Raw genomic sequence first — 72,089 nt, forward strand, 5'->3', positions numbered from 1 at the left:
TCCTGAATAGTAAGACCGTTTTTTATATATACGTTGCAAAACGCTATACAGGGGGCTCCTTTATACCTCAATAGGATCAAGGGTTAATATCTTCTTCAGGATTGTGTATTGTTTTTTTTATTTTGGGGTGTTTTAATTTTTTTAAAGGGTATTAGAATATGAATAATTTTTATTGTTTTGTATAATTTTCAGCTAGATTACGAGTTTTGCGTTATACTGAAAAAGCAGTGTTATCAGGTTATAACGCTGCTTTTTTACTACCGCTGGTATTACGAGTCTTACAGATTTAGGGGCACTACACACTTTTTTGGCCTTACCACAAATCAACTTACGCAAATTGCGTATAGTCTTTTTTCTATGGGACTTCCATAGCGCCGGTATTACGAGCTTGTCCTGGGAGGCCAAAAAGTGAGCGGTACACCCTATCCCGTCAAGATTCGTACCGCATTCTAAAGTCAGTACTTATGAGTTTTACACTACAAAGCCGTAGCATAAAACTGATAACTAAAGTGCTAAAAAGTACACTAACACCCATAAACTACCTATTAACCCGTAAACCGAGGCCCTCCCGCATTGCAAACACTAAAATAAAATTATTAACCCCTAATCTGCCGCTCCGGACATCGCCGCCACTATAATAAACATATCAACCCCTAAACCGCCGCACTCCCGCTATCGCAAACACTACTTAAATATTATTAACCCCTAATCTGCCACCCCTAACATCGCCGCTACCTACATTTATTAACCCCTAATCTGCTGCCCCAACATCGCCGCCACTATACTAAATGTATTAACCCATAAACCTCTAACCCTAACACCCACTAACTTAAATATAATTTAAATAAATCTAAATAAAATTCCTATCATTACCTAAATTATTCCTATTTAAAAGTAAATACTTACCTATAAAATAAACCCTGAGCTAGATACAATATAATAATAGTTACATTGTATCTAGCTTAGGGTTTATTTTTATTTTACAGGCAAGTTTGTATTTATTTTAACTAGGTAGAATAGTTACTAAATAGTTATTAACTATTTACTAACTACCTAGCTAAAATAAATACACATTTACCTGTAAAATAAAACCTAACCTAAGTTACACTAACACTAACACTACACTACAATTAAACAAATTACCTAAATTAAATACAATTAAATTAGCTAAATTACAAAAAAACCCCACTAAATTACAGAAAATAAAAAACAAATTACAAGATCTTTAAACGAATTACACCTAATCTAATAGCCCTATCAAAATAAAAAAGCCCCCCCCCCCCCAAATAAAAAAAACCCTAGCCTAAACTAAACTATCAATAGTCCTTAAAAGGGCTTTTTGAGGGGCATTGCCCCACAGAAATCAGCTCATTTACCTGAAAGAAAAATACAAACAACCCCCCCAACATTAAAACCCACCACCCACACAACCAAACCCCCCAAATAAAACCCTAACTAAAAAAACCTAAGCTCCCCATTGCCCTGAAAAGGGCATTTGGATGCGCATTGCCCTTAAAAGGGCATTTAGCTCTATTGCTGCCCAAAGCCCTAACGTAAAAATAAAACGCACCCAATAAACCCTTAAAAAATCCTAACACTAACCCCATGAAGATCCACTTACAGTTTTGAAGATCCGACATCCATCCTCAACGAAGTGGCAAGAAGTCCTCAAAGAAGCCGGGAGAAGTAGTCCTCCAGACGGCATCTTCTATCTTCATCCATCCGGCGCGGCTCCATCTTCAAGACATCAGACACGGAGAATCCTCTTCTTTCCGACGGCTACCGACGAATGAAGGTTCCTTTAAATGACGTCATCTAAGATGGCGTCCCTTAGATTCCGATTGGCTGATAGAATTAAGCTTGAAAAAATCCTATTGGCTGATTGCAATCAGCCAATAGGATTGAACTTCAATCCTATTGGCTGATTGCATCAGCCAATAGGATTTTTTCAACCTTAATTCCGATTGGTTGATAGAATTCCAGCCAATCGGAATCTAAGGGACGCCATCTTGGATGACGTCATTTAAAAGGTACCTTCATTCTTCGAGTAGTCGTTTATTTTTGTAAGTTAGCTAATTGTGTTTAATTTATTTAATTGTATTTAATTTAGGTAATGTATTTAATTGTAGTGTAGTGTTAGGTGTTAGTGTAACTTAGGTTAGGTTTTATTTTACAGGTAAATTTGTATTTATTTTAGCTAGGTAGTTATTAAATAGTTAATAACTATTTAGTAACTATTCTTCCTAGTTAAAATAAATTCAAACTTGCCTGTAAAATAAAAATAAACCCTAAGCTAGATACAATGTAACTATTAGTTATATTGTAGCTATCTTAGGGTTTATTTTATAGGTAAGTATTTAGTTTTAAATAGGAATAATTTAGTTAATGATAGTAATTTTATTTAGATTTATTTAAATTATATTTAAGTTAGTGGGTGTTAGGGTTAGACTTAGGTTTAGGGGTTAATAAATTTAGAATAGTGGAGGCGACGTTGGGGGCAGCAGATTAGGGGTTAATAAATGTAGGTAGGTTGCTGCGACATTGGGGGAGGGAGATTAGGGGTTAATAAATATAATGTAGGTGTTGGCGATGTTGGGGGCAGCAGATTAGAGGTTATTAAGTGTAAGATTAAGGGTGTTTAGACTCGGGGTTCATGTTAGGGTGTTACGTGTAAACATAAAATGTGTTTCCGCATAGGAATCAATGGGGCTGCGTTACCGAGTTTTACGCTGCTTTTTTGCAGGTGTTAGACTTTTTCTCAGCCGGCTCTCCCCAATAATGTCTATGGGGAAATCGTGCACGAGCACGTATAACCAGCTCACTGCTCACTTAAGCAGCGCTGATATTGGAGTGCAGTGTGGAACGCAATTTAGCTCTACGCTCACTTCTTGCCTGTTAACGCCGGGTTGATAAAAACCCATAATACCATCGCTGCAGGTAAGTGAGCGGTGAGAATAAACTGCAAATTAGCACCGCACAGCTCATAACGCAAAACTCGTAATCTAGCTGTTAATTTACAAAAAGGCACCAATGGCCAGGGCACTCACCACCTCCTAGGACCCGGACTACAGAAACCTCCACGTCTCCTGTGCCACAGATCAACAGAGAAGGATAGATAGACACACCCAGACCCGTGGAATGCCTGGCAGGACCGCCCCTGCATTAGGGAAAAACGCGCCAAAAATGACCATGCAAGATTTCCACCAGTAACCTGAAAGTTCCACACATTGCCAGAGCCTCATTTCACACATAACGCAGCAATGACACAAACATTATCATGTATAAATACCCCCCCTGTTTAATAATCCCCCTTCCAGGAATATTAACCCTTGATTCTGTAAAAATAAAAAGGCGCCACACTGTGACCCTGTCATATGTTATCATCATAAATAAAAAATTAAACGATCTTACCAGAATCTACGCTGTGGAACAGGAACACTGCCCTTCAAGTGTGACAGGTTAGTATTGTCGCTCTTGACATGGACTTGAGAGAAGAAAGCAGGCAGCGAAACTCGTCAACGCTGATTGCTTATGGAGCTGTTAATATGAGTCGGGATGGTTTCACAGACTCTCCCTGCATCTCCGGACTCTAATTGTCGCCCAAGCCCTCACTGAGAGGCTGACAGGACTACTTAAAACTCCAGTCCCAATGCGAAGAGTACTACCCTCCATAAGAGACTACTCCGAAACTCCGGCACTCCTCTGCCATCCTCCTGTGACGAAAGGCAAAGAATGACTGGGGGATGAGGGAAGTGGGGGAGATATTTAAGCCTTTGGCTGGGGTGTCTTTGCCTCCTCCTGGTGGCCAGGTTCTTAATTCCCAATAGTAATGAATGAAGCCGTGGACTCTCCTCCCCTTTGGATGGAAAGCAATATTTAACCTTTTGCTTGCGCTTAGGAGAGTGAGGTAAAGCACTGAAGGCCGCAGACACCGCCGTTTGCAACTGATCGGCAAAATCAGGCAGCCACAGGTCCCCTCCCATAGGAGGATTAGCTGTGCACTGCGGTGCTGCATGTGTAAACGGAGATGATTGTAGGGAATGACCTCGTGGGACAGAGACCCCTCAGAGGTGGATGCGTCAGTGGTACTAAACATCTTATTCTTTTTAGATATCACTATCTTATCAAGGCATGTGGAACATAGTAGAGCAGACGGGTATACCGAAGCCTCTTCACACTAAACACAGGCATTAGATTTAGGTAAAGAGGGAGTACCCTCTAAAGTATCAGAGTCCTCCATACCTTGCGCCTTTAATATGGACTATAGAAAAAATGAAATGGCACCATTATACTCCCAATGGCCGGGGCACTCACCACCTCCTATGACCCAGGCCCACAGAGAAACCGCTTTCGTCTCCTGCAACCGACGGTCAGGAAAAGGAAGAGAAAGAAGCCACACCCGGTCACATGGAGTACCATGCAGGACCGCGCCTGCAGCCAAGAAAACATAATTTATGTAAGAACTTACCTGATAAATTCATTTCTTTCATATTAACAAGAGTCCATGAGCTAGTGACGTATGGGATATACATTCCTACCAGGAGGGGCAAAGTTTCCCAAACCTTAAAATGCCTATAAATACACCCCTCACCACACCCACAAATCAGTTTAACGAATAGCCAAGAAGTGGGGTGATAAGAAAAAAAGTGCGAAGCATATAAAATAAGGAATTGGAATAATTGTGCTTTATACAAAAAAATCATAACCACCACAAAAAAGGGTGGGCCTCATGGACTCTTGTTAATATGAAAGAAATGAATTTATCAGGTAAGTTCTTACATAAATTATGTTTTCTTTCATGTAATTAACAAGAGTCCATGAGCTAGTGACGTATGGGATAATGACTACCCAAGATGTGGATCTTTCCACACAAGAGTCACTAGAGAGGGAGGGATAAAATAAAGACAGCCAATTCCTGCTGAAAATAATCCACACCCAAAATAAAGTTTAACAAAAAACATAAGCAGAAGATTCAAACTGAAACCGCTGCCTGAAGAACTTTTCTACCAAAAACTGCTTCAGAAGAAGAAAATACATCAAAATGGTAGAATTTAGTAAAAGTATGCAAAGAGGACCAAGTTGCTGCTTTGCAGATCTGGTCAACCGAAGCTTCATTCCTAAACGCCCAGGAAGTAGATACTGACCTAGTAGAATGAGCTGTAATTCTCTGAGGCGGAATTTTACCCGACTCAACATAGGCAAGATGAATTAAAGATTTCAACCAAGATGCCAAAGAAATGGCAGAAGCTTTCTGGCCTTTCCTAGAACCGGAAAAGATAACAAATAGACTAGAAGTCTTACGGAAAGATTTCGTAGCTTCAACATAATATTTCAAAGCTCTAACAACATCCAAAGAATGCAATGATCTCTCCTTAGAATTCTTAGGATTAGGACATAATGAAGGAACCACAATTTCTCTACTAATGTTGTTGGAATTCACAACTTTAGGTAAAAATTCAAAAGAAGTTCGCAACACCGCCTTATCCTGATGAAAAATCAGAAAAGGAGACTCACAAGAAAGAGCAGATAATTCAGAAACTCTTCTAGCAGAAGAGATGGCCAAAAGGAACAAAACTTTCCAAGAAAGTAGTTTAATGTCCAATGAATGCATAGGTTCAAACGGAGGAGCTTGAAGAGCTCCCAGAACCAAATTCAAACTCCAAGGAGGAGAAATTGACTTAATGACAGGTTTTATACGAACCAAAGCTTGTACAAAACAATGAATATCAGGAAGATTAGCAAACTTTCTGTGAAAAAGAACAGAAAGAGCGGAGATTTGTCCTTTCAAAGAACTTGCGGACAAACCCTTATCTAAACCATCCTGAAGAAACTGTAAAATTCTCGGTATTCTAAAAGAATGCCAAGAAAAATGACGAGAAAGACACCAAGAAATATAAGTCTTCCAGACTCTATAATATATCTCTCGAGATACAGATTTACGAGCCTGTAACATAGTATTAATCACGGAGTCAGAGAAACCTCTATGACCAAGAATCAAGCGTTCAATCTCCATACCTTTAAATTTAAGGATTTCAGATCCGGATGGAAAAAAGGACCTTGTAACAGAAGGTCTGGTCTTAACGGAAGAGTCCATGGTTGGCAAGATGCCATCCGGACAAGATCCGCATACCAAAACCTGTGAGGCCATGCTGGAGCTATTAGCAGAACAAACGAGCATTCCCTCAGAATCTTGGAGATTACTCTTGGAAGAAGAACTAGAGGCGGAAAGATATAGGCAGGATGATACTTCCAAGGAAGTGATAATGCATCCACTGCCTCCGCCTGAGGATCCCGGGATCTGGACAGATACCTGGGAAGTTTCTTGTTTAGATGAGAGGCCATCAGATCTATCTCTGGGAGCCCCCACATTTGAACAATCTGAAGAAATACCTCTGGGTGAAGAGACCATTCGCCCGGATGCAACGTTTGGCGACTGAGATAATCCGCTTCCCAATTGTCTACACCTGGGATATGAACCGCAGAGATTAGACAGGAGCTGGATTCCGCCCAAACCAAAATTCGAGATACTTCTTTCATAGCCAGAGGACTGTGAGTCCCTCCTTGATGATTGATGTATGCCACAGTTGTGACATTGTCTGTCTGAAAACAAATGAACGATTCTCTCTTCAGAAGAGGCCAAAACTGAAGAGCTCTGAAAACTGCACGGAGTTCCAAGATATTGATCGGTAATCTCACCTCCTGAGATTCCCAAACTCCTTGTGCCGTCAGAGATCCCCACACAGCTCCCCAACCTGTGAGACTTGCATCTGTTGAAATTACAGTCCAGGTTGGAAGAACAAAAGAAGCCCCCTGAATTAAACGAAGGTGATCTGTCCACCACGTTAGAGAGTGCCGAACAATCGGTTTTAAAGATATTAATTGATATATCTTCGTGTAATCCCTGCACCATTGGTTCAGCATACAGAGCTGAAGAGGTCGCATGTGAAAACGAGCAAAGGGGATCGCGTCCGATGCAGCAGTCATAAGACCTAGAATTTCCATGCATAAGGCTACCGAAGGGAATGATTGAGACTGAAGGTTTCGACAGGCTGTAATCAATTTTAGACGTCTCTTGTCTGTTAAAGACAAAGTCATGGACACTGAATCTATCTGGAAACCCAGAAAGGTTACCCTTGTTTGAGGAATCAAAGAACTTTTTGGTAAATTGATCCTCCAACCATGATCTTGAAGAAACAACACAAGTCGATTCGTATGAGACTCTGCTAAATGTAAAGACGGAGCAAGTACCAAGATATCGTCCAAATAAGGAAATACCACAATACCCTGTTCTCTGATTACAGACAGAAGGGCACCGAGAATCTTTGTGAAAATTCTTGGAGCTGTAGCAAGGCCAAACGGTAGAGCCACAAATTGGTAATGCTTGTCTAGAAAAGAGAATCTCAGGAACTGATAATGATCTGGATGAATCGGAATATGCAGATATGCATCCTGTAAATCTATTGTGGACATATAATTCCCTTGCTGAACAAAAGGCAATATAGTCCTTACAGTTACCATCTTGAACGTTGGTATCCTTACATAACGATTCAATAATTTTAGATCCAGAACTGGTCTGAAGGAGTTCTCCTTCTTTGGTACAATGAAGAGATTTGAATAAAACCCCATCCCCTGTTCCGGAACTGGAACTGGCATAATTACTCCAGCCAACTCTAGATCTGAAACACAATTCAGAAATGCTTGAGCTTTCACTGGATTTACTGGGACATGGGAAAGAAAAAATCTCTTTGCAGGAGGTCTCATCTTGAAACCAATTCTGTACCCTTCTGAAACAATGTTCTGAATCCAAAGATTGTGAACAGAATTGATCCAAATTTCTTTGAAAAAACGTAACCTGCCCCCTACCAGCTGAACTGGAATGAGGGCCGTACCTTCATGTGAACTTAGAAGCAGGCTTTGCCTTTCTAGCAGGCTTGGATTTATTCCAGACTGGAGATGGTTTCCAAACTGAAACTGCTCCTGAGGACGAAGGATCAGGCTTTTGTTCTTTGTTGAAACGAAAGGAACGAAAACGATTGTTAGCCCTGTTTTTACCTTTAGACTTTTTATCCTGTGGTAAAAAAGTTCCTTTCCCACCAGTAACAGTTGAAATAATAGAATCCAACTGAGAACCAAATAATTTGTTTCCCTGGAAAGAAATGGAAAGTAGAGTTGATTTAGAAGCCATATCAGCATTCCAGGTCTTAAGCCATAAAGCTCTTCTGGCTAAGATAGCCAGAGACATAAATCTAACATCAACTCTAATAATATCAAAAATGGCATCACAGATGAAATTATTAGCATGCTGGAGAAGAATAATAATATCATGAGAATCACGATTTGTTACTTGTTGCGCTAGAGTTTCCAACCAAAAAGTTGAAGTTGCAGCAACATCAGCCAATGATATAGCAGGTCTAAGAAGATTACCTGAACATAGATAAGCTTTTCTTAGAAAAGATTCAATTTTTCTATCTAAAGGATCCTTAAACGAGGTACCATCTGACGTAGGAATGGTAGTACGTTTAGCAAGGGTAGAAATAGCCCCATCAACTTTAGGGATTTTGTCCCAAAATTCTAACCTGTCAGACGGAACAGGATATAATTGCTTAAAACGTTTAGAAGGAGTAAATGAATTACCCAATTTATCCCATTCCTTAGCAATTACTGCAGAAATAGCATTAGGAACAGGAAAGACTTCTGGAATAACCGCAGGAGCTTTAAAAACCTTATCCAAACGTATAGAATTAGTATCAAGAGGACTAGAATCCTCTATTTCTAAAGCAATTAGTACTTCTTTAAGTAAAGAGCGAATAAATTCCATCTTAAATAAATATGAAGATTTATCAGCATCAATCTCTGAGATAGAATCCTCTGAACCAGAAGAGTCCAAAGAATCAGAATGATGGTGTTCATTTAAAAATTCATCTGTAGAGAGAGAAGATTTAAAAGACTTTTTACGTTTACTAGAAGGAGAAATAACAGACAAAGCCTTCTTTATGGATTCAGAAACAAAATCTCTTATGTTATCAGGAACATTCTGCACCTTAGATGTTGAGGGAACTGCAACAGGCAATGGTACATCACTAAAGGAAATATTATCTGCTTTAACAAGTTTGTCATGACAATTATTACAAACAACAGCTGGAGGAATAGCTACCAAAAGTTTACAGCAGATACACTTAGCTTTGGTAGATCCAGCAGGCAGTGGTTTTCCTGTAGTATCTTCTGGCTCAGATGCAACGTGAGACATCTTGCAATATGTAAGAGAAAAAACAACATATAAAGCAAAATAGATCAAATTCCTTATAAGACAGTTTCAGGAATGGGAAAAAAATGCCAAACATCAAGCTTCTAGCAACCAGAAGCAAATGAAAAATGAGACTGAAATAATGTGGAGACAAAAGCGACGCCCATATTTTTTGGCGCCAAATAAGACGCCCACATTATTTGGCGCCTAAATGCTTTTGGCGCCAAAAATGACGCCACATCCAGAACGCCGACATTTTTGGCGCAAAATAACGTCAAAAAATGACGCAACTTCCGGCGACACGTATGACGCCGGAAACGGAAAAGAATTTTTGCGCCAAAAAAGTCCGCGCCAAGAATGACGCAATAAAATGAAGCATTTTCAGCCCCCGCGAGCCTAACAGCCCACAGGGAAAAAAGTCAAATTTTTGAGGTAAGAAAAATATGATAATTTAAAGCATAATCCCAAATATGAAACTGACTGTCTGGAAATAAGGAAAGTTGAACATTCTGAGTCAAGGCAAATAAATGTTTGAATACATATATTTAGAACTTTATAAATAAAGTGCCCAACCATAGCTTAGAGTGTCACAGAAAATAAGACTTACTTACCCCAGGACACTCATCTACATGTTTGTAGAAAGCCAAACCAGTACTGAAACGAGAATCAGTAGAGGAAATGGTAAATATAAGAGTATATCGTCGATCTGAAAAGGGAGGTAAGAGATGAATCTCTACGACCGATAACAGAGAACCTTATGAAATAGACCCCGTAGAAGGAGATCACTGCATTCAATAGGCAATACTCTCCTCACATCCCTCTGACATTCACTGCACGCTGAGAGGAAAACCGGGCTCCAACTTGCTGCGGAGCGCATATCAACGTAGAATCTAGCACAAACTTACTTCACCACCTCCCTTGGAGGCAAAGTTTGTAAAACTGATTTGTGGGTGTGGTGAGGGGTGTATTTATAGGCATTTTAAGGTTTGGGAAACTTTGCCCCTCCTGGTAGGAATGTATATCCCATACGTCACTAGCTCATGGACTCTTGTTAATTACATGAAATAAAAAGCGTGCCAACTAAACAGGCTGAGCAGTAAAAAAATGAAAGAAAAAGCCTGACTGTTCCACATTGCCGGAGCCACATCTCACACATGTTGCAGCAAAAAAAAACACAATAAAGCAATAATGTATACACACCCCCCCCCCATTTAATAATCACATTCCGGAGATATTAACCCTTGATTCTTTACAGATAAAAGGAGTCACACTGTGAACCTGTCTTCTTGCGTTATCATTACAGAAATAAAAAATTAAACAATCTTGCCAGAATCAAAGCCGTGGAACGGGAACACGGCCTCTCAAGTTTGACAGTGTTGTAGCATCGTCCCTAACTTGGACTTGAGTGAAAGAAAGGAGGCAGTGAAACTCGTCAACACTGATTGCTTAAGGAGCTGTTAATACGAGTCTGGATGGTTTCACAGAAAGACTCTCCCTGCATCTCCAGACCATAACAATCGTCAATGCTCTCACTGAGAGGCTGACAAGACTACTTAAAACTCAAGTCCCATTCCGAAGAGTACTACCGTCCATAAGAGACTTCTCAGAAACACTTCCAACGCTTCTCTGCCATCCTCCTGTAAAAAAAAGGCAAAGAATGACTGGGGGATGAAGGGAGTGGGGGAGGTATTTAAGCCTTTGGCTGGGGTGCCTTTGCCTCCTCCTGGTGGCCCCAGGTTCTGTATTTCCCACAAGTAATGAATTAAGCTGTGGACTCTCCTCGTATTAAGATGGAAAGACACCACCTAACCCGCCTTGATAAGGCCGCAATATACACTGTGCTCCATAAACCCGAGGAGGCGGCTGCAGAGTAAGTAACACTAGTATATCTACCAAATGCCATAGTAATAACTATGCAAAGAGGTGCCGATCACCACAAAACACGAACAGCACATGGAGATGTGCTTCTATATTGACTGCCTCCATGACAAGTAGATATAATCTCATAGGGGGCCATCTATGCACACTGTGAGATTTATCTTAGCTATTGCCAATTATCAGTACAAGTGGATTCTATTACACATCACCTAAGCATACATCTCTTAAGGCTTTCTGATTTACAAGGCACCAAAACCTTCTTAAAGAGACAGACACAGCTCTAAAGAACAGTTAAAACAAAAAAAAAATATAACGTACAAACAGGCTTCCTACAACCTGCTGCATGATATAACTGATTATTATACACCCCTCTGTGGAACTCTAGTATATAAATATTTTTTATTTTTATGTCCACTTCTTGAAAAAGCATAAATTATGCTTACCTGATAATTTCATTTTCTTCTGAAGGGAAGAGTCCACAGCTGCATTCATTACTTTTGGGAATTAAGAACCTGGTCACCAGGAGGAGGCAAAGACACCCCAGCCAAAGGCTTAAATACCTCCCCCACTTCCCTCATACCCCATTCATTCTGCCAAGGGAACAAGGAACAGTAGGATAAATATCAGGTGAAAAAAAGGTGCCAGAAGAACAAAAACTACAGCCGCCTCATAGATAAAAACACGGGCGGGAGCTGTGGACTCTTCCCTTCAGAAGAAAATTAAATTATCAGGTAAGCATAATTTATGTCCACAGGGAAGAGTCCACAGCTGCATTCATTACTATTGGGGAAACTATACCCAAGCTAGAGGACACTGAATGCAAATAACGGGTGGGAACACAAGGCGGCCACTTCGAAAAAAAGCACCACAGCCTGATTACTCTAAACCCTAAAATGTATAGGCGACACGGGTGAAAACCTGAATACCCGGTTAACTGCACTTCAGTTACACCTCCGGCAAAGCCGAACTAAACCACTCAATCCCAGATTCCGTCAAGCCCAAACAACCTCCGAGAAGTCATCCCCGCGGATCACGACTCCCATGAAGGTACCCAGCCAAGACAAAGACCGCTATCTGCCCCCAAAAAGGAGAACAGAAACTCATGAAAAATTCAAAGGATCATTCCACTCAGCAGAACATAGAACAACCCATGGTTGTCGTACAATAGCAATTCACAGGGAGGCGAACTCCCTAGAAACACAAGGACCGAAGAAAAAGAGATCCATACACAGGGAAACATGTCCAAAAAGGACTTGTGGAACACCCTCATATCCCTGACCCTGTACCATACCCAAAGGCACTCCAGGAAAACCATGAGTTCCCCTTTGCCCCATATCAGATCTAAATCTGCAAGCTAGACAGCAGAAACAGTAGAAAAAGGATAACTATCCCAGCAGCTAGTAAGGAGTTCTCCAGAAAGAACACCAACCGTCTGAACAGGAACTCCCAATGACCAGCTTCCAGGTAGAAAGCTGACCCACCGTTGCTAAACCCAAACACTTAAGGCGTTTCAAAGCTTGCTAACACCTGGTCAAAGTGCAATTAGCCGTAACTGGTTACACCCTCAAAGTGCAATAGCTGTAGTTGAATTCAACTGCAAAACTACCAGGGGCTCACAGCCCTCTGATAACGGGCTCCAAGGAGCGCTCCCTCCCAGCACCGCACGCCAGTGTAAAAGAGGTGGACATCCAAGACTTCCCACAAAGGAGAGAACCGACTACAAAGAAAACGATCAACCCTGCATAAAGTAACCGACCCCCATCTTCCATCTAGGATAATGGTCCCAGCCCTAAGGCTAGTCAAGACCAAGACAAGAGTCCCAGACTTCTGGAAGAGAAGGAAGGGTCAATGTAGGAACAAAGCCCCCAGTTAGACCGCTGAATGTTACAACAAACGGTATGCTATCATGAGTCAGGATAGACATTGTGCTCGGGTACGAAAACCCCTACACGGCTGCCTTTTCTAAAAACATGGAACACTTCCCAAGGGAAGAAGGCCCTCAGACCCTCAGCATCCATATTTCAAAATCCAACATATAGCAGGAGCCCCATAGGGATCAAACCCTCAGCCTCCCGCTGCAGGAATGGAGGAACCCGACACTACATCGCAACTCCCCTTCCAGGATTCTGAAACGCAAGAAGGGAAAAGACCCTTACAAGGCAAGACACCAAGGACCCACAGGTCACTTCAAATACTAAGGTAACTCCGAACCCGGAGAACCCTACCCCCACTCTGGAAGAGAAGGAATGAAACAACGGAAAAACATAATTTATGTAAGAACTTACCTGATAAATTCATTTCTTTCATATTGGCAAGAGTCCATGAGCTAGTGACGTATGGGATATACAATCCTATCAGGAGGGGCAAAGTTTCCCAAACCCCAAAATGCCTATAAATACACCCCTCAAAACACCCACAATTCAGTTTAACGAATAGCCAAGTAGTGGGGTGATAAAGAAAGGAGTAAAAAGCATCAAAGGAATCTGGAAATAATTTTGCTTTATACAAAAAAATCATAACCACCATAAAAAAGGGTGGGCCTCATGGACTCTTGCCAATATGAAAGAAATGAATTTATCAGGTAAGTTCTTACATAAATTATGTTTTCTTTCATGTATTTGGCAAGAGTCCATGAGCTAGTGACGTATGGGATATCAAATACCCAAGATGTGGAACTCCACGCAAGAGTCATTAGAGAGGGAGGGATAAAAATAAACAGCCATATGCTGAAAAATTAATCCACAACCCAAAATATAAGTTATTCTCATGAAAAAAAGAAAAAAACTTAAAACATCAGCAGAAGAATCAAACTGAAACAGCTGCCTGAAGAACTTTTCTACCAAAAACTGTTTCTGAAGAAGCAAATACATCAAAACGGGAGGACCAAGTTGCCACTTTGCAAATCTGATAAACTGAAGCTTCATTCTTAAAAGCCCACAAAGTGGAGACTGATCTAGTAGAATGAGTTGTAATTCTCTGAGGCGGGGCCTGACCCGACTCTAAATAAGCTTGAAGAATCAAAAGCTTTAACCAAGAAGCCAAGGAAATAGCAGAAGCCTTCTGACCTTTCCTAGAACCAGAGAATATAACAAAGACTAGAATTCTTTCTGAAATCTTTAGTAGCTTGAACATAATATTTCAAAGCTCTCACCACATCCAAAGAATGTAAGGATTTTTCCAAAGAATTCTTAGGATTAGGACACAAGGAAGGGACAGCAATTTCTCTACTAATGTTGTTAGAATTCACAACCTTAGGTAAGAACTTAAATGAAGTCCGCGAAACCGCCTTATCCTGATGAAAAATCAGAAAAGGAGATTCACAAGAAAGAGCAGAAAGCTCAGAAACTCTTCTAGCAGAAGAGATGCCCAAGAGGAACAACACTTTCCAAGAAAGTTTAATGTCCAAAGAGTGCATAGGCTCAAATGGAGGAGCCTGTAATGCCCTCAAAACCAAATTAAGACTCCAAGGAGGACAAATTGATTTAAATGACAGGCTTAATACGAACTAAAGCCTGTACAAAACAGTGAATATCAGGAAGAGTAGCAATCTTTCTGTGAAATAAAACAGAAAGAGCAGAGATTTGTACCTTCAAAGTACTTGCAGACAAACTTTTATCCAAACCATCCTGAAGAAACTGTAACATTCTAGGAATTCTAAAAGAATGCCAAGAAAATTTATAAGAAGAACACCATGAAATATAAGTCTTCCAAACTCGATAATAAATCTTCATAGAGACAGATTTACGAGCTTGTAACATAGTATTAATTACTGAGTCAGAGAAACCTCTATGACTTAGCACTAAGCGTTCAATTTCCATACCTTCAAATTTAATGATTTGATATCCTGATGGAAAAACAGACCTTGAGACAGTAGGTCCGGCCTTAATGGAAGTGGCCAAGGTTGGCAACTAGACATCCAAACAAGATCCGCATACCAAAACCTGTGGGGCCATGCTGGAGCCACCAGCAGCACAAATGATTGTTCCATGATGATTTTGGAGATCACTCTTGGAAGGAGAACTAGAGGCGGGAAGATATAAGCAGGTTGATAACACCAAGGAAGTGTCAGTGCATCCACTGCTTCTGCCTGAGAATCCCTGGACCTGGACATGTATCTGGGAAGTTTCTTGTTTCGATGAGAAGCCATCAGATCTATTTCTGGAAGACCCCACATCTGAACAATCTGAGAAAACACATCCGGATGGAGAGACCACTCCCCTGGATGTAAAGTCTGACGGCTGAGATAATCCACTTCCGAATTGTCTACACCTGGGATATGAACCGCAGAAATTAGACAGGAGCTGGATTGCGCCCAAACAAGTATCCGAGATACTTCTTTCATAGCTTGGGGACTGTGAGTCCCACCCTGATGATTGACATATGCCACTGTTGTAATATTGTCTGTCTGAAAACAAATGAACAGTTCTCTCTTCAACAGAGGCCAAAACTGAAGAGCTCTGAGAATTGCATGGAGTTCTAAAATATTGATTGGTAATCTCACCTCTTGAGATTTCCAAACCCCTTGTGGTGTCAGAGATTCCCAGACAGCTCCCCAACCTGAAAGACTTGCATTGTGATCACAGTCCAGGTTGGCCGAACAAAAGAGGCCCCTTGAACTAAAACGCTGGTGATTTAACCACCACGTCAGAGAGTGTCGAACACTGGGATTTAAGGATATTAATTGTGATATCTTTATATAATCCCGGCACCATTGATTCAGCATACAAAGCTGAAGAGGTCTCATGTGAAAACGAGCAAAAGGAATCGCGTCCGATGCTGCAATCATGAGGCCTAAAACTTCCATGCACATAGCCACTGAAGGGAATGACTGAGACTGAAGGTGCCGACATGCTGCAACCAATTTCAAACGTCTCTTGTCTGTTAGAGACAGTCATCGACACTGAATCTATCTGGAAACCTAAAAAGGTGACCCTTGTCTGAGGAATCAAGAAACTTTTTGGTAAATTGATCCTCCAACCATGTTTTTCAAAGAAACAACACTAGTTGATTTGTGTGAGATTCTGCAGAACGTAAAGACTGAGCTAGTACCAAGATATCGTCCAAATAAGGAAACACTGCAATACCCTGTTCTCTGATTACAGAGAGTAGGGCACCCAGAACCTTTGAAAAGATTCTTGGAGCTGTTGCTAGGCCAAATGGAAGAGCAACAAATTGGCAATGCTTGTCTAGAAAAGAGAATCTCAGGAACTGATAATGTTCTGGATGAATTGGAATATGAAGGTAAGCATCCTGCAAGTCTATTGTAGACATATAATGTCCTTGCTGAACAAAAGGCAGAATAGTCCTCATAGTCACCATCTTGAAAGTTGGTACTCTTGCATAATGATTCAAAATTTTCAGATCCAGAACTGGTCTGAATGAATTTTCTTTCTTTGGGACAATGAATAAAACCCCAGACCTTGTTCTTGAAAAGAAACCAGCATGATTACCCTGAAACCTCCAGGTCTGAAACACACTACAGGAAAGCCTTAGCTTTTACTGGATTTACTGGGATGCGTGAGAGAAAAAAATCTTCTCACAGGAGGTTTTACTCTGAATCCTATTCGGTACCCCTGAGAGACAATGCTCTGAATCCATTGATTTTGGACAGAATTTGCCCAAACATCCTTGAAAAACCTTAATCTGCCCCCTACCAGCTGAGCTGGAATGAGGGCTGCACCTTCATGCGGACTTAGGGGCTGACTTTGGTTTCTTAAAAGGCTTGGATTTATTCCAATTTGAGGAAGGCTTCCAATTGGAAACTGTTTCCTTGGGGGAAGGATTAGGTTTTTGTTCCTTATTTTGACGAAAGGAACGAAAACGATTAGAAGCCTTAGATTTACCCTTAGGTTTTTTATCCTGAGGCAAAAAAACTCCCTTCCCCCCAGTAACAGTTGAAATAATAGAACCAAATAAATTATTACCTTGGAAAGAAAGAGATAGTGATCTAGACTTAGATGTCATATCAGCATTCCAAGATTTAAGCCACAAATCTCTTCTAGCCAAGATAGCTAAAGACATGGATCTAACATCAATTTTGATAATATCAAAAATTGCATCACAAATAAAATGATTAGCATGTTGTAGTAAACGAACAATGCTATTTAAGTCAGAATCCAATTCTTGTTGCGCTAAATTCTCCAACCAAAAAGTTGAAGCAGCTGCAACATCACCCAAAGAAATTGCAGGCCTAAGAAGATGACCTGAATATAAATAGGCTTTCTTTAGATAAGATTCAAGTTTCCTAAAGGATCCTTAAAGGAAGTACTATCTTCCATAGGAATAGTGGTTCGTTTAGCAAGAGTAGAAATAGCCCCATCAACTTTGGGGATCTTTTCCGAAAACGATTGAAATTGCCGGTAAAGGATACAATTTTTTAAACCTTGCAGAAGGATTAAAAGGAGTACCCGGCTTATTCCATTCATTAGAAATCATATCAGAAATAGCATCAGGAATAGGAAAAACCTCTGGAGTAACCACAGGAGGTTTAAAAACAGAATTTAAACGTTTACTGGTTTTAATATCAAGAGGACTAGCTTCCTCAATATCCAAAGTAATTAACACTTCTTTTAACAAAGAACGCATATACTCCATTTTAAATAAATAAGTAGATTTGTCAGTGTCAATATCTGAGGAAGGATCTTCTGAATCAGATAGATCCTCATCAGAGGTGGATAATTCATTATGTTGTTGGTCATTTGAAATTTCATCAACTTTATGAGAAGTTTTAAAAGACCTCTTACGCTTATTAGAAGGCGGAAATGCAGACAAAACCCTCTGAATAGAATCAGTAACAAATTCTTTAAAATTCATAGGTATATCATGTACATTAGAAGTTAAAGGAACTGCAACCGGCAATGTACTATTACTGATGGACACACAATCTGCATGTAAAACTTTATCATGGCAACTAATACAAATGACATTAGGAGATATAATCTCCACAAATTTACAACAAATGCACTTAGCTTTGGTAGAAGCGATGTCAGGCAGCAAAGTTCCAACAGATACTTCTGAGGCAGGATCAGATTGAGACATCTTGCAGTATGTAAAAGAAAAAACATATAAAAGCAAAATGATCAATTTCCTTATATGACAGTTTCAGGAATGGGAAAAAAATGCAAATAGCATAGCCCTCTTATATAGAAAAATGCAAGAGGCAAACAGCAATGGGGCAAATAAATAATGAAAAAGGTTTGGCGCCAAGTATGACGCACAATGCAACTTAAATTTTTTTTGCTCCAACCATATCCGGAAATGACACACTAGCATCACTAACAACGCAAACCCTGTGTGAAACCTCTGCGTCAATTACGACGCCGGAAATAATGAACTTGCGTCAACGGACGCGCCTTTCGCGTCAAAAAATTCTCGCGCCAAGAATGACGCAATAAAGTGTAGCATTTGGCGCACCCGCGAGCCTAAGTCAGCCCGCAATTTGAAACAAAGTAGTCAATTGAAAAAAAGACTAAACCCCAGGTAAGAAAAAAATATTTCTTATTATTAATTTTCCCCAAATATGAAACTGACAATCTGCAAAAGGAAAGAGATGAACCTGACTCATGGCAAATATAAGTACAATACATATATTTAGAACTTTATATAAATGCATAAAGTGCCAAAACCATAGCTGAGGTGTCTTAAGTAATAAAAACATACTTACCCAAAGACACCAATCCACATATAGCAGATAGCCAAACCAGTACTGAAACAGTTATCAGTAGAGGTAATGGTATATGAGATATCGTCGATCTGAAAAGGGAGGTAGGAGATGAATCTCTATGACCGATAACAGAGAACCTCTGAAAAAGACCCCCATTAGGAAAATCATTGCATTCAATAGGTACTCTCCACGTCCCTCTGACATTCGCTGTACTCTGAGAGGAATCGGGCTTCAAAATGCTGAGAAGCACATGTCAACATAGAAATCTTAGCACAAACTTACTTCACCACCTCCATAGGAGGCAAAGTTTGTAAAAACTGAATTGTGGGTGTGGTGAGGGGTGTATTTATAGGCATTTTGAGGTTTGGGAGACTTTGCCCCTCCTGGTAGGATTGTATATCCCATACGTCACTAGCTCATGGACTCTTGCCAATTACATGAAAGAAAATATAAATTATGCTTACCTGATAATTTCATTTCCATCGTGGGGAGGAGAGTCCACGGCTTCATTCATTACTTGTGGGAATTAAGAACCTGGCCACCAGGAGGAGGCAAAGACACCCCAGCCAAAGGCTTAAATACCTCCCCCACTTCCCTTATCCCCCAGTCAATCTGCAGAGGGAACAAGTAACAGTAGGAGAAATATCAGGGTATAAATGGTGTCAGAAGAAACAAAAACATAATTTATGTAAGAACTTACCTAAGAAATTCATTTCTTTCATATTGGCAAGAGTCCATGAGCTAGTGACATATGGGATATACAATCCTACCAGGAGGGGCAAAGTTTCCCAAACCTCAAAATGCCAATAAATACACCCCTCACCACACCCACAATTCAGTTTAATGAATAGCCAAGCAGTGGGGTGATAAAGAAAGGAGTAGAAAGCATCAACAAAGGAAATTTGGAAATAATTGTGCTTTATACAAAAAAACATAACCACCATAAAAAGGGTGGGCCTCATGGACTCTTGCCAATATGAAAGAAATGAATTTATCAGGTAAGTTCTTACATAAATTATGTTTTCTTTCATGTAATTGGCAAGAGTCCATGAGCTAGTGACATATGGGATATCAATACCCAAGATGTGGAGTCTTCCACTCAAGAGTCACTAGAGAGGGAGGGAATAAAATAAAAACAGCCATATTCCGCTGAAAAAATAATCCACAACCCAAAAAATAAGTTATTTTCACTTTTGAAAGAAAAAAAACTTAAATCAAAAGCAGAAGAATCAAACTGAAACAGCTGCCTGAAGAACTTTTCTACCAAAAACTGCTTCCGAAGAAGCAAATACATAAAAATGGTAGAATTTAGTAAATGTATGCAAAGAGGACCAAGTTGCTGCTTTGCAAATCTGATCAACTGAAGCTTCATTCTTAAAAGCCCACGAAGTGGAGACTGATCTAGTAGAATGAGCTGTAATTCTCTGAGGCGGGGTTTGACCCGACTCCAAATAATCTTGATGAATCAAAAGTTTCAACCAAGAAGCCAAGGAAATAGCAGAAGCTTTCTGACCTTTCCTAGGACCAGAAAATAAAACAAATAAACTGGAAGTCTTCCTGAAAATTTTAGTAGCTTCCACATATTTCAAAGCTCTCCACATCCAAAGAATGTAAGGATCTCTCCAAAGAATTCTTAGGATTAGGACACAAGGAATGGACAACAATTTCTCTACTAATGTTGTTAGAATTCACAAGCTTAGGTAAAAATTGAAAAGAAGTCTGCAAAACTGCCTTATCCTGATGAAAAATCAGAAAAGGAGACTCACAAGAAAGAGCAGATAGCTCAGAAACTCTTCTAGCAGAAGAAATAGCCAAAAGGAACAACACTTTCCAGGAAAGTAGTTTAATGTCCAAAGATTGCATAGGCTCAAATGGAGGAGCCTGTAAAGCCTTCAGAACCAAATTAAGACCCCAAGGAGGAGAAATTGATTTAATGACAGGCTTAATACGAACTAAAGCCTGTACAAAACAGTGAATATTAGGAAGTATAGCAATCTTTCTGTGAAATAAAACAGAAAGAGCGGAGATTTGTCCTTTCAAGGAACTTGCAGACAAACCCTTATCCAAACCATCCTGAAGGAACTGTAAAATTCTAGGAATTCTAAAAGAATGCCAGGAGAATTTATGAGAAGAACACCATGAAATGTAAGTCTTCCAAACTCTATAATAAATCTTTCTAGAGACAGATTTATGAGCTTGTAACATAGTATTAATCACTGAGTCAGAGAAACCTCTATGACTTAGAACTAAGCGTTCAATTTCCATACCTTCAAATTTAATGATTTGAGATCCTGATGGAAAAACGGACCTTGAGATAGTAGGTCCGGCCGTAACGGAAGTGGCCAAGGTGGGCAACTGGACATCCGAACCAGATCCGCATACCAAAACCTGTGTGGCCATGCTGGAGCCACCAGCAACACAAAAGACTGTTCCATGATGATTTTGGAGATCACTCTTGGAAGGAGAACTAGAGGCTGGAAGATGTAAGCAGGTTGATAACACCAAGGAAGTGTCAGCGCATCCACTGCTTCCGCCTGAACATCCCTGGACCTGGACAGGTATCTGGGAAGTTTCTTGTTTAGATGAAAGGCCATGAGATCTATCTCTGGAAGCCCCCACATCTGAACAATCTGAGAAAACACATCTGGATGGAGAGACCACTCCCCTGGATGTAAAGTCTGGCGGCTGAGATAATCCGCCTCCCAATTGACTATGCCTGGGATATGCACCGCAGAGATTAGACAGGAGCTGGATTCTGCACAGGCAAGTATCCGAGATACTTCTTTCATAGCTTGGGGACTGTGAGTCCCACCCTGATGATTGACATAAGCCACAGTTGTGATATTGTCTGTCTGAAAACAAATGAACGGTTCTCTCTTTAGCAGAGGCCAGAACTGAAGAGCCCTGAGAATTGCACGGAGTTCTAAAATATTTATTGGTAATCTCGCCTCTTGAGATTTCCAAACCCCTTGTGCTGTCAGAGATCCCCAAACAGCTCCCCAACCTGAAAGACTTGCATCTGTTGTGATCACAGTCCAGGTTGGGCGAACAAAAGAAGCCCCTTGAACCAAACAATGGTGATCTATCCACCATGTCAGAGAGTGTCGTACATTGGGATTCAAGGATATTAATTGTGATATCTTTGTATAATCTCTGCACCATTGATTCAGCATACAAAGCTGTAGAGGTCTCATGTGAAAACGAGCAAAGGGGATTGCGTCCGATGCTGAAAGTCATGAGACCTAAAACTTCCATGCACATAGCCACTGAAGGGAATGACTGAGACTGAAGGAGCCGGCATGCTGCGACCAATTTTAAACGTCTCTTGTCTGTTAGAGACAGAGTTATGGACACTGAATCTATCTGGAAGCCTAAAAAGGTGACCCTTGTCTCAGGAATCAAGAAACTTTTTGGTAAATTGATCCTCCAGCCTCGTTTCCGAAGAAACAACACTAGTTGATTCGTGTGAGATTCTGCAGTATGTAAAGACTGAGCTAGTACCAAGATATCGTCCAAATAAGGAAACACCGCAATACCCTGTTCTCTGATTACAGATAGTAGGGCACCCAGAACCTTTGAAAAGATTCTTGGAGCTGTTGCTAGGCCAAATGGAAGAGCAACAAATTGGTAGTGCTTGTCTAGAAAAGAGAATCTCAGAAACTGAAAGTGTTCTGGATGAATCGGAATATGAAGGTATGCATCCTGCAAGTCTATTGTGGACATATAATGTCCTTGCTGAACAAAAGGCAAAATAGTCCTTATAGTCACCATCTTGAAAGTTGGTACTCTTACATAAAGATTCAAAATTTTCAGATCCAGAACTGGTCTGAACAAATTTTCTTTGTTTGGTACAATGAATAGGTTTGAATAAAACCCCAAACCTTGTTCCTGAGAAGGAACTGGCATGATTACCCCTGAAGACTCCAGGTCTGAAACACACTTCAGAAAAGCCTGAGCTTTTACTGGATTTACAGGGATGCGTGAGAGAAAAAATCTTCTTACAGGAGGTCTTACTTTGAATCCTATTCGATACCCTTGAGAGACAATACTCTGAATCCAATGATTTTGGACAGATTTTATCCAAAAATCCTTGAAAAACCTTAATCTGCCCCCTACCAGCTGAGCTGGAATGAGGGCCGCACCTTCATGCGGACTTAGGGGCAGACTTTGGTTTCCTAAATGGCTTGGATTTATTCCAATTTGAGGAAGGCTTCCAACTGGAAGCAGATTCCTTGGGAGGAGGATTGAGTTTTTGTTCCTTATTCTGACGAAAGGAACGAAAACGGTTAGAAGCCTTAGATTTACCCTTAGGTTTTTTATCCTGAGGCAAAAAACTCCTTTTCCTCCAGTGATAGTTGAAATAATAGAATCCAACTGAGAACCAAATAAATTATTACCTTGGAAAGAAAGAGATAGTAATCTAGATTTAGATGTCATATCAGCATTCCAAGATTTAAGCCACAAAGCTCTTCTAGCTAATACAGCTAAAGACATGGATCTAACATCAATTTTGATAATATCAAAAATGGCATCACAAATAAAATGATTAGCATGTTGCAGTAAGCGAACAATGCTAGATATGTCAAAATCCAATTCATGTTGCGCTAAATTTTCCAACCAGAAAGTTGATGCAGCCGCAACATCACCCAAAGAAATAGCAGGTCTGAGAAGATGACCTGAATATAAATAGGCCTTCCTTAGATAAGATTCAAGTTTCCTATCTAAAGGATCCTTAAAGGAAGTGCTATCTTCCATAGGAATAGTGGTACGTTTAGCAAGAGTAGAAATAGCCCCATCAACTTTGGGGATCTTTTCCCAAAACTCTATAGATTTTGCTGGTAAAGGATACAATCTCTTAAACCTTGAAGAAGGAATAAAGGAAGTACCTGGCTTATTCCATTCCCTAGAAATCATATCAGAAATAGCCTCAGGAATGGGAAAAACACCTGGGGAAACCACAGGAGGTTTAAAAACTGCATTTAAACGTTTATTAGACTGAACGTCAATAGGACCGGTTACCTCAATATCCAAAGTAATTAACACTTCTTTTAATAAAGAACGCATATACTCTATTTTAAATAAATAAGTAGATTTGTCAGTGTCAATATCTGAGGAAGGATCTTCTGTTTCAGATAGATCCTCATCAGAAGAGGATGAATTATTATGTTGTTGGTCATTTGAAATTTCATCAGCTAAATGAGAAGTTTTAAAAGACCTTTTACGTTTATTAGAAGGTGGAAATGCAGACAAAGCCTTCATAATAGAATCAGAAACAAATTCTTTAAAATTTACAGGTATATCATGCACATTAGAAGTTGAAGGAACTGCAACTGGCAATGTACTATTACTGAAAGAAAGACAATCTGCATGTAAAAGTTTACCATGACAACTATTACAAATGACATTCGGTGGAATAATTTCTACAATTTTACAACAAATGCACTTAGCTTTGGTAGAACCGATGTCAGGCAGCAATGTTCCAGCAGAAACTTCTGAGGCAGGATCAGATTGGGACATCTTGCTCAATGTAAGAGAAAAAACAACATATAAAGCAAAATTATCTATTTCCTTAAATGACAGTTTCAGGAATGGAAAAAATGCAAAAGCATAGGCCTCTTGATATAAAAGAAAGCAGGAGGCAAACAACAATGGAGTATTGAAATAATGAAGAAAATTTGGCGCCAAGTATGACGCACAACGTAACTTACACACTTGCGTCACTAATGACGCCTCCGTGTGAAAGGTCTTGGCGTCACGTATGAAGCCGGAAATGAAAAAGTTTGCGCCAAAAATGACGCAATAAAGTCTAACATTTGACGCACCCGCGGGCCTAACACCCGCCATTGCAAAAAGTAGTCAAATTGATAAAAGACTAAACCCCAGGTAAGAAATACATTTCTTAAAGTGTTTATATTCCCAAATATGAAACTGACAGTCTGCAGAAGGAAATACATGAACCTGACTCATGGCAAATATAAGTACAATACATATATTTAGAACTTTATATAATTTGCATAAAGTGCCAAACCATAGCTGAGAGAGTGTCTTAAGTAATGAAAACATACTTACCAAAAGACACCCATCCACATATAGCAGATAGCCAAACCAGTACTAAAACAGTTATTAGTAGAGGTAATGATAAATTGAGAGTATATCGTCGATCTGAAAAGGGAGGTAGGAGATGAATCTCTACGACCGATAACAGAGAACCCATGAAAAAGACCCCCGTTAGAGAAATCATCGTATTCAATAGGTGATACTCCCTTCACATCCCTCTGACATTCACTGTACTCTGAGAGGAATCGGGCTTCAACAATGCTGAGAAGCGCATATCAACGTAGAAATCTTAGCACAAACTTACTTCACCACCTCCATAGGAGGCAAAGTTTGTAAAACTGAATTGTGGGAGTGGTGAGGGGTGTATTTATAGGCATTTTGAGGTTTGGGAAACTTTGCCCCTCTTGGTAGGATTGTATATCCCATATGTCACTAGCTCATGGACTCTTGCCAATTACATGAAAGAAACTAAATTTAGGTCCGCCCACCGGAGCAACGGGCGGGAGCCGTGGACTCTCCTCCCCACGATGGAAATTAAATTATCAGTTAAGCATTATTTATATTTTCCATCTAAAAGGGAGGAGAGTCCACAACTTAATTTATTACTTGTGGGAACAAATACCCAAGCTCTACAGGACACTGAATGAAAAAACGGGAGGGCAAAGGCTCTAGTTGAATGAGCCGTGATCCTCTGAGGAAGCTTATGTCCCGCTGTCTCTCAGGCCAAGCGAATCATGCTCCTCAACCAAAAGGACAAAGAAGTTGAAGAGGCTCTCTGCCCCTTGCGCTTCCCTGAATACACCACAAAAAGAGATGTAGAGTGTCTGAAATCCTTCATAGCCTGAAGATAAAACTTCTAAGCTCGAACCACATCCAAATTATGAAATAACCTCTCCTTAGGAGAAGAAGGGTTAGGACACAAAGAAGGAACAACTATTTCCAAATTGTTGTTACGGGTAGACACAACCTTGGGAAGAAATCCCAAACCACTGCGAAGAACAGCCTTATCAGCCTGAAAAACCAGATAAGGAGGCTCATATTGCAAGGCCACCAACTCAGATACTCTGCGTACCGATATAATAGCCAACAAAAATAGAACTTCCAAGAAAGTAACTTAATGTCAAGAGAGTACGAAGGTTCAAATGGAACCCTCTGCAACACCTTCAGAACCAAGTTCAAGCTCCAGGGAGGAGCGGACTGTCTAAAAACAGGCATGATTCTAGACAGAGCCTGAACAAAAGACTGAATACCACGAATCTCAGCAAGCCTCTTGTGCAACAGAACAGATAAAGCCGAAATCTGTCCCTTCAAGGAACTGGCAGCAAGCCCCTTCTCCAGTCCATCCTGGAGAAAGGACAGAATCCTGGATACCTTCACCTTGTGTCATGGATATCCATACTTCTCACGCCAGGACAAGTCCTCCACACCTTATGATAGATGCGACGAGAGATCGGCTTCCTGGCCTGAACGAGAGTTTCAATCACTCTCTCAAAGAATCCTCTCTTGGCTAAGACTAAGCGTTCAATCTCCACGCAGTCAGCCTCAGAGAATCTAGATTTTGATGTTGAAAGGGACCCTGTACCAACGGATCCCTGCAACAGGGTAACCTCCATGGGGGAGACGATGACATCCCCCCTAGATCCGCAAACTGCCTCCTCCGCGGCCACAACGGTGCAATCAGAATAGCCGAAGCTTGCTCCTGCTTGATGCGGGCCACTACTCGAGGTAGAAGTGGCAACAGTGGAAAAACAAGCTAGTTTGAACCCCCAAAGTACCACTAAGGTGTCTGTCAGCTCTGCCTGGGGATCCCTGGACTGCGACCCGTATCTGGGTTGCTTGCAATTGAGTCTGGACGCCATGAGATCTATCTTCGGCGTCCCCCATCTGAGACAAATCTCTGTAAACACCCCAGGATGGAATGTGGATTGCTGAGAGCGAGCAGCTGTGGGACTCGAGTAAACCTACTCTGGCTTTTTATACTAGGGTAGCAATATGTTAAGAAAACAAAGCGAGGCCCAACTCACAAGTTTCTAACTACTTTCAAGCCACCACTACTCTACTGCAGAGATTGACATGGACTACAGCTAGACCCAAAAATCTTGCTTGTAGCGAAAGAAATCCAATTTTCTTCAAACACCAAAACTTCACCTCCTCCATTGACAAAGGCAAAGAGAATGACTGGGGATTATGGGTAGGGGAGTGACACTTAAAAGCTTTGCTGTGGTGCTCTTTGCCTCCTCCTGCTGGCCAGGAGTGATATTCCCACTTGTAATTGAGGACGCTGTGGACTCTCCATATCTTAGGAAAGCAATACTCTCGTATTGATTATATATTTACAGACTCACAGGAAATATCCTATGCCACACAAAGTGACATCACCACAATCACATGGTTTGATCATGCGAGATCCTCTGGCCCACCACCCCAGCCACACCCTTTTCTTCTGGAAACTAGAGGACACACTGTTAGACAACCCCAAGATCAAAGAAGATCTGACATCCACACTATCTGAATTTTTCACTATAAACACTTTAGATAATCTACCCACACCCATAGTGTGGGAAGTACATAAGTGCATGATCAGGAGTCCTCATTAAACACAAGGCCAAATTAGTAAAAGGACATAAAGAGAAATACAACACTACCCTTCAACAATACACTCAGAGGAGAAACATAAAAAACCCTCAGATTCAAGACTTCAAAAACATACTACAGGAAGAGAATCAGCACATAGCCCTAAAACTCAAACAAAAGTTCTATGAAGGGGTGATAAGGCAGGAAAACTCCTAGCTCGAGCTCTTAAACGCCACCAATTAAAAGCACATATTTTTGCTATCAAAGATAAAAAAGGCAAAACATTCTACAACAGCTACAAAATAGCTAAGACTTTCAGAGACTACTATGATACATTATATAACCTCAATCCCACACCCGGCTTTGCAGAAGAGACTACCACTGATCAAAAAATACAGGACTACCCATCCCATACACCACTGCCTGTCCTATCAGATGAAGCCATGCAACACCTAGACTCCCCACTAACTCAGGAAGAACTCACTAACGCAAAGAACTCCCCAATAGAAAAAGCCCCGGCCCAGATGGGATAAGCACCAAATATTACAAAACCTTCCTTCCCACACTTTTACCCCATCTCCAAACCGTATTTAACGATCTAAAAGATACAGGATTACTACCACATTCGATGCTAGCAGCATATGTTACAGTACTCCTTAAGCCAGGGAAACCTACCGACAGACCAGAAAATTACAAACCAATTTCCCTATTTAATAGTGATGTTAAGATTTTAGCAAAGATTTTAGCTACCCGAATCAATAAATACTTACGAACACTAATTTCCACAGGTAGCCTTTGTACCTGGAAGGGAGGCAAAAGATAATACCCTTAAGATATTACATCTAATAGATTACTCCAAGGCAAACTCAATACCCTTCGCCCTGCTCTCGACTGATGCAGAAAAAGCATTTGACAGGGTGAACTGGTCATTCCTCAAAGAAACTATGAAAAAAATGGGGTTTGGAGATAAATTCCTGAAAATACTCTTCGCCCTTTACTCTAAGCCTAATGCCCAAAGTGAAAAACATTCTATCCGATACATTTTACATTACCAATAGACCAGACAGGGGTGCCCCCTGTTCCCTGTACTATTTGCTATAGTAATAGAGGCACTAGCTAGTAACAGACAAAATCCAATGATAAAAGGGAATATGTAAGGGGACTACAGAAAATAAACTTGCAATGTACACTGATGACCTTTTACTCATAACTCTTTAATTTCCTCCCCCTTTCTGAACTCCAGTGCGGTACAGGTAACAGCACTTTGCAGAAAAGGTAAGTCAGGGCTTAACAAATTTATTCTAGGAGCCAACCAATATTCTTAGGAGCCAGATTTAGTTTTTTTAATAATTGTGTGTTAATGTGTGTGTGTGTTAATGTGTGTGTTAATGTGTGTGTGTGTGTTAATGTATGTGTGTGTATGTGTGTTAATGTGTGTGTGTTAATGTGTGTGTGTGTGTATATATATATATATATATATATATATATATATACATACATATACACATACATATATATGTGTCGGTGTGTGTGTGTATATATATATATATATATATATATATATATACACACACACACACACACACATACTGTGTGTGTGTGTGTGTGTGTATATATATATATATATATATATATATATATATGTGTGTGTGTGTGTGTGTGTATTAATGTGTGTGTGTGTGTATATATATATATATATATATATATTTATTGAGACTCGTTTCTAAGTGCCATCCTTTAGGAAGCATATAGTATACATCAGCAATAAAAGCATGGAGCAGCAGCCCCTCCAAAATTAGCATATAGACCCCAGCAGTACAGTAGAGCAGGTTCCCAGGCAGACTGACACAGTGGGAACGTACAGTAGACATCAGCGAGGCTGTACATGAACCTGTCCTCATGCACACTGAGTAAGGGCAAAGAATGCAGCAACATTGGCTCCTCAGAGACACTGCAGAAAATTTTTAACTCTAAAAAATCTCATTGCAGAGAATGAAAAAAAAAAAAAAAAAATCTGCCTCTGGGATAGGTACGGAGAAGTGTCCAACTTCCTTCTCAACCTTACCAAGTCAGAACTCTTATTTATATCTTTACCTCAAACATCTCAAAACTGGCTGAAAGACCACTCCCCATTTATTTTTATTCATACTACTTTAAGGTACCTAGGAATTAATCTATCAGCCTCCATTTCGGACATTTTTGAAGAAAAACAATGTTTGCTTACCAGATAAATTCCTTTCTTTCCTGGCAAGGAGAGTCCATGACTTCATTCTTTACTGTTCGGAAATACAACACCTGCCCACCAGGAGGAGGCAAAGACCCCCCCCCCAGCTAAAGGCTTAAATATCCCTCCCACTTCCCCTATACCCCCAGTCATTCGGCTGAGGGAAAAAGGAAAAGTAAGAACAACATTAGGGTATAAAGGTGCCAGAAGAAATTATGAAAAAAGGCAGCCCCCAAACAAAAATATCTTACAGGTGGGGTCTTGAACTCTCCCTGCCAGGAAAAAAAAAATTTTTTACTGGTAAGCATACATTTTGTTTTCTTTCCATAAGGCAGGAAGAGTCCATAACTTCATTCCTTACTGTTGGGAAAACTATAACCAAGCTCCAAAGGACACTGAAGGAATAACGGGAGGGAAACAAAAGGGAGACGGACCCTATTCTGAGGGCACCAAAGCCTGCAAAAACTTTCTCCCGAAAGCTGCTTCAGCTGAAGCAAACACATTAAACTTGAAAAATTTAGAAAAAGTATAAGGAGGACCATGTAGCAGACTTACAAATCTGATCCATAGAGGCTTCGTTCTTAAAAGCCCATAAAAAATTACTGCTCTACTGGAATGAGTTGTAATCCTCTCAGGAGGTTGTTTTCCCACTGTCTCGTAAGCTAGGCGGATGACATTTCTCAACCAGAAAGACAGGGAAGACGTAGTGGCCTTCTGACAGCTACGCTTACCTGCATAGATGACAAACAAAGATGAAGATTGCCTGAAATCCTTAGTAGCCTGAAGATAAAACTTCAAAGCACGAACCACATCTAAATTGTGAAGCAAACGTTCCTTTGCCGAAAAAAGATTAGGACACAAGGCAGGAACAACAATTTATTGATTAATGTTACGATCTGACACCACCTTAGGAAGGAAATCTAACTAAGTACATAAAACCGCCTTATCGGCGTGAAAAACAAGGTAAGGGGGTTCACATTGCAAGGCACAGATCTCCGAAATTCTGCGAGCAGAGGCAATAGCCAACAGAAACATAACCTTCCAAGATAACAACTTAATGTCAACAGAATGCATGGGCTCAAACAGAGCCTGCTGCAACACAAGAAGAACAAGGTTAAGACTCCAATGGGGAGCCACCTTTCTAAACATAGGCCTGATCCTAGTCAGGGCCTTAAAAAAGGACTGCACATCCGGAGGTTCGGCTAATCTCTTGTGCAGCAACACCAACAGGGCCCATCTGTCCCTTCTGGGAACTAGACCCTTTTCCAGTCCATCCTGGAGAAGAGATACAATTCTGGCAACCTTAACCTTATGCCAAGAAAAACCATGCTCTTCACACCAGGGCAGATACGTCAGCCACACCTTATGGTAAATGCGTTTAGTAACTGGCTTCCGAGCTTGAATCAAAGTGTCAATAACACTCTCAGAGAAATCTCTCTTGGCTTAGAATAAGCATTCAATCTCCACGCAGTCAGCCTCAGATAATCTAGATTTTGATGTAGAAAAGGAGGTTAACCTGCGACAGGTTAACCTCCATGGAGGAGATGAGGACATCCCCACAAGATCCGCGAATCAAGTCCTTCGCAGCCATGACGGAGCAATTAGAATCACTGATGCTTGCTCCTGTTTGATGCGAGCCACCACACGAGGAAGAAGAGGTAATGGAGGAAAGATATGCGAGTCTGAACCTCCAAGGAACCATCAGAGCATCTATTAGTTTTGCTTGAGGATCCCTCGATCTCAACCCATACCTGGGTAGTTTTAAATGTAGACGGGAGGCCATGAGGACTCTCTCTGGTGTCCCCCATCTGCTGCATATCTCTGCAAATACCACAGGTGGAGAGACCATTCCCCCGGGTGAAAGGATTCCCTGCTGAGAAAGTCTGCTTCCCAGTTGTCCACACACGGAATGTGGATTGCTGACAGCATACAATTGTTGGCCTCCGCCCATTCTAGGATTTGAGATACTTCTCTCATTGCTAAGGAACTTCTTGTTCCTCCCTGATGGTTGATGTAGGCAACTGAGGTTATATTGTCTAATTAGAATCTGATAAAGGGGCCAAGACTTCAGAGCATTGACGATTGCCCGGAGTTCCAAGATATTGATCGGAAGAGAGGACTCCTCCTGAGTCCACAGTCCTTGTGCCCTCCTGGCACCCTAAACGACCCAGCCAGATAGACTTACGCCCGTAGTCACAATCTCCCAGGACGGTCTCAAGAAGCACGTGCCTTAGAACAGGTAATCTTGACATAGCCATGCATAGCTGTAAGGGTCTGAGATGGAATCTGGCAAAGGGAATGATGTCCATACAAGACACCATGAGTCCAATCAGCTCCATACACTGGGCCACCGAAGGTCTCAAGGAGGCCTGGATGGCAAGACATGCTGAAGTTAGCATGCAGCGTCTTGGATCTGTTAGAAAGATCTTCATGGATATAGAGTTTATCACTGTACCCAGGAAATTCACCCTGGTATTTGGAGTAAGAGAACTCTTTTCCAAGTTCATCTTCCATCCATGTGATCGAAGAAGACTGAGAAGGAATTACGACTGCTCCTCTGCTAGACAAAAAGATGGTGCTTGTACCAAGAAATCGTCCAGGAGTAAGGTGCTACTGCAATACCTTGTGTTCTAGCAACCGCTAGAAGAGCCCCCAGAAATGTTGTAAATATCCTTGGAGCAGTAGCTAAGCCAAACGGCAGAGCTATCAACTGGAAGTGCTGGTCCAGAAAAGCAAACCTCATGAACTGAAACTGTTCCTTGTGTATCGAAACATGAAGGTATGCATCCTTCAGGTCTATGGTGGTCATAAACTGTCCTTCCTGAACCAGGGGAAGAATTGACCGTATTGTCTCCATCTTGAAGGAGGGGGCACTCAAATTTGTTTAGGCACTTCAGGTCCAGAATTGGATGAAAAGTTCCCTCCTTTTTGGGAACCACAAATAGGTTTGAATAGAAACCCAGACCTCTTTCTGATGTAGGTACCGGGACAATTACCCCTAAAGAGGCTAGATCCCGTACGCAACCTAAAAAGGCAGTCCTCTTTTCTGGTCATGTTGACAGTCTGGAGAGTAGGAATCTGCCCCTGGGTGGATGAGATTTTTAATCCTCTCAGGTGTCCCTGAGATACAACCTCCAGAACCCACGGATCCTGGACATCGTGAAACCAAACGTCTGAGGAAAGTGACAATTTGCCCCCTACTCAATCCGCTCCCGGATTGGGGGCCGCCCCTTCATGCCGATTTATTTTAGGCAGGCTTCTTTGTCTGTTTGAACGGTTTCCAAGTACTCTTGGGCTGCTCGGGCTTGGAAGAAGGCTGAGATCTTTGGGACTTGTCCAAACAAAAAGGGACGAAAATTAGATTACTGCCGTCCTTTAGATCTATTCTTCTTATCCTGTGGAAAGGAAGGCACCCTTCCCTCCTGTAACTGTGGAAATAATGTAGTCCAGCCCTGGACCAAATAATATATTCCCCTTGAAGGGAAGAGAAAGGAGTCTGGATTTAGAAGTCAAATCCGCAGACCAAGAGGCCAATTTATCAAATTTATCAAAGTGCAGATCAGGTCAGCAAGACCTCGCTGAATGCGGAGAGCAAAACGCTCTCCGCATTTAACATTGCACCAGCAGCTCACAAGAGCTGCTGGTGCTACACCGCCCCCTGCTGACTCGCAGCCAATCGGCTGCCAGCAGGGGGGTGTCAATCAACCCGATGGTACTCGATCGGGTTAAATTATGGCGATTCCTGTCCGCCTCACCAGAGCAGGCGGACAGGGTTATGGAGCAGAAACACGGCCCTTCAAGCTCCATATGGAGCTTGATAAATGGGCCTCCTTGACTTTAACCAGAGAGCCAGGCGGGCTAGGACCGCAAAACCGGAAGTCTTCGCATTTAGGTGAATAATCTGCATATTGGCATCACAGATGAAGGAATAAGCAATTCTCAGGGCCTTAATTCTCTCCTGAATATCCTCAAGGGGAGTTTCCACCTCAATGAGTTCAGGATTGCACCAATAGGTACCTGCTCCAGCAACCACGCTACAGCTGCCGCCGGTTGGAATAAAAATCCTGTGTGTTAAAACATTTTCCTCAGAAAAGTTTCCAACTTCCTTTCCATAGGCTCTCTGAAAGAAGAACTATCCTCAAGCAGGATAGTAGTATGCCATGCGAACAGGTACAGGAAAAGTATGTGGGACCTTTCTGTCATTATAAACCCTGTCTATCCTAGGTTCCTCTGGTAGCTTAGCCTCTGGAACCTCTAGCATGGACAGAACCTCCTTTAGAAAAAAAAAATACAAATGTTCAATTTTAAAGATGAAAGAGGGTTCCTCCGCTGGAGTAGATTTAGTAATGCAGCTCTCCACTTCAGAAAGTTCATCCTCAGAAGCTACAGAGGTCAACTCATCTTCGGATAGCTGGGACATACAAGCCATATCCGACAGAAAATTAGATGACTAAGTCAGGAGAACTATGTTTGACCTTTCTCTTATGCTTTCCAGAGATAAGTAGGGCACTCAGTGCTGCAGACATCGCCGATTGTAACTTTGCGGTAAAGTCCGCAGGAAAAAGGCCCCCTCTAGCTCTAGATGCAGTAGTTGTACCGCAGGGAACTGCATGTGAAGCGGTTTGAGTAGTAAGGGTAGTAATCTCTCGGGACATAGAATCCCGAGAGGTTGATAGCTCAGATGGATTAATTACGCTGTGTGTATTAGCAGACTTATGTCAATTTTTAGACTTTAGAACAGTGCCTAGGCAAATGGAACAAAATTGAGCAGATGGGCAAACCAAAGCCTCCTCACAATATAAACAGGTATTAAACACAACAGAAGCAGAACCTCTAATGTAGTATCAAAGTCCTCTATAGCTTTGGTATATACACCACACAGCAGGAATAACAAACTGAACAAATAAAGCGCTTTTAGATAAAAATGGCACCTTTATATTCCCAGTGGCTGGGGCACTCACCACCTCCTAGACCCAGACAGCCATCAGTGAACATGCTCTCCTTAGGAGTGATATCTGCAGCAGGATTATAAGGAAATGACAGAGACCGTACCCGGTCACGTGGTGCGCAAGACAGACCTTTCCCTGCTATGGAAAAAGGCACTAAGCTAATAGAAGCTGCGCAACACCTGAAAAACTAAAGTGAAACCGGTTTGTTCCAAGCCAAAAGCACACAGTCTTATGAGCCCAAACCCTCACAAAGTGAAAGCAATACATAAAATCCCCAAAACTGTTCCAAATAATCTCCCTGAAGGAGATATTAGCCCATGATCCTATCAAGGTATAGAGGAGCCACACTGTGACCCAATATTGCAATCCTCAATATATATAAAACTGTCTTACCCTCCGGGATCCATGGTGCGAAACAGATACAGCCTGTGTGACAGCCTTGTTGTGACGCTTCTGACAGGGACTTGAGTGAATAAAAGCAAACAGTGAAACTCGTCAACACTGATTGCTCAGGAGTTGTTAGCCAACAGTCTGGATGGGTTTGCAGAATATCTTTCCCAGCATCTCCAGACTCTAACCTTCATCAATACTCTCACTGAGAGGTCTCTCCCTGCCTTATGGAAAGAAAACTATATACATTTTAAAAAAGAGATTATTAGGGACCTATCCAAATAGAGAAGAAAAAAAAATATCATGGCTAGGTAGAGTCGGAGCTATAAAAATGAACGTTTTGCCCAGAGTACTTTATTCCAAACAGCACCAATATCCCTCCAGCACTCATTCCTACCCTTGTTACAAAACCTTATTGAAGAATATAAGGTAAAAAACCAAGGGTTAGTAGACACACGCTATATCTCCCCCGAGAAAAAACGGCCCTGGGAATCCCCAACCTTCAATTATATAGGCGGGCGATATTGCTGCAGAGAGCTGTTGAATGGTGTCATAGTGGAGACATCAATGCATGGAAGCAAAGAGAAGCGAATGCTCTGAAAATAAAGGCTTTAGCCTCACTACTGTGGACCGACAAGCAACACAGACCTACCAATATAAGTAAAAAAGAACTGTTTATGGGTTACAGGGTAAGCAAACTTGTCATTATGTATACTGTATAGAACCAGTCCAATCTCCAATAAGATAATTAGACAGGCTATTAAGATTCCCACACACATCTATTCATATAATTTATAGGGTTTTAGAGTAAGGAACTTCTTAGTTTGTAATTCACGCACACTCACCAGAGACTTTATTGAAGGCTTACAACAATGCTGTGATATATTCCATTAAGTTGTTTACATGACGCTATTTCAGCTCTCAGTGTGGTGATCATAACAACCCAGGCAGTATAAGCAATATTGTAATGCAAGTTACTCTTCACATGCTGCCTTCAATGTAAACCACTATTTTGCAACTGTCATGAAAACATAAGTAGGTCGTAGCGAAAATAGTAATGTGCCCAAACTATTGTATCAAATAATAAAACTAAAAAATGGTCAGCTCATTCCTGATTGATGTATAGTGAATACATATGTAAAGACAGGTGCATCCTAGAAAAACTAAATTTATGCTTACCTGATAAATTACTTTCTTTTACAATATGACGAGTCCACGGATTTCATCCTTACTTGTGGGATATTAACCTCCTGCTTACAGGAAGTCGCAAAGAGTACCACAGCAGAGCTGTATATATAGCCCCTCCCCTTCCCCTCCACCCTCAGTCATTTGGCCGAAGGTATAGGAAGAGAAAAAAGAAAGGCTAAAAAGGTGCAGAGGTGACTGAAGTTTACAAAAAATATAAAGGAAAACTGTCTTAAAAAGAACAGGGTGGGCCGTGGACTCGTCATATCGTAAAAGAAAGTAATTTATGAGGTAAGCATAAATTTAGTTTTCTTTTACAAAGATATGACGAGTCCACGGATTTCATCCTTACTTGTGGGAAACCAATACCAAAGCAATAGGACACGGATGAAAGGGAGGGACAAGACAGGAACCTAAACGGAAGGCACCACTGCTTGAAGAACCTTTCTCCCAAAGATAGCCTCAGAAGTAGCAAAAGTATCAAATTTGTAAAATTTGGAAAAAGTGTGAAGGGACGACCAAGTCGCAGTCTTACAAATCTGTTCCACAGATGCATCGTATTTAAAAACCCATGTGGAAGCCACAGCCCTAGAAGAATGAGCCGTAATTCTTTCAGGAGGCTGCTGTCCAGCAGTCTCATATGCCAGGTGGATGATACTTCTCAGCCAAAAAGAAAGAGGTAGCCGTAGCTTTCTGACCCCTACGCTTTCCAGAATAAACAATGAATAATGAAGATGATTGACGGAAATCCTTAGTTGCCTGTAAGTAAAACTTTAAGGCACGGACCACGTCCAAGTTATATAACAGACGCTCCTTCTTAGAAGGAGGATTAGGACACAAGGAAGGAACAACAATTTCCTGATTAATATTCTTATTCGAAACAACCTTAGGAAGGAACCCAGGTTTGGTACGTAAAAACCACCTTATCAGAATGAAATATGAGATAAGGCGAATCACACTGTAATGCTGAAAGCTCAGAAACTCTTTGGGCAGAAGAAATAGCAACCAAAAACAGAACTTTCCAAGATAATAGTTTAATATCTATGGAATGCATAGGTTCAAATGGAACCCCTTGCAAAACTCCAAGAACTAAATTCAAACTCCAGGGAGGAGTAATAGGTCTAAATACAGGCTTAATTCTAGATAGAGCCTGACAAAAAGACTGAACATCTGATACATTTGCCAAACATTTGTGAAACAGAATTGACAAAGCTGAAATTTGCCCCTTTAAGGAACTTGCTGATAACCCTTTCTCCAATCCTTCTTGGAGAAAAAGACAAAATCCTAGGAATCCTAACTTTACTCCATGAGTAACCCTTGGATTCACACCAAAAAGATATTTACGCCATATCTTATGATAGATTTTTCTAGTGACAGGCTTTCTAGACTGTTTCAAAGTATTGATAACTGAATCAGAGAATCCTCGCTTCGATAAAATCAAGCGTTCAATCTCCACGCAGTCAGTTGCAGAGAAATTAGATTTGGATGTTGGAAAGGACCTTGAATGAGAAGGTCCTGTCTCAACGGAAGTTTCCACGGTGGCAGAGAGGACATGTCCACTAGATCAGCATACCAAGTCCTGCGTGGCCACGCAGGCGCTATAAGGATCACTTAAGCTCTCTCCTGTTTGATTCGAGCAATCACGCGTGGGAGGAGAGGAAACAGTGGAAACACATAAGCTAGGCTTAACAACCAAGGTACTGCCAAGGCATCTATCAGTTCGGCCTGAGGATCCCTTGACCGGGATCCGTATCTTGGAAGCTTGGCATTCTGACGATATGCCATCAAATCCAATTCCGGTCTGCCCCATCTGAGAATCAATGAGGCAAATACCTCAGGGTGAAGTTCCCACTCCCCCGGATGAAAAGTCTGTCGACTTAGAAAATCTGCTTCCCAGTTCTCTACCCCTGGGATGTAGATCACTGACAGATGACAAGAGTGGGCCTCTGTCCAACTGATTATCTTGGATACTTCTATCATCGCTAAGGAACTCCTTGTTCCCCCCTGCGTTATGTTGTCCGACTGGAATCTGATGAATTTGGCCGAAGCCAACTGAGGCCACGCCTGAAGTGCACTGAAGATTGCTCTAAGCTCCAGAATATTGATTGGAAGTAGAGACTCCACCTGAGTCCAAACACCCTGAGCTTTCAGGGAGTTCCAAACTGCACCCCAGCCCAGAAGGCTGGCATCTGTTGTCACAATCACCCACGAGGGTCTGCGGAAACAAGTCCCCTGGGACAGATGATCTGGCGACAACCACCAAAGAAGAGAGTTTCTGGTCTCTTGATCCAGAATTATCTTTGGAGATAAATCTGCATAATCCCCATTCCACTGACCGAGCATGCACAGTTGCAGTGGTCTGAGATGAAAGCGAGCGAACGGAACGATGTCCATTGCCGCTACCATTAATCCGATTACCTCCATACACTGAGCCACTGATGGCCGAGGAATGGACAGAAGTGCTCGGCAAGTATTTTCTGACCTCCGTCAAATACTTTCATAGCTACCGAGTCTATCAGAGTTCCCAGAAAAGGAACCCTTGTCTGTGGAACAAGTGAACTCTTCTCTATGTTCACCTTCCAGCCGTGAGTTCTCAGAAAAGACAGCACTGTGTCCGTGTGAGATTTTGTCAGATGATATGTTGACGCCTGAATCAGAATATCATTCAGATAAGGCGCCACCGCTATCCCTTGCGGTCTGAGAACCGCCAAAAGACACCCTAGAACCTTTGTGAAGATTCTGGGTGCTGTGGCCAACCCAAAAGGAAGAGCCACTAACTGATAATGTTTGTCCAAGAAGGCAAACCTTAGAAACCGATGATGATCTTTTTGGATTGGAATATGAAGGTAAGCATCCTTCAAATCCACGGTAGTCATATATTTACCCTCCTGGATCATTGGCAAAATCGTTCGAATTGTCTCCATCTTGAATGATGGAACTCTTAGAAATTTGTTTAGACACTTGAGGTCAAAAATGGGTCTGAACGTTCCCTCTTTTTTGGGGACCACAAATAGGTTTGAGTAAAACCCCTGTCCCAATTTTGAAACAGGACAGATTACTCCCATAGTAAAAAGGTCTTTTACACAGCGTAAGAACGCCTCTCTCTTTATCTGGTTTGCAGATAATTTTGAAAGATGAAATCTCCCTCTTGGGAGAAAATCCTTGAATTCCAATTGATAACCGTGGGTCACTATTTCTAGTGCCCAGGAATCCTGAACATCACTTGCCCAAGCCTGAGCAAAGAAAGAAAGTCTGCCCCCTACTAGATCCGGTCCCGGATTGGGGGCCACCCCTTCATGCTGCTTTGTGGAAGAAGAAGCGGGGGGTCCTCCTTTAAAGTTCCGAAAGGAACGAAAATTATTCTGTTTACCCCTCATTTTAACCGACCTATCCTGAGGTAGGGCATGGCCCTTACCTCCTGTAATATCAGAAATGATCTCCTTCAATTCTGGCCCAAAAACAGAATTTATGCTTACCTGATAAATTACTTTCTCTTACGGTGTATTCAGTCCACGGATTCATCCTTACTTGTGGGATATTCTCAATCCCTACAGGAAGTGGCAAAGAGAGCACACAGCAAAGCTGTCCATATAGCTCCTCTCAGGCTCCGCCCCCCCAGTCTTTCGACCGACGGTTAGGAGAAAAAGGAGAACCATAGGGTGCAGTGGTGACTGTAGTTATTAAAAATTAAATTTGAACCTGACTTAAATGTCAGGGCGGGCCGTGGACTGAATACACCGTAAGAGAAAGTAATTTATCAGGTAAGCATAAATTCTGTTTTCTCTTACTTGGTGTATTCAGTCCACGGATTCATCCTTACTTGTGGGATACCAATACCAAAGCAATAGGACACGGATGAAGGGAGGGAACAAGTCAGGTAACCAAAACGGAAGGCACCACTGCTTGCAAAACCTTTCTCCCAAAAATAGCCTCCGAAGAAGCAAAAGTATTGAATTTGTAAAATTTGGCAAATGTATGCAGTGAAGACCAAGTCGCTGCCGTACAAATCTGTTCAACAGAAGCCTCATTCTTGAAAGCCCATGTGGAAGCCACAGCTCTAGTGGAATGAGCTGTAATTCATTCAGGAGGCTGCAGTCCGCAGTCTCATAAGCCAAACGGATGATGCTTTTCAGCCAAAAGGAAAGAGAGGTAGCAGTCGCTTTCTGACCTCTCCTCTTACCAGAATAGACAACAAACAAGGATGATGTTTGTCTGAAATCTTTAGTTGCTTTTAAATAGAATTTTAAAGCACAAACCACGTCAAGATTGTGTAAAAGTCGTTCCTTCTTAGAAACTGGATTAGGACACAGAGAAGGAACAATGATTTCCTGGTTAATATTCTTATTAGAAACCACTTTTGGAAGGAAACCAGGTTTGGTGCGCAAAACAACCTTATCTGCATGGAACACCAGATAGGGTGAATTACACTGCAAAGCAGACAATTCAGAAACTCTTCGAGCAGAAGAAATGGCTACTAAAAACAAAACTTTCCAAGATAAAAACTTAATATCTATGGAATGCAAAGGTTCAAACGGAACCCCTTGAAGAACTGAAAGAACTAAATTTAGACTCCATGGAGGAGCCACAGGCTTGTAAACAGGCTTGATTCTGACTAGGGCCTGTGCAAACACCTGAACGTCTAGTACAGCAGTCAGACGCTTATGCAACAGGATAGACAGAGCAGATATCTGTCCCTTTAAGGAATTAGCTGACAGACCCTTCTCCAATCCTTCTTGGAGAAAAGACAATATCCTTGGAATCCTAATCTTACTCCACAAGTAACCCTTGGATTAACACCAAAGATATTTCCGCCATATCTTATGGTAAATTTTCCTGGTGACAGGCTTTCTGGCCTGTATCAGAGTGTCTATAACTGATTCAGAGAAACCACGCTTAGCTAGAATTAAGCGTTCAATCTCCAAGCAGTCAGTTGCAGAGAAACTAGATTTGGATGCTTGAAAGGACCCTGAATTAGAAGATCCTGCCTCGATGGCAGTTTCCATGGTGGGACCGATGACATGTCCACTAGGTCTGCATACCAAGTCCTGTGTGGCCATGCAGGCGCTATCAGAATTCCCGAAGCCTTCTCCTGTTTGATTCTGGCTACTAGCCGAGGGAGAAGAGGAAACAGTGGAAAGACATAAGCTAGACTGAACGACCAAGGCGCTATTAATGCATCTATCAATGCCGCCTTGGGATCCCTGGATCTGGATCCATAAAGGGGAAGTTTGGTGTTCTGACGGGACGCCATCAGATCCAATTCTGGAATGCCCCATAGCTGAGTCAGCTGAGCAAAAACCTCCGGGTGGAGTTCCCACTCCCCCGGATGGAAAGTCTGACGACTTAGAAAATCCGCCTCCCAGTTGTCTACCCCTGGGATGTGAATTGCAGATAGATGGCAGGAGTGATCCTCCGCCCATTTGATGATCTTGGATACTTCCTTCATCGCTAGGGAACTTTTTGTTCCTCCCTGATGATTGATGTACGCTACAGTCGTGATGTTGTCCGACTGAAATCTGATGAATTTGGCCTCCGCTAGTTGAGGCCACACCTGGAGCGTATTGAATATCGCTCTCAACTCCAAAATGTTTATCGGAAGAAGAGATTCTTCCCGAGACCATAGTCCCTGAGCCTTCAGGGAGTTCCAGACCGCACCCCAGCCTAACAGACTGGCATCGGTCGTGACAATGATCCACTCCGGTCTGCGGAAACTCATTCCCTGAGACAGGTGATCTTGAGACAACCACCAGAGAAGAGAGTCTCTGGTTTTCTGGTCCATTTGTACTTGAGGAGACAAATCTGCGTAATCTCCATTCCACTGTTTGTGCATGCACAGCTGCAGTGGTCTGAGATGAATTCGGGCAAAAGGGACTACATCCATTGCCGCAACCATTAAACCAATTACTTCCATGCACTGAGCCACGGAAGGCCGAGGAATGAAATTAAGAACTCGGCAAGTATTCAGCAGTTTTGACTTCCTGACCTCTGTCAGAAAGATTTTCATTTCTACCGAGTCTATTAGTGTTCCCAGGAAAGGAACCCTTGTGAGCGGGGACAGAGAACTCTTTTCTACGTTCACCTTCCACCCGTGAGACCTTAGAAAAGCCAGAACGATGTCCGTATGAGCCTTGGCTCTGTGAAAGGACGACGCCTGTATTAATATGTCGTCTAGGTAAGGTGCTACTGCAATGCCCCGCGGTCTTAGTACCGCTAGAAGGGACCCTAGCACCTTTGTGAAAATTCTGGGAGCGGTGGCCAACTCAAAAGGAAGGGCCACGAACTGGTAATGTTTGTCCAGGAAGGCGAACCTTAGGAACCGATGGTGATCTTTGTGGATAGGAATATGTAGATACGCATCCTTAGATCCACGGTAGTCATATATTGACCCTCCTGGATCATCGGCAAGATTGTCCGAATGGTTTCCATCTTGAAGGACGGAACTCTGAGGAATTTGTTTAGAATTTTTAGATCCAGGATTGGCCTGAAAGTTCCCTCCTTTTTGGGAACTACAAACAGGTTTGAGTAAAAGCCCAGTCCTTGTTCTACAATTGGAACTGGGTGTATCACTCCCATCTTTAGCAGATCTTCTACACAGCGTAAGAACGCCTGTTTCCTTATTTGGTCTAAGACAAATGAGAAATGTGGAACCTTCCCCTTGGGGGAGAATCCTTGAATTCTAGAAGGTACCCCTGAGCAACTATTTCTAATGCCCAGGGATCTGGAACATCTCTTGCCCAAGCCTGAGCGAAGAGAGAAAGTCTGCCCCCTACTCGATCCGATCCCGGATCGGGGGCTACCCCCTCATGCAGTCTTGGTAGCAGGAGCAGGCTTCTTGGCCTGTTTACCCTTATTCCAGCCCTGCAGGGGTGTCCAAGTCGCTTTGGGCTGGGAAGCGTTATCTTGCTTTGCGGCAGCAGAGGTTGTGGCAGGTCCGCTCCTGAAGTTGCGAAAGGAGTGAAAATTAGCCTTGTTTTTGGCCTTAAACGGCCTATCTTGTGGCAGGGCATGGCCCTTGCCCCTAGTGATATCTGAAATAATTTCTTTCAGCTCTGGGCCAAATAGGGTTTTCCCCTTGAAGGGAATATTTAACAGTTTTGTTTTGGACGACACATCAGCCGACCACGATTTGAGCCAAAGCGCTCTTCGCGCCATGATGGCAAAACCTGAGTTTTTCGCCGCTAGCTTAGCTAATTGGAGAGCGGCATCAGTGATAAAAGAATTAGCCAGCTTTAGAGCATGAATTCTATCCATTACCTCATCATATGAAGTCTCCCTCTGGAGCGACTCCTCCAGGGCCTCGAACCAAAAAGCCGCTGCAGTAGTTACTGGAATAATGCAGGCAATTGGTTGAAGAAGAAAACCTTGCTGAACAAAAATTTTCTTCAGCAAACCTTCCAATTTTTTATCCATAGGATCTTTGAAAGCACAACTGTCCTCTATTGGTATAGTTGTATGCTTAGCAAGTGCTGAAACAGCCCCTCTACCTTGGGGACCGTCTGCCACGCGTCCCGTCTGGGGTCATTTATGGGGAACATTTTCTTAAAGATAGGTGGGGGAACAAAGGGTACACCTGGTCTCTCCCACTCCTTAGTAACAATATCCGCCACCCTCTTTGGGATCGGAAATGCCTCAGTGTATATAGGGACCTCTAAAAACCTGTCCATTTTACACAATTTTTCAGGGACCATCGTGGGGTCACAATCATCCAGCGTAGCTAAAACCTCCTTGAGCAGGACGCGGAGGTGTTTCAGCTTAAATTTAAATGCTAAGGAATCTGACTCTGCCTGCTGAGAAACTTTTCCTGTGTCAGAAATTTCTCCCTCAGACAGACCGTCCCTCACTGCTACTTCTGAGTTTTGTGAGGGTACTACAGATAAATTATCCAAAGCTTCAGATTGCTCATCCTCTGTATTTAAAACTGAGCTATTGCGCTTTTTTGGAAAAACCGGCAGTTTGGATAAAAATGCTGCAAGGGAATTATCCATTACTGCTGCTAATTGTTGTAAAGTAATAGGGGCCAATGCGCTAGAGGTACTAGGCAACGCTTGCGCGGGCGTAACTGGTGTCGACACATGGGGAGAGGAAGGAGGACTATCCTCATTACCTTCCGTCAAAGAATCATCTTGGGCTACATTTTTAAGTGTCAATGCATGATCATTAAAATGTTTAAATACCTTAGCACTTTAAATACTTTAAATACTTTAAACACAAATGCAATGGGGGTACCGCCATGGCTTTTAAACACATAGAACAAGGTCTATCAGTAGGCTCAGACATGTTAGACAGAATTAGATAGCACTCAAATACAGAAAAATACACTTTTTGAAAAAACGTTACTGTGCCTTTAAATAATAAACAGCACACACTTTTTTACCAAATCTCAAAAAAACATCCGATCTTTATGAAATTTACACCATATGATCCTAATGCTTTGAAAAGATTGCACACCAAGTTTCAAGCCAATTAACCCCTTATTGCCCAAACCAGAGCAAATTGAAGCTGGCCACCAGTTTAACACACTACCTTCCTTGGGGATTAGTTTTGGAACAAAAATAAGCCTCCCTGTAGTCCTCCTGCAATCTCTGGACTCTACATGTGAAGCTGCATGAAGCTATCTTGTAAAAGAACTGCGCAACTGAGGCGCGAAAATTAGGCCCTCTCCCTCTTCACTCCGGAGTTGTGAGGCCTTCCTAAGCCAAATTAGGTGTCTAAAATTATGCCAGGCGTATAAAACCCCTAAAAAGTGTTCCAAACATGATAAACACTTGTGCAAACATCAGATTATATTAAAAGATAATCGATTTTACCCATAACAGTGTCCACCAGTGATTTAAGCCCTATAAACTAAGCCATCCTTCTATACTGAGTCTCAGAAAATGGCTTACCTTCCCTTCCCACATGGGGATTTCTATCAGTCTTCTAGCATTACTTGGTCTTGTTAGAAAAATGACTGATCATACCTGAAGCAGTTAAGCCTGCAAACTGTTCCCCCCAACTGAAGTTCTCTGGTATTCAACAGTCCTGCGTGGGAACAGCAATGGATTTTAGTTACTGGTGCTAAAATCATATTCCTCTCAGCAGAAATCTTCATCACTGTTCTGCCTCAGAGTAAATAGTACAAACCGGCACTATTTTAAAATAACAAACTCTTGATTGAAGAAATAAAACTAGAAATATAACACCACATACTCTTTACCACCCCCGTGGAGATGCTACTTGTTAAAGCGGCAAAGAGAATGACTGGGGGGCGGAGCCTGAGGGGAGCTATATGGACAGCTTTGCTGTGTGCTCTCTTTGCCACTTCCTGTAGGGATTGATAATATCCCACAAGTAAGGATGAATCCGTGGACTGAATACACCAAGTAAGAGAAAAGGGTCTTACTTTTAAAGGGAATAGCTAAAAGCTAATGTTTGATGACACATCAGCAAACCAAGATTTGAGCCACAATGCTCTACGTGCTAAAATAGCAAATCCTGCATTTTTTGCCGCTAATTTAGCAATTTGAAAAGCGGCATCAATAATAAAAGAATTAGCTAGCTTAAGAGCCTTAATTCTGTCTAGAATGTCATCTAATAGAGTCTCAACCTTAAGAGACTCTTCTAGAGCCTCAAACCAAAAAGCTGCTGCAGTAGTTACTGGAACAATGCAAGCCGTAGGTTGTAAAAGAAATCCCTGATTAACAAATAATTTCTTTAGTAGACCCTCTAATTTCTTATCCATAGGATTCTTGAAAGCACAACTATCCTCAATGGATATAGTAGTACGCTTAGCTAGGGAAGATATAGCTCCCTCTACCTTAGGGACCGCTTGCCATGAGTTCCGAATGGTATCTGATATAGGAAACATTTTCTTAAAATTAGGAGAGGGAGAAAACGGTATACCTGGTCTATCCCATTCCTTGCTAATAATTTACGAAATTCTCTTAGGAAACGGAAAAACATCAGTGTAAGTAGGAACTTCCAAATATTTATCCATTTTACACAATTTCTCTGGAGGAATCACAATAGGATCACAATCATCCAGTCGCTAAAACCTCCCTAAGCAACAAGCAGAGGTGTCCAAGCTTAAATTTAAATGACATAGCATCCGAATCTGTCTGAGGCAAAACCTTCCCTGAATCAGAAATGTCACCCTCAGACAGTAATTCCCTGATCCCCAACTCAGAGCACTGTGAGGGAACATCGGAAATAGCTAATAAAGCATCAGAGGATTCAGTATTTATTGTAATACTTGACCTACTGCGTTTACCCTGCAACACTGGTAATTTAGACAATACTTCTGTAAGGGTAGTTGACATAACTGCAGCCATCTCCTGCAGAGTAAAGGAATTAGACGCACTAGAAGTACTAGGCTTCGCTTGTGTGGGCATAAAAGGTTGTGACACTTGGGGAGAATTGGATGGCATATCTCTTCAGACTGAGAATCATCCCTAAGCACACTTACTTTACTTAAAGTATTTATTTAAAATATGCTTTTTACATTGTAAAGCCCTTTCAGTACAAAAGTTACACAATGTAAGAGGGGGTTGCACAATAGCTTCTAAACAGATAGAACAATGATAAACCTCAATGTCAGACATGTTGAACAGACTAGTAATACCACAAAAGTCGTTTAAACACTTATTTATAGCATAAAATAAACATTAGAAAAAACGTGTAACAATTTTTAAAAAATGCACAAAAAAACTTTAAATTATTCCCAAATTTAACTTAATATCGTTAGTTAATCCAAAAATTACTGCACCCAGAAGCAAGGGCAGAAATAAGGCTTTAGAAGTACTTATATCAACATGTAGTCAAAAGATAGATAAAAATACACTGCACCTCTGCAGTGGCGCCTACCTGCCCCGAGGGTACTTCGAACCAAGTTTCCAACCCTTCAGACCAGCAACACAGTCCAAGAGCCCCGAGTTACTGTTTGCTGCTGCTAAGCCTGAAGAAATTGCGCCAAAATAGGCTCCGCCCCTTAAGGTCAAAAGTTGGAGTAGGCCCAAACAACACTGCATGGAAATGCAGTTTTGCACTAAAGTAAAAATACACACAGAAGATAACCCTCAAGCATAAAACCAATAAGTTTTAAGTGCCAAAAATAAAAAACATAAAACTTCGTTTTTTATATCGTCCCCCATGTCACATAGCCCAAATATCAACTAATGATAAATATAAAATAGGGACTCCAGTAACACCCCTCTTATTAAAATAGGTTTTACTGCTTACCCCATTCCCATACAGGGAAATAATGCCAGCCAGTTCTGATACACCAAGTCTCCTCAGAAAAAAAGGCTGCACATACCTTAATGCTGCTTGTAGCATGAAACCGGTCTCCACACTGAAGATGTCTCATGGTTACCTTCAGAAGTCTTGTGGGAACCAGCGTGGATCTTAGTTACAAATGCTAAGATCATCAAACCTCAGGGCAGAAATCTTCTTCCATATCCCCCTGAGGAAAATAGTACGCACCGGTACTATTTAAAATAAAAAACTTCTTGATTGAAGAAACTAAAACTAACACCTCACTTTACTATGTCTTCCTAGTATAACACAGGCAAAGAGAATGACTGAGGGTGGAGGGGAAGGGGAGGGGCTATATATACATAGCTCTGCTGTGGTGCTCTTTGCCACTTCCTGTTAGCAGGAGGTTAATATCCCACAAGTAAGGATGAAATCTGTGGACTCGTCATATCTTTGTAAAAGAAAATTACTTCTAAAGCAAGTAGAAAAGAGAGTAGGTACCTCAAATAAGAGGATCCTAAAAGCCAAGGGAGAAAGCACAACTGCGCAAATATCAGACAGAGACTTAAACACTCAAAAGGTAGAATTTGCCAGCTATGATAATGTAAAGTGCACTACAAAGTTCATAACGCAAAACTCATAATCTAGGTGATAGTTAATATATATCTATTATTTAATAATACTGTATATTTAGTAGTTATTATAGAGTATATAAAAATTATATATATATATATATATATATATATATATATATATATATATATATATATATATATATATATATATATATAAAATAGATATACATTTGTTAAATAATTGATCTATTAATATAAATTGAACTTGAAAGAGAGAAGTAGAGAAATAGAGGGAAAGAGAGAGTGGGAGATACAGAGAGAAAGATATGGGGGCCGATGTAACAAGGGCCGAATGGCCCCTGATGTCACTGTTTCTGCGCAAACGGACAGCAATCAGCCCAATCGCATGCGATCGGGTTGATTGACACTCCCTGCTAGCAGTCGATTGGCAGCGAATCTGTTTACCAGAACTGCTTATGCAATTTCAAATGCAGACAGTGTATGCTGTCGACATTTAGCGATGTCCACCCACCATTTGTTAAATCGGTCTGTGGCTGCGATGGTAGGCTCCCAGCACCAGTGATTTATATGAAGGTATCTTACAACTAAACCCATGCTTGAGATGGCTTGTCCACCAATAACACTAACTTGGAGGCTCTACGCTACTTGAATTACAAGAAGATAAAATTTAGGTTATTTACTGTATCGCTGTACCATTTAAGTGCATTCTCCTGGAAATCTATAGCTCACACTATACTATGTACATACCACAGGTGAACCACTGACTACTATTTGGATATATTCAACTACTGAATATATATCTGCATGAGCCTAGCCTTGTCTTTTCCCAGACATATGTGCATACTTATAGACCCTTCTAATTTTGGTGACGGACCGTTTTTCATAGTATAACTCTAGACATATCCATATACACTAAACTCCTCCGGTAGACTCATATTAACAGTAAGAAAGATTTATTTCCCCCCTTCATGATAAATATACAGCAAAATAAAAATAAAACCTGAGGTCCAGACAGTGAGACCCAAAAGTGGTCTCCTACAGTTAAGGTAACCTTCTGTTTTTATCATTTACTACATATGGCATGAGGTCCAAGAGTGGCCTTTTTGAAAAGTTAGGAAGGTTAAAAAAATTTTTTTTTACTGGCGTACTGTTGAATTGTTTTTCTTCTTATTACAGCAACTGTAAATATAAGTAGTAATATGCCATATGGATAGACATTGTTTATTACATATGCAATTTTAATGTGTAACCTATTTAATGTACCTTGTTGCAAGCAATTTTAGAATGCAAATGTAAAATGCTGTAATACTTTATTTGTATGCCAAACTTTACCTCAAATGTCATTCAGCAGCATGCCTCAGAATCTGCAGGGAGCTATGGTGCAGCGATCGGGGATTTATGGGAATTTTCCTCAGAGGAGTGGCAACCAGAAATGCTGCTAGACCACGATCAGCAGCCTGGCCCCGAGCTTATGGTCTTGGACAAGGGAGCCACCCCAGCAGAAGCTCTGGCAACAGGGCAGAGAGCCGCTGACTTCTGCCCTACACCTGACACATCTCTTGAGACCCAGGACCCAGAAATTGTGGATCTAAATGACTTTTCGTCTGAGAGACAGACCGGTGAGCCTCCAGCCGAAGAGATGGCATCAGGGCAGAGCACTGCTGGCCTCTGCCCAGCATCTGCAGCAGTTTCGGGAAACAAGAGAGAGGAGGTAGCCGACCTCTCTCCCCAGCAGCGAAACCCATTCCAGGGGGAGGAGACAGTTGGTTTTCCTCCCAATAGGCAGATCAGTTTCCAAGGAGAGGAGGTAGCTGACCTCTCTCCCCAGCGGAGGAACATGTTCCCGGGAGAAGAGACAGTCGGTCTCTCTCCCCAGTGGCAGTCATTCCCAGGGAGTGGATGTAGCCGACCGACCTCCCCAGCAACAGAACCCCTTCCCGGGAGAGGAGACAGCCGGTCTCTTCCCCCCAGGGGCAAAGCTAGTCCAAAGGAGAGGAGACAGCCGGTCTCTCTCCCCAGCGGCAGAGTCATTCCCAGGGAGCGGAGGTAGCCGAACCCCTCCACATCGACAGAACTCCTTCCAGGGAGAGAAGGTAGCTGACCTCTCTCCCCAGCGACAGAACACCTTCCTGGGAGAGGAGACAGCCAGTCTCTCTCCCCAGTGGCAGAGCCAGTTCCAAGGAGAGAAGAAAGCAGGTCTCTCACCAGCGGCAAAACCATTCCCAGGGAGCGGAGATAGCCAACCTCTCACCCCAGCGACAGAACTTCTTCCCGGGAGAGGAGACAGCCATTCTCTCTCCCCAGCGGCAGAGCCATTCCCAGGGAACGGAGGTAGATGACCTCCCTCCCCTGCGACAGAATCCCTTCCAGGGAGAGAAGGTAGCCGACCTCTCTCCCCAGCGACAGAACCCCTTCCCAAGAGAGGAGACAGCCGGTCTCTCTCCCTAGCAGCAGAGCCAGTTCCAGGGAGAGGAGACAGCCGGTCTCTCTCCCCAGTGGCAGAGCCTTTCCCAAGGAAAGAATGGGAAGCCAAATTCTCTCCCCAGCAACAGAACCCCTTCCCGGGAGAGGAGATAGCCGGGCTCTCTCCCCAGCAGCAGAGCCAGTTCCAGGGAGAGGAGACCGCCAGTCTCTCTCCCCCGTGGCTGAGGCATTCCCAGGGAGCAGAGGTAGCCTCCCTCCCTCCCCAGCAATAGAACCCCTTCCAGAGAGAGGAGGTAGCCGACCTCTCTCCCCAGCAGCAGAGCCCTTTCCAGGGAGAGGAGATGGCTGATCCCCCTCCCCAGCAGATTGGCATGGTCAAGAGAAAGGAGGTCAGCAGCCTCACCCCCAGGCGGCAATGGTCAACCACCAAAATAGAAGGGAGTTTGGGGTCTAGATTGCCCTGTTCCCCCGAGTTCCCAGAGACTCTGAGAGGTGGAGAACCCTGGTGCAGAAGTGGGTTTCCTGTGGAGGCGACTAAGGGTGCCCCTAGCATCCCCACACCAAAAGGCCTGGAGCCGAGTCCCGAGAAGGAGATTGATCGCTGCCCTCCACCACCACAGGATTATACTGGAGGAGCAGTGGATACTGTGTCCCTGTGGTTCTGGAGCTGGCCATGGCCCACCCCTATTATGCATCCCAGAGCCAGGGAGGGACAGCCCTAGAATAGTAGGTGTGGTCCATCCAGCATTAGAGCTGGCAACTGGGCAGGTGGGCTCTAATCACTGCCCTTTCCCTGTCCAAGAGGATTTTCCAGTGGGGGGGGGAGCGAGACTACAGCCCCCTCCTGTAAACCCCAGGAATGTGGGTAGTTTGCCCAGATCCCCAACCTTGGGCTGCTGTAGCCCAAGTTACCCTGCCTTCATCTCCAGCGGCAGATGCTTATCATGGGAGAGTCCGGAGGCCCCTCTGTGACTTGGGGGGGGGGGGCGCACATGTTGTGGGCCAGTATCGGAAACCTGTTTTGGGACTTGGCAGTATGTGAATATCAAAGAAAGAAGTAGGACTGCACCGCAGAGGGGAATAAACATGGAAAAATCCTTTATTACAGCAGATCAGCAGACACGGTGACAGACAGACATGAAGTCTGCAGGCAGTCTGACGCATTTTGCGCCCCCTAGTGGCGCTTAATCATAGACTAATCAGGTAGGTTACTATCTAATCTTCTTTTATAGGTAAGAGAAATGTACACCTAATATCAAAAGGCAGCAAAAATGTGAACACATTTAAAAATATAATATAAAAGCACCCGCTCAAAAGAGGATATTAAGTGTATAGTAATGGATCACCTGACACACAAATATACAGGCAGGTGAACCAGTGCACGGAACCCACAGAAAATAGTATAATATAATTAAGAAAAAGATGGGTTAATCCAGCACTAACTATTAATGCACCTATAATAAAGAATTAAAATGCTGTGTAAAAAAGCCACATGGAGTCACCGGATCAGAACCAAAGAAACACAATTTATTATTAAATAAATAATCACTATATGAAAACACAAACATATATAGGTTAGTTCACCAAAAATATGAGTAATCCTAAAAAATGGCCATATATAATATACCGGTATCTATAGACTATATATAATGAGCTCAAAGGGTCTAGACTCTAGACTAATATAAGCATAACACAGCATCCAAACTGGAACAATATAGTAACACAAAAAAATCCTAAAAAGGAGATAAAGATACAGGATAAATCACACTGTGATCACAAATATACAGATCTTATTTGGCTATAACAAGAGTCCCAGCTTAAATGGCATTCGCAAGGCAAGGCAAAGCAAATGAAACATTAAAGCACCAAGTCTCTTGTTAGCGAGGCATAGCAAAACTTGTAGTAGTTGTAAAGCAAGCTGTAGAAATAGCGATCCCAAAGCAAAGCCAGCCAGAAGTATTAATAAGCACAGTCACTTGTAAATAATGTGTAGCAAAAGCTTATAATAGGATAGTCCGTTGTAGAGCAATGGCAGGTGTAAGAACACTATGTCAGTCGTGCATGTGCAGACAAAGTAGTATCGGCAATAAAAATTCAGCACAGCAAAGCAAAGGAGACCGGGTTATTCACGGCTTAAACAGCCAACAGCTCACCAGACTGGAATATGAGTGATCCTCTCAAAATATACTGCGGTCAAAGCTGCCCCTCCATCTCCTACTTATTCAGCTATGCAGTCCGCTCCAAACACCTGCTCCGACAAACACAGGCCAGAATCCTCCAAAGTTGGCGTTGCACGCCTCCGACTTCACAGAGGCGTGCTCTTCACGCTACGCGCGTTTCACCCTCAATCAGCATTGGGCTTTCTCAAGCGTCATAATCATTGTTGCACATAAGCAGCTTTTTATAGGGTTATCATACATTTTTAAATCAGGTGAAATATACTTAGAACAGATTACTCGCTATACTCATATGTGATCAATATAATTTATAAACAAACCGAAACATGTATTATTTTACCTATATTCCTATGAATAAATTTCATTAAGCATAGAGTGGGAGTCCGATACCGATGTAATTGCTATACATATTATTATATTGTTTGGATACTTCATTATTTACAAACCATGTAAATACCCCAGAGAAAAGCCCCCTAGCGCAATCTTTAATCAGAGCATATGTGAATATACATACAAAGTTGAACATATAATATTTTTTATTTCATAATCTTAGTTTGAACATGGGGACTAGTTTTCTGTACAAATTTAGTTGAGGAAAGGAGCATAATTTATTTCCTCATTGTCCTCATCGGACAAAGGTGGAAATGTGGTGATCTTGAAAAAACAAGATTATGTTAATGAATGTTTAAGACAACTTAACATAAAGACACAATATGAACTTCTAAAAAAAGATCCTACTTTTTATTTTAAGGTTTTTTTATTGATTTTTTAACATATACATTAACAAAATTAAAGCAGGGATTCAGTGCAACAATATTTAAAAGACAATCAACAATGTTACAGAACAGTCTAAGTTGCTAACAATTGAACTGATCTTCAATGATCCCTTGTTAAGTCAAATCAAGATAAAAGCAAAAAAGAAAAGAAAATTTTATTAATTTAAGTAAAGAAGTTTGCTGCTGCGCTACTTTCTCCTAATTATTTCGTTTTTCTCCCCCCCATTTCTATATCCATGTCTGAGACAATTATAATGTTCTAGACATTTTGAGTTTTCCCCAAATACTCTTCCCATAAAAATACTATAGAGTGATAATCGTCAATTCGGTTAGTGTGCTGGTAATGATATTTTTCCAAAGATAACACCCTGGACACCTGCTCTCTCCATTCTTGTACCGTGGGTACCCTCGTACTTTTCCATAGTCTAGGTATCAACTGCCTAGCGCAATTTAACATAATATAGAGCAATGTGGCTCTCAATTTACATTTTATTTTAGGAACCTTATTTAATAATAATACAAACGGGCTACATTCTAGTTGGATTGTTATTGCCTTCCCAATTTCTAGTCGTATATCAGTCCAGTATGATGTTATTAAGGGACACCCCCACCAGATATGTTTCCCTCTTGTTCACACCCTCTCCAACATAGTTTGCTAGTGTTTGGATAGATTCCAGCCAATCTTGTGGGCGTTAGATACCATCTGGTAAGCAATTTTATATTAGTTTCTGTAGCGTTCATGGAGGATGGGGCTTTTCCCATTTGCTGGAAAACTGTCTGCCACTCTATAGGTGTTAGTTCTGTCTGTAGTTCCCTCTCCCATGTCTTAGTATATGCCGGCAACTGTTTTGAGTGCATTGCTATTAGTAGTTTGTATGAATGTGACAACCCTTTTTTCGATGTGCCCGAGGAGTAGCAAATTGACTCGAATGGGGTGAGTGGCCTGAGGAAGTCTGCTCTTTTCTTGTTATGACCTATCTAATGTGATAGTTGTAAATGTTCATACCAATTCTGGTCTTTGAGTATATTTTTATCTGACAGTTCTGTCCTAGTTAATAATCTACCGTTTTCTAGACTAGAGTATATTGGCACGCAGCAATGTATGTTCATGGTCTTTTCCCCTATCTTGATATGTCCTATCGGAGATTCAGCGTTTGTTAATAAGGGTGTTAAAGGGGCTGGAATAGATGAGAGATCTTTTTTGTTTTGTAGTATTGAGTCCCATACCTCAAATGTTTCTGTCACTATGCTTGGTGGTGATCCACCGAGCTTTCTCTGTTGTTTACTGAGCCAGCAAAGGCTGCCCAGGCTAATTGTATTAGTTATATTATGTTCCAGTTTTATCCATTCCTTGTTGTCTGAATGTTTACACCAGTCTATAATTCTAGTTATTATGGACGCTTGCTTATAACACATCAGGTTAGGCACTCCCAGGCCCCCATTACATCTATCTCTATATAAAATTTTCTTTGAGACTCTCAGCATTTTGTTCTGCCAGATAAATGAGTTTACATAAGCTTGGATTCTATTCAAATATGTTTTTGGCAGCGCGATATGCACCGTTTGAAAGATATATAATATTCGAGGTAAAAATGACATCTTAAAGGCATGTATTCTACCAAGCCAAGAGAGGTATTCATTTTTCCACCCATTAATCTCCACCTGAAGCTCTTTTAGCAGTTTTGTGTAGTTCAGTGAGTAGAGCTCTTCTTTAGTTTTTGCAACTTGTATGCCTAAGTATGTCAGGGAATTTTTCTGGATAGAAAATAGGAAATGGCTACTGATATATTGTAGCAGGGCGTCGGGTACTGACACCCCCAGGACCTCAGACTTAGTTGTATTGATTTTAAAATATGAGTGGGAGCTATATAGGTCAAACTCCAGTTGTAATGCTTTAAGGGATGGTATTGGATTAGTCGTCAATAAAATATCATCTGCATAAAGTGACAATTTATAGTGTGTGTCTTGGATTTTGAGGCCCTCTATAGCAGAGTTTTGACGTATTTTGGAAGCCAATACTTCCATAGCTAATACAAATAAAAAGGGGGATAGAGGGCATCCCTGCCTGGTACCGTTTCTAATATTAATGGTATTTGAGAGAGAATCATTTAACCTGACCCTAGCCGAGGGGTTACTATATAGTGCAAGGATCTTATCTAGCATGTGCGGTCCTATGCCGAATCTAATAAGTGTTTGTCGCAGGAACACCCAGTTCAGCCTGTTAAAGGCTTTCTCTGCGTCGATAACCAGGAATATCGTAGGTATCTTTTCGTTGTGTACATATTCCATAAGGTCAATGGTTTTCACCGTATTGTCCCGTGCCTCACGAGACAGGACAAAGCCGGCTTGGTTTAAATGTATCAGCTCAGGTAGGTATCTGTTAAGTCTTGTGGCTAGGATCTTTGCGTATACCTTCACGTCTACATTTAATAGAGATATAGGTCGAAAGTTTGACGGGGTATTCGCTGGTTTCCCAGGTTTGGGTAGCACAGTAATGTGTGCTTCCAGCATAGTGGGTGGGAATGTAGTGTTAGATGATATTTGATTAAAAAAAAATTGTAAATGCGGTAATAGAATAGGGGAGAATTTTTTATAGTATTGTACTGAATAGCCATCTGGGCCTGGGCTTTTCCCTGAGTTTAGGTTTTTAATGGCCAACGCTATCTCTCCTGCTGTTATTGGGCTTTCTAGGTCTTTGGTTTGGTCTGCTGATAGCTGGGGCAATTGGCATTGTTCTAGGTAGGATTGCATGTCAGGCAATGTGGTGTTATGTATTTCCTCCCTCTCTATATTGTAGAGCTTCAAATAGTATGTCTCAAATTGAGATAAGATGTCTGGTGTGGTTTTTACTTTTTGGTTATTGAATGTGTTAATTTCATGTATATATGTCTTAAGCTTTTTGAGTTTTAAAGCTCTCGCTAGTAATTTCCCACTCCTGTTGCTTTCGTAGTGGTAGCGTTGTTTGAGTTTTAGAGTCATCAAATTATATTCTTTAGCTAATAGGTCCCTCAAGGCTTCTCTAGCTTTTAGTAGTTCCCCCAATAGGTTTTCATTATGTGGGTCTTGTTTGTGTTTAAATTCTATTTGGGATAGTGCATTTGATAAGTCTTTATAGCGTTGTCTAGATGCTTGTTTCATATGTGATTTGTATTTGATGAGCTCCCCCCTCATGAAGCATTTATGTGCTTCCCATACCATGAATGGGTTGCTTTCTGCCTGTGTATTTATTGTAAAGTATTCTTTCATTGATCTAGTCAATTTTTCTACGTATATGGGGGTATTTAGTAGGGATTCGTCTAGCCTCCAGTTAAAAGATTGGGTTGGTGCATTAGGCCATTTGAGTTGGGTTATCACTGCAGAGTGGTCTGACCATGTTGTATGTGTGATTCTTGAATTGCATACAGGATGTAGTCTATTCGACTATAGGAGTGGTGTGGTGATGAGAAAAAAAGTGTAATCTTTTTTGGAGGGGTTTACAAACCTCCAGACATCGTATAAATTATGATCTCTCATCAATTTCCCTAAGTATTTGGTCATGTTGTTTGGAGTTCTTTTTATAACATGTGAACTATCCATGTAGGGATCTATTGTAGTGTTCAAGTCCCCCCCTATGAATGTCACTCCTCTTGAGAAGTCAATTATTTTATTAAAGGTCTTTCTAAGGAATGGGAGTTGCCGTACGTTAGGTGCATATATATTTATCAGGGTTACTGGGCTTCCAAAAAGGAGCCCAAATACTCCAAGGAATCTACCTTCTGTATCTGATGTGGTCTGTATATGTTTAAAGGGAGTGTCTTTATGTATTAGGATGCTAACCCCACATCTCTTAGTTTCTGCGGAGCTATGATAGTGCTGGGTGTAACGAGTCCCAAAGTACTTAGGCTCATTCCTTTTCTTAAAATAGGTCTCTTGAAGGAATATTATATCCCCTTTTTTCTTATACAAATCTAATAGAGCCATTGACCTCTTCTGCGGGGAATTTAGTCCCTTTGCATTTTGGGAGATGAGATTAATCTGTTTACTCATGTTAAACTTCCTGAAATGTAGGTTATATCAGAACCGGTGTAGCTGTTATACCCCTTATGAGTAGTATTAAGTTCTAACTATATGTGGTAGCGCAGCAGTTAGAGTACAAATCGAAATAAAAAAAAATGAAAAGAGAAAAAAAAAAAAGATGTTCAGATAACGATACAAACAATTTAAAAAACAAAACAATAACAATAGCTTCTTTCGTCTTGTGTCCGTTTCAGAAAACTAGTTAAATGCAATCTACACCGTACTAAAAGTTGCTATATAGTGCTTATTGTATTACCTATATATCTAGCAATAGATCTTATATTTAACTGTTATTCAACAAAGAGGTGTAAACCAACATTAAACATATATCAATAATAGTATACATTGTTATTAGGCAAATAGTTATATTTATGGAGCCTGTAACGTGACTTTAAATGTAACATATTTTCAACTTTTATGCTTAGAACCTTTATGAACAATTAAGGTAGTAACTACCAAGTATAGCTAATAGCCACGTCAGAGAGTTCGTGTTCACTTTAAAATTAGAGTCTGTGTATGTGTTCATATTTTACCCATCCAGACGTATCTCGGCACGTTCATACTTCGTCTGAAGTGGCCTCTCTGGGAGTTTCAGCCATTCTTTTTGTTTGTGGTGGTTGCAGTTTCATAGGGGAGCTATTCTCGTTAGGATAGGGCTCTTTATGCCCTTTGTTGATGTCTTTGGGACGTTTCTTCCTTTGCGGCATTGGTTGTGGATCTCTGCTTTCTGGATCTGTAGGGGGATCTAGGTCCAGAGCGGCACAAAAGTCTGGAATCTCCGAAGTCTTGGTGCAGGAAAGTTTCCTGTTCCCGTGCAGGACATATAAATGGAATGGGAAGCCCCATCTATATAATATTTTTTTGCTCCTTAGCAAGGCTGTTAGTGGCGCTAATTCCTTCCTTCTTTGCAATGTCCGTTGTGACAGATCAGCGTAGAATTGGAGAACATTACCCCTAAATTTCACTGGTTGGTTTCTACGGGACAGATTGAGAATTTCTTCTTTTTCCAAAAATTGTTTAAACTTAATTATTATGTCTCTGGGTGGAGCTTTATCTGATGGTCTGGGCCTCAGGGCCCTATGCGCTCTGTCCCAATTTATTTCCCTGGACGATGATTCTCCTCTCAGGTGGGCGAACAGTGCTGGAAGGTAAGTAGAAAGGTCCTTTGGTAGTACAGACTCTGGGATACCTCTGGTGCGTAGGTTCTTCCTACGTCCCCTATTCTCGAGACCCTCTATTTTATCATGAAGAGACTCTATTAGGTCTGCGTGTGAGGTTGAGGTCTCCTGAAGTTGATTCACTTCTTCCTGTATATTATTTGTGTAATCTTCTAGGGTATCTACCCAAAACCCTATGGTGTGCATTTCCTGTTTCAGATCTGCCATCTCTTCTCTCATGCATGTCCTGACTATCTCTGCTATGTCCTGTTTTGAGGCCAAAGAGGACAAAACAGATGTAGGTATCTGCGATAGGGTTTCTGGCGTTTTCTGAGCCCTAATGGGCGATTGTAAGGTTGGTGAGGTCCCCCCTATTTGCTCTTGCTATATAGAATTGGAATGTTGGCTTGCTGGGTTAAAAAAGGATTCCACACTGGGGCCTTTCAAGTGTGTAAGTTTTGCAGCCTTTAGAGGTTTCATTAGTCTCTTAGACGCCATTATGGGGCCCTTCTTCAGCAAATTCTATGATTTATTTTATGTCCTTGTTAGGATTAGTATTACTATTTAGTACCAATCTGTAGGCAGTTTATGCTTCTTGAGCTTAAAGCTTTAACGTTTATCCCAGAAAGCAGTGTCCTTTCCCCAGTTGTATTTGTAAGACACTCTATAAGTAGTTACTTGAGATTAGGTGGAGTTTCTCTCTCTTTTATCTTTTTCTTTCCACCGTATTTGTATACAGACTCTGTTGTTCAATGTGGATTAATGTGATCCCCGTTACTTTATTTTTACTGCGTCACAGCTATTAGGCCTAGTTTCATGCTACAGCAGATAGTATGGGCTAATTATCACTGCAGCAGGCCGGCCCCCGTTATCAAGAATTTTGCATACTTCAGCTGTCCGGTGAGTATGGGGCCACTATCTCTCCTGCCGGGCCTGCCCGGATCTTATGCTGGCTTTATTTTAGAGTTGTTCTGTTTTTTTTTTGGTTATCGCACTTACTTTGTGTGCGCACCGCGATGTGGCTGCCGGTCTGTAAGCTGATCCCTCAATCTCTCGGCACTGAGTAGTCCAGCCCGGTGTGTCCGGTTCAGACTTTGGGCTCCTTCGTGTCTATAGGGCAGTGTATCTGTGATTACAGCCGCAGTTATGACAGGGTCTTTCCCGCTCACCTTCCGCCTCTTCTGGTTGTGGTCCTTCTGTATTTGCCGAGGTGATAAAAATTCCACTTTAGAGTGCCCCCGGTTTAGGCTCTGTACTCTGCCACTGCTGTTTTCTGGCTCCAATTAATTAAACATGTAGGCTCATATGCTATTCTTTACTTAATTGTGCATGCTGGTTTACGGAGCTATGGAGTTATGCTGCCATCTTAGCAGCGGCCAGCTCCACCCCTCAAAAGATCCTACTTTTGAATACAAAATTATATTAGACAAGATTCTGTTTGAGGCCTTTAGTGAAGGCATAATAAACAACAATGAATATAGATATATGAAAAATGAGTTTCCGGTGGTTCCCACCTTCTATACGATTCCCAAGCTGCATAAAAAACAGAATTTATGCTTACCTGATAAATGTATTTCTCTTGTGGTGTATCCAGTCCACGGATTCATCCTTTACTTGTGGGACATCCTCCTTCCCAACAGGAAGTGGCAAAGAGAGCACACAGCTCCAGCTCCACCCCCCAGTCATTCGACCGAAGGTTAGGAAGAAAAAGGAGAAACCATAGGGTGCAGTGGTGACTAGTTTAAAAATAAAAACCACCTGTCTTAAAATGACAGGGCGGGCCGTGGGCTGGATACACCACAAGAGAAATAAATTTATCAGGTAAGCATAAATTCTGTTTTCTCTTGTAAGGTGTATCCAGTCCACGGATTTATCCTTTACTTGTGGGATACCAATACCAAAGCTTTAGGACACGGATGAAGGGAGGGAACAAGACAGGTACCTTAAACGGAAGGCACCACTGCTTGTAAAACCTTTCTCCCCAAAATAGCCTCCAAAGAAGCAAAAGTATCGAATTTGTAAAATTTGTAAAAAGTATGCATCGAAGACCAAGTCGCTGCCTTACAAATCTGTTCAACAGAAGCCTCATTTTTAAAAGCCCATGTGGAAGCCACTGCTCTGGTAGAATGAGCACGAATTGTTTCAGGAGGCTGCTGGCCAGCAGTCTCACAGGCCAAACGGATGATGCTTTTCAGCCAAAAGGAAAGAGAGGTAGCGGTCGCCTTCTCACCTCTCCTCTTACCAGAATAGATAAACAAAGAAGTTGTTTGTCTGAAATCCTTAGTTGCTTGTAAATAGAACTTTAAAGCACGAACCACATCAAAATTGTGTAACAGACGTTCCTTCTTCGACGAAGGATTAGGACACAGAGAAGGAACAACAATTTCCTGATTAATATTCTTATTAGACACAACCTTAGGAAGAAAACCGGGTTTGGTACGCAAAACTACCTTATCTGCATGGAACACCAGGTAAGGGGAATCACACTGTAGAGCAGATAACTCTGAAACTCTTCGAGCAGAAGAGATAGCTACCAAAAACAAAACTTTCCAAGATAAAAGCTTAATATCTATGGAATGTAAAGGTTCAAACGGAACCCCTTGCAGAACTGAAAGAACTAAATTCAGACTCCATGGCGGAGTCACAGATCTATAAACAGGCTTGATTCTGACTAAAGCCTGACTAAACGTTTGAACGTCTGGTACCTCTGCCAGACGTTTGTGAAAAAGAATAGACAAAGCAGATATCTGTCCCTTTAAGGAACTAGCTGATAATCCTTTCTCCAATCTGTCTTGGAGAAAGGACAAAATTCTGGGAATCCTAACCTTACTCCATGAGTAACCCTTGTATTCGCACCAAAAAAGATATTTTCGCCAAATCTTATGGTAGATTTTCCTGGTGACAGGCTTTCTAGCCTGAATCAGGGTATCAATAACCGACTCAGAGAAACCACGCTTTGATAGAATTAGGCGTTCAATCTCCAAGCAGTCAGACGCAGAGAAATTAGATTTGGATGTTTGAAAGGACCCTGTATTAGAAGGTCCTGCCTCATTGGTAGTGTCCATGGTGGCACAGATGACATGTCCACTATGTCTGCATACCAGGTCCTGCGTGGCCAGGCGCTATTAGAATCACCGAAGCCCTCTCCTGCTTGATTCTGGCAACCAGACAAGGGAGGGGAGGAAACGGTGGAAAAACATAGGCCAGATTGAAGGACCAAGGCGCTGCTAGAGCATCTATCAGCACCGCCTGGGGATCCCGGGACCTGGACCCGTAAAGAGGAAGCTTGGTGTTCTGACGGGACGCCATCAGATCCAATTCTGGAGTGCCCCATAGCCGAGTCAGCTGGGCAAATACCTCCGGGTGGAGTTCCCACTCCCCCGGGTGAAAAGTCTGACGACTTAGAAAATCCGCCTCCCAGTTGTCTACTCCTGGGATGTGAATTGCTGAGAGATGGCAAGAGTGATCCTCCGCCCATCTGATTATTTTGGTTACTTCCATCATTGCTAGAGAACTCCTTGTTCCGCCTTGATGATTGACGTAAGCTACAGTCGTGATGTTGTCTGACTGAAATCTGATGAATTTGGCCGCAGCAAGCTGAGGCCATGCCTGAAGCGCGTTGAATATCGCCCTCAGTTCAAGAATGTTTATCGGGAGAAGAGCTTCTTCCCGAGACCATAAGCCCTGAGCTTTCAGGGAGTCCCAGACTGCACCCCAGCCCAACAGACTGGCCTCGGTCGTTACGATGATCCACTCTGGTCTGCAGAAACATATTCCCTGAGACAGGTGATCCTGAGACAACCACCCCTGGTCCAACTGTATTTGAGGAGACAAATCTGCATAATCCCCATTCCACTGTTTGAGCATGCATAATTGCAGTGGTCTGAGGTGTATCCGTGCAAAAGGGACTATGTCCATTGCCACTACCATTAGTCCGATTGTCTCCATGCACTGAGCTACAGATGGCCGAGGAATGGAATGAAGAACTCGGCAAGTAGTTAAGAGTTTTAACTTTCTGACCTCCGTCAGAAATATTTTCATTTCTACCGAGTCTATTAGGGTTCCTAGGAAGGGAACTCGTGTGAGGGGGGAGAGAGAACTCTTTGATGTTCACCTTCCACCCGTGAGACCTCAGAAAGGCCACTACAATTTCCGTGTGAGACTTGGCTCTTTGGAAAGTCGACGCCTGAATTAAGATGTTGTCTAGATAAGGCGCCACTGCTATGCCCCGCGGTCTTAGTACCGCCAGGAGGGACCCTAGCACCTTTATGAAAATTCTGGGAGCAGTGGCCAACCCAAAAGGAAGAGCCACAAACTGATAATGCTTGTCCAGAAAGGCGAACCTGAGAAACTGGTGATGATCTTTGTGGATAGGAATGTGCAGATACGCATCCTTTAGATCCACGGTAGTCATATTGACCCTCCTGGATCATTGGTAAGATTGTCCGAATGGTCTCCATCTTGAATGATGGGACTCTGAGGAATTTGTTTAGAATTTTGAGATCCAGGATTAGTCTGAAAGTTTCTGCTTTCTTGGGAACCACAAACAGGTTTGAGTAAAAACCCAGCCCTTGTTCCGCAATTGGAACTGGGTGGATCACTTCCATTGTATGTAGGTCTTCTACACTGCGTAAGAACGCCTCTTTCTTTGTCTGGTCTGCAGACAAACGAGAAATGTGGAACCTTCCCCTTGGAGGGGAGTCCTTGAATTCTAGAAGATATCCCTGAGATACAATCTCTAAGGCCCAGGGATCGTGTACGTCTCTTGCACGTCTCTTGCCCAGGCCTGAGCGAAGAGAGAGAGTCTGCCCCCTACTAGATCCGGTCCCGGATCTGGGGCTACCCCATCATGCTGTCTTGGAAGCAGCTGCAGGCTTCTTGGCCTGTTTACCCTTGTTCCAGCCCTGGTAAGGTTTCCAGGCTGGCCTGGGTTGTGAAGCGTTACCCTCTTGCTTTGTAGTAGGGGAGGATGAAATTCCGAAAGGAACGAAAATTATTTTGTTTGTTCTTTGTCTTAAAGGACTTGTCCTGAGGGAGAGCATGGCCTTTTCCCCCAGTGATTTCTGAAATAATCTCTTTCAATTCAGGCCCGAAGAGGGTCTTTCCTTTGAAAGGAATGTTCAAGAGTTTGGATTTTGACGACACATCGGCCGACCAGGACTTCAGCCATAGCGCCCTGCGCGCTAAAATGGCGAAACCTAAATTCTTTGCCGCTAACTTAGCTAGTTGGAAAGCGGCATCTGTGATAAAAGAATTAGCCAGCTTAAGAGCCTTAATTCTGTCCATAATGTCCTCATATGAGGTCTCCGTCTGGAGCGCATCTTCCAGCGCCTCGAACCAGAAAGCAGCTGCAGTAGTTACAGGAACAATGCACGCAATAGGTTGGAGAAGAAAACCTTGTTGAACAAAAATTTTCTTAAGTAAACCCTCTAATTTTTTATCCATAGGGTCTTTAAAAGCACAACTGTCTTCAATTGGTATGGTTGTGCGTTTAGCAAGTGAAGAAACAGCCCCCTCCACCTTAGGGACCATTTGCCACGAGTCCCGAATGGGGTCAGATATGGGGAACATTTTCTTAAAAACAGGAGGGGGAACAAATGGAATACCTGGTCTATCCCACTCCCTAGTAACGATATCCGCAATCTTCTTAGGGACCGGGAACACATCAGTGTAAATGGGAACTTCTAGGTACTTGTCCATTTTACATAATTTCTCTGGAACCACCAAAGGGTCGCAGTCATCCAGAGTAACGAATACCTCCCTGAGGAATCAGCGGAGGTGTTCTAGTTTAAATTTAAAAGCCAACGTATCTGAGTCTGTCTGAGGAGCAACCTTTCCCGAATCGGAAATTTCTCCCTCAGACAGCACATCCCTCGCCCCCATTTCAGAGCGTTGTGAGTGTATATCGGATACGGCTACTAAAGCGTCAGAATGCTCAGAATCTGTTCTTAAAACAGAGCTATCACGCTTTGCAGGTAACACGGGCAGTTTAGATAAAAACACTGAGAGGGTATTATTCATAACTGCCGCCAAGTCTTGCAAGGTAAAAGAGTTAGACGCACTAGAGGTGCTAGGCGTCGATTGATCGGGCGTAACTGGTTGTGACACTTGGGGAGAGGTTAACGGGCTAACCTCATTACCTTCAGCCTGAGAATCATCTTGGGCCACATTTTTAAGTGCAACAATATGTTCTTTAAAATGTATAGACATATCAGTACAAGTGGGACACATTCTGAGAGGGGGTTCCACCATGGCTTCTAAACACAATGAACAAGGATTTTCCTTGGTGTCAGACATGTTTAACAGACTAGTAGTAAGACAAAAAGGCTTAGAAATCACTTTAATCAAGTAAAAACACACTTTGAAAAAAACGTTACTGTGCCTTTAAGAGATAAAAAAAAGGCACACAATTTTGCAAAACAGTGAAAAATGCAGCAAACTTTTCGAAATTTTTACAGTATGTACCTAAAGCATTAGTAAGATTACACCACTAGCAATAAAAACGATTAACCCCTTAATGCCCAAACCGGATCGACAGTAAGCCAACAAACCGGTTAAAACAACATCAGCACCTACCTGCCCTTACGAACCACATTTGTGGGGAAAAAGCTTCTTATAGGCCCTCAAATTGCAGCAGGAACCTCCATGTGAAACAGCCTAGACTTCTAGTCAAATATAACTGCGCTTCTGAGGCGCGAAATTAGGCCCCTCCCACCTTACTCCGGTGCTGTGAGGCCTAAAGAAACACTCCTAAGTGTTTTAATAATAGCCATGTGGGTAACAACCCCTGAAAGAAACCCAAAGGAACCTTCAAAGTGTGTCAAAAACGAAATTTTTCAATAAAAAAACGTTTGCCATTAAGCAGTGTCAACCAGCATAAACTAGCCCTGTTATGTAAGCTTGCAATTCCATACTTAGTCTCTGAATACAGCTTACCCTTCCCTCATGGGGATATTATCAGTCTTTTCTATCATTATCACAGTCTTGTCTAGAAATAAATGACTGAACATACCTTTTTTTGCAGCCTAACACGCAAACCGTTCCCCCCAACTGAAGTTTTCTTGTACTCCTCAGTCCTTTGTGGGAACAGCAGTGGATTTTAGTTACAACATGCTAAAATCATCTTCCTCCCTGCAGAAATCTTCATCTCCTTTCTGCTAGAGAGTAAATAGTACACACCGGCACCATTTAAAATAACAAACTTTTGCTTGTAGAAAATAAAAACTACATTTCTAACACCACATTCACTTTACACTTCCGATTGCTTAGAGCCGGCAAAGAGAATGACTGGGGGGTGGAGCTGGAGGGGGAGCTGTGTGGACGGCTCTGCTGTGTGCTCTCTTTGCCACTTCCTGTTGGGAAGGAGGATGTCCCACAAGTAAAGGATGAATCTGTGGACTGGATACACCTTACAAGAGAAATAAACATCATCCCCCTGGAAGACCCATAGTGGCAGGGATAAATAGCCTATGTGAAAATGTAGGTAGATATATTGATTGGTGTTTACGCCCACACCTTTTGTCCTTACCATCTTATGTTAAAGACACCAGAGATGTGCTTAAGAAATTGGACAATATTAGTGTGAGTACAACGACAATTTTGGTCTCTATAGATGTAGAGGCTTTATACTCTTGTATCCCACACAATAAAGGCATTGAAGCGTGCAAATACTATTTGACACAAAGAGGGATACATTATGAAAAACACACTGATTTTGTAGTAAAGTTACTTGGTTTCATGTTGGATCATAATTATTTTCTTTTTGACAAAAAGTATTAGACAGTTAATAGGTACAGCTATGGGGGCATGTTGTGCCCCAACATATGCCTGTCTTTATTTAGGCATGTGGGAAGCTGATACCATAATTGATGTCCCAATCCAATATGAACCCATGATAGATCTCTGGGCACGCTATATAGATGATGTCCTCCTTCTGTGGAATGGCACAGTAGAAGATTTAAAACTATTCATGCAAAGTCTAAATAACAATTCCTTTAATTTAAAATTTACCTATGAGTATAGTGCAAGTGAACTAACTTTTCTTGATCTAAAGATTATAAAAAAAGATAATATTTTAGTTACTGAATCATATAGAAAACCTACATCTGCCAACACTCTATTGTTGGCAAGTAGTCATCATCCAAAGATGCAGATTGAATCTATACCTGTGGGGCAGTTTCTTAGGCATCGTAGAAACTGCTCCACAGAGGAAGGTTTTAAATTTCAAGCAGCTGACCAGACAAATAGATTTGTAGCGAGAGGCTACCCTAAAAAATGTATTAAGGAGGGTTATAAAAGAGCAAAGGCAACTAATAGGGAAACTTTACTATATAGTGATAAGGAATGTAAACCATCTATTGTAAGGTACACTTCAGTGTATAATGATAGATGGCAAGATTTAAGAGCCATCCTTAGAAAAAATTGGAATTTACTAACCCTGGACCCAGAAGTTAAACAAATTGTGGGGGATTTTCCTTCATTAACTGCAAGAAAAGCACCTTCATTGAAGGATAAACTTGTAGACAGTCATTTTGTCAATATAAATTTAAAAGAGAACTGGCTAGCAAAAAAGAAAATGGATCTTTTACTTGCAGAAAGTGCATAATATGTAAATTCATGATAAGAGGTAATAAGATTGTGAATTTGGAAGGAAGGGCATTTAGAATAAAGGGACATATAACATGTAAGAGCATAGGAGTGGTGTATATGGTGACCTGTACATGTCCAAGATTTTATATAGGAAAAACCTATAGGGAATTACATGAGAGGATAAAAGAGCATAGGAGAGATATTCTAAATGAAAACATTAAAACCAGTGGTGTTGCACGACACTTTCAAGAACATCATAATAGCCTAGACACAGACCTTAGATAGATGGGTCTGGAGTTAATTGACCTAAAGGATAGAGGGGGGGATATTGATCAGTTGCTACTAAAGGCAGAGTGTAAATGGATATACAATATGAACTCTCTAAAATCTAATGGTCTCAATGAGGAAATAAATTATGCTCCTTTCCTCAACTAAATTTGTACAGATAACTAGTCCCCATGTTCAAACTAAGATTATGAAATAAAAAATATTATAATGTTCAACTTTGTATGTATATTCACATATGCTCTGATTAAAGATTGTGCTAGGGGGCTTTTCTCTGGGGTATTTACATGATTTGTAAATAATGAAGTATCCAAACAATATAATAATATGTATAGCAATTACATTGGTATCGGACTCCCACTCTATGCTTAATGAAATTTATTCATAGGAATAGAGGTAAAATACATGTTTCTGTTTGTTTATAAATTATATTGATCACATATGAGTATAGCGAGTAATCTGTTCTAAGTATATTTCACCTGATTTAAAAATGTATGATAACCCTATAAAAAGCTGCTTATGTGCAACAATTATTATGACGCTTGAGAAAGCCCAATGCTGATTGAGGGTGAAACGCGCGTAGCATGAAGAGCACGCCTCTGTGAAGTCGGAGGCGTGGGACGCCAACTTTGGAGGATTCTGGCCTGTGTTTGTCGGAGCAGGTGTTTGGAGCGGACTGCATAGCTGAATAAGTAGGAGACAGAGGGGCAGCTTTGACCGCAGTATATTTTGAGAGGATCACTCATATTCCAGTCTGGTGAGCTGTTGGCTGTTTAAGCCGTGAATAACCCGGTCTCCTTTGCTTTGCTCTGCTTGATTAAGAGACGCTGTGCTGAATTTTTATTGCGATACTACTTTGTCTGCACATGCACGACTGACAGTGTTCTTACACCTGCCATTGCTCTACAACGGACTATCCTATTATAAGCTTTTGCTACACATTATTTACAAGTGACTGTGCTTATTAATACTTCTGGCTGGCTTTGCTTTGGGATCGCTATTTCTACAGCTTGCTTTACAACTACTACAAGTTTTGCTATGCCTCGCTAACAAGAGACTTGGTGCTTTAACGTTTCATTTGATTTGCCTTGCCTTGGGAATGCCATTTAAGCTGGGACTCTTGTTATAGCCAAATAAGATCTGTATATTTGTGATCACAGTGTGATTTATCCTGTATCTTTATCTCCTTTTTTAGGGATTTTTTTTGTGTTACTATATTGTTCCAGTTTGGATGCTGTGTTATGCTTATATTAGTCTAGACCCTTTGAGCTCATTATATATAGTCTATATATACCGGTATATTATATATGGCCATTTTCTCCTTAGTTTTTAGGATTACTCATATTTTTGGTGAACTAACCTATATATGTTTGTTTTCATATAATGATTATTTATTTAATAATAAATTGTGTTTCTTTGGTTCTGATCCGGTGACTCCCTGTGGCTTTTTTACACAGCATTTTAATTCTTTATTATAGGTGCATTAATAGTTAGTGCTGGATTAACCCATCTTTTTCTTTTCTTAATTATATTATACATTTAAAAATATATAAAGATCAACACAGGATATATTTAAATATCCCTCCCTTCTATAAAGCATGAAAGACAAAGAAACCTAATCTTAGTCCTGTAGTGACCAAAAGAACAATGTCGCCTCATAAAGCATTTGTATATATTGCTATAATATTAGCTTATACATTCATTACATTTTATCATAGATAATTATATATGAAATAAATCCGTCTATTATATACAAAATAACTAAGGTAATTTTATACAAACTAATGTCCCATTCCTTATTCAAGCCTAAGGGGGAACTTGTCCTTAATTTAAAAACCCAATATAACTCTTTATCTAGGATTCTATATTTATTCCCCCCTCTTGCTGGTACTTTGGCTATATCAATAGCGTTAATGGAAAAATGTCCTATGTGGGTAAAATGTACACTACTAAAGTGTCTTGCGACTGTTGAGTCCACATTGTAATTTTTCACATCACTGAAGTGTTCTCTAGCACGTACATGTAAGGGTCTTGTTTTGCCAACATACTGACAGTGGCTAAATTTGCATTGCAATACATAAACCACAAAAGTGGTCTTGCAATTTGCATAAAAATCTATTTTCTATACCTGTTGGTCCACTGTGGATCTGAATTTTTTTGGCAATATCAATTATATCACATATGAAGTCGTTCTTGCCCCCCACATCTATAATTACCTTTAGTTCTTAACCACACATACTACTATCCTTTCCTGTTCTTTTTACCATACTGGGTGATAGTCTGCTGGCCAAAGTTACAGGTTTCTTGTGGCCAAATATACAAGAATCTATACACCCTTTCAAGATGTTATCATCAGTTAGGATAGATTTATCCTCAAAATTCTAACTATGTCAGGGAATTGTCTGGTATATTCTGTAGTGAACAAGATATCTCCCTGTTGTATGCCTTTGTTTTTCTTAGAAGTATTTAAATCAAACTTTTCCAAGGCTACTTCATTTCTAATTTTCTGCAATTCGGTCACATTATACCCCTTGGCTTCCAATCTAATACATAATTCACTCGATAGTTGACTATATACTTTATCATCCTTAGTATTTCTTCTAAGTCTGATAAATTGTCCTTCTGGGATGGCACGTATCATGTGAAGATGATGGCAGGACTTGGCATGCAGGATTGCATTGCCAGCACTTGGCTTTCTAAATATTCTAGTGGTAATATAACCTGTTTTCACATTTCCTTCTACAGTTAAATCTAGGAAATCAATTGTCAAATCATTGAAATTACCCACAAACCTCAAGTTCATATTATTATCGTTAATAAAACTTATTAACCTTTGAAACTCAGTATCATTCAATGGGATATCCCCAATGAAGATCAGAACATCAATGAATCTTTTTAGAAAAATAATGTTTTCTACAAAGGGGTTATCATTGAATATATACTGCAATTCCCAGAACCCTACATACAAGTTTGCAAAGGATTGGGCATATTTCACCCCCATGGCTGTGCCACAGCATTGAAGATAATATCATAAAAAAATTAAAAAAATTATGTGTTAGTAGAAATTCCAATACTGCACAAATATGCATCTTAGTATCTGTGGCATATCTAGTAAATTTGTCATGAAAGTATTGCACTACTAGAATACCATCTGTCACCTAGATTACGAGTTTTGCGCTGAACAGGGTGTGAAACGAACGCAACAAAAGTTGCGCTATTTCACCCCCCATAGCGCTGCCATTACGAGTTACTGAAAAGCCTCCTTGTGCGTGCTATATGGTGGTGTTAAGCTCCATACCGCACAAAATCCAAGGGTTGCTTTGACGTGCTCGTGCATGCTTTCCCCCATAGACATCAATGGAGAGAGAGTGTTAGAAAAAAAACTAACACCTGAAGTGCGGAATGGCGATCGCCGTAACGCAACCCCATTGAGGTCTATGGGGGAAAAAAAAGTTACATTTAAACCGAACACCCTAACATAACCCCCTAGTCTAAATACCCCTAATCTGCCCCCCGACATCGCCGCTACCTAAATAAAGTTATTAATTCCTGATCTTCCGCCCCCGACATCGCTGGCACTAATAAAAGCTATTAACCCCTATTCCGCCACTCCTACATCAATGCCACTAAATAGTTATTAACCCCTAAACCTCCGGCCTCCCACATCTCCGCCACTAAATAAACCTATTAACCCCTAAACTGCCAGCCCCCCACATCGCAAAATACAAATATAAACTAGATGCAAACAGGCTCAAAGAATGCAATTAAAGGACCGCATTACTGATGTTGAAAAAGAATTGAGGAACTTTCAGGTACTTGAAAAATTTGAGGAACATAAGAAGACTATGCAGGAGCATGTGGATAAGATGGATGCCTTAATAGCTGAGCGCAAAGGTGCAAAATTCAGCCAAGATAGAATGGACTATGGAGGTTCAAAAAGTGTATCATTGGCCGAAATTCTACCAAGGCAATCGCAGCTTCAAAAACCAAAATAACGAGAAACGAAAGTTTAACAACAAAAATAAGAAAGAAAATATTTCTGAACAGGAAGATAATTCCTACGCCAATTCTGAAAAAAAGAGAATAGGCGAGTGATCTTTTCTTTAACAGAAGCTGAAAGCAGTGATCAAGAATCGCAGATGTCATCAACCTCAGGACCATCTACCCCTTCTCCTTCCTCTGTTTTTTCTCTTTCTTCCCATTCTCTGCAGGTAACATTGAATGAAGAGACAGAGAATGAAGAACAAGTTGTTTGGCCGAAGGACCAAAGAAAAGATGCCAAGGACCCTTTAGGAGAACCAAGCGATCCAAAGGCAAAAAGAAAAAAAGAATAATGCTCATTAAGACATGGGACATTAAATGTCAATTTGTCCATATACCCTCTGAGTGCAGGACAAACTGCTTTGTTGAGTAAAGGACCAACTATAACAATTTAACAAAGTCTGAGAAATTGGCTTTGGAACAACTGCCAAAAAAAAAAAAGAGACAATATTGTCACCCGTAAATCAGACAAAGGAGGAAATAGCCTTCCTCAATAAAACTGATTACTTTGCTGAGGCTCAACGCCAATTGGATTACTGTACGGTGTATCGAAAACTTGTGGCCAACCCTACACAAACCTTTAAGAGAGAAC

This window comes from Bombina bombina, chromosome 4 (genome assembly GCF_027579735.1).
Source record: "Bombina bombina isolate aBomBom1 chromosome 4, aBomBom1.pri, whole genome shotgun sequence".
Lineage (NCBI taxonomy): Eukaryota > Metazoa > Chordata > Amphibia > Anura > Bombinatoridae > Bombina > Bombina bombina.